The sequence below is a fragment of the Gopherus flavomarginatus genome, chromosome 19 (genome assembly GCF_025201925.1).
Source record: "Gopherus flavomarginatus isolate rGopFla2 chromosome 19, rGopFla2.mat.asm, whole genome shotgun sequence".
Taxonomy (NCBI): domain Eukaryota; kingdom Metazoa; phylum Chordata; order Testudines; family Testudinidae; genus Gopherus; species Gopherus flavomarginatus.
In genome coordinates this window covers 6,435,928-6,507,626 of record NC_066635.1, presented here as the reverse complement: position 1 = coordinate 6,507,626, position 71,699 = coordinate 6,435,928, and the positions used below count along the sequence as shown (strand labels likewise).

General features: G+C 47.1%; 1 protein-coding gene across 1 annotated transcript; it reads left to right on the top strand.

Moving 5' to 3' along the window:
* The first annotated feature begins 24,579 nt into the window (after positions 1-24,579).
* On the top strand, positions 24,580-56,704 carry YWHAG (tyrosine 3-monooxygenase/tryptophan 5-monooxygenase activation protein gamma). The gene is made up of 2 exons (XM_050929130.1): positions 24,580-24,734; positions 53,276-56,704. The coding sequence occupies exons 1-2, from the start codon at positions 24,648-24,650 to the stop codon at positions 53,930-53,932; spliced, it is 744 nt and encodes a 247-aa protein (XP_050785087.1). The 5' UTR covers positions 24,580-24,647; the 3' UTR covers positions 53,933-56,704.
* The last annotated feature ends 14,995 nt before the right edge of the window (positions 56,705-71,699 follow it).

Here is a 71,699-nt window from a genome sequence, read left to right as displayed (position 1 = left end):
TATTTCCGGCATCAGCATCAGGAACAAAGGCAGCTGCTTTCAAGGAGCCATAGTGAAGGGTTCTCAAGAACGGTCTGCAGTGCAGTCACCTAGGCCTGCACCTTAGGGCCCCAATCCTGCAAAGTGCTGTGCTCCCCCTGCTGGGGTCCGTGCTCTCTTGATTCTCACTGAGCTGAGAGCCCAGGCAGGAGATTATGTGAAGGAACTGGTCCCTTAGGAACAGGACCACTAGAACTGCAGTCTTGGCAACTGCTTGTGGCAACTAGCGGGGCAAATTCAGCTCTGCAGCCAGTGACGTCAGGCGAGGAAGAATCTGGGCAGTTATGTGCAGTGAATACCATATTTGGAAGAGCAATTACTTTCTCCCTGGGTTGTGCTCAAGCTGCAGAGCAGAGGATACTCTAAGGGGAGACAGCTCTTCTTCTGTTCCTTTATAGTTCAGCCATTTCCCTGCAGTTCCTATATGGCAGGTTTGCTTCGACGGGCTCAGGTTTGTATGATTTACAGGGGCAGCCCTGGAACGGCTCTGCGGTCTCGGTTTGCACTGCAGTGCCGGGGTTGCATTGCAGTCCTAACTTAGTATGACTTGCAAAACAGCCCTGGCATTTCACTGCAGCCCGTGGGTTTGCATTGCAAACCTGGGTGAGTCTCGCTTAACCCCTTACACGGCAGGCTAGAAACCTCACTGCAGCCTGGAAGGTTTTGCGTTGCACTGGATGACTAGGACTTGCAAAACACTCCGGAGATTTCACTGCAGTGGCAGGTTTGATGCCCTACTGCTTTGTACCACATTCCTTCTAGGCTGGTGGTGCCACATCAACATGCCCTGCAGACTGGCTTTCTGGGGGATGGAAGAATCTCCATGATGGAAGTAATTTGTTAGGAGTGCAGGCAGCTCGCACAAGGCATTGGCACAACTTAAATTCCCCTTGAGGTCCCACTAGGGTGACCAGATGTCCCAATTCTATAGAGACAGTCCCGATTTTTGGGTCTTTTTCTTATATAGGCTCCTATTACCCCCCACCCCAGTCCTGATTTTTCACACTTGCTGTTTGGTCACCCTAGGTCCCACTGGGCCATACTCCACCTGGAGCCAAGCTGGCAAGGATTTCAAAGTCAGTCTCGCAGCACTGGGGGCAGTTTTTTTACAGGCTAGTGCTGGTGTCCGTAGCTGCCAGCTGGCCACTGTGACATCACTGACCATTCCTCTGGGCCTGCTCATGAGCTCACTGTCCCAGGGAAACTGGGCCACTGTGCTGTGGGGCTGCTCAAGGTTATGTGCACGGAGACCCTCCATCAAGGCTGGACTTCTCAGTGGGTCCATGAGAACCTAGCCCAGCTCCAGGGAATATGGATGCGCTCTCCATCAGCTGCTGGAGATCTACTGCAACCCCATCAGCCACAAGGAGTTTGCTGCGTCCCACTCTCAGCACAGTGACCAGAGAGCTTGGCCATTTCATATAGCGGGGTTCTAATGGACCTTCATGTTCTCTTTACTCCAGGCAGCCAGCGGGGTTGTGATCTCCTGGTCTGACCAGGTGTGAAGTTATTGATATAAACTGGGACCATATAGAACATGGTTTGCAACCATGGTCCTGTAGTGGCACCAAATCCTATGTAAAGGGGTCATATAAGGTGTCTAAGACCAAGTTATGGGTTACTGGTTATGATTATGCTGTCTGTATGTCTGTATCATTAAGGACCATCAGCTACACAACTGACCCATTGAGAGGAGGTAGATACGCCTTGTAACTCAGCAGGGTGTGCAGGGACTTGCCCATGTGACTCCAAACTCCATTTTGCTGTGATTTTCCACAGTAAGAACAAAGTGTTCTTACACCTGGAAGTGCCTATATAAGGCGGATGCCTCATCTCCATCTTGTCTTCAAACCTGCTTCCTACCTCTGGAGGGACTTTGCTACAAACAGAAGATCTGCACAAAGGACTGATGACCCATCCCAGCGGGGGATGTTCCAGAGACTTGATTTGAACCTGCAGTTTACTCCATCACTGCTACAAGCCTGAACTAAGAACTTTGCCATTACTGTATGTAATTGATTCCATTTAACCAATTCTAGCTCTCATTTCTACCTTTTTCCTTTTAGGAATAAACCTTTAGATTTTAGATTCTAAAGGATTGGCAACTGCGTGATTTGTGGGTAAGATCTGATGTGTATATTGACCTGGGTCTGGGGCTTGGTCCTTTGGGATCGAGAGAACCTTTTTCATTTACTGGGGTGTTGGTTTTCATAACCATTCATCCCAAGGACGGGTGGCACTGGTGGTGATAGTGGGAGACTGGAGTGTCTAAGGAAATTGCTTGTGTGACTTGTGGTTAGCCAGTGGGGTGAAACCGAAGTCATTTTTGTCTGGCTGGTTTGGTTTGCCTTAGAGGTGGAAAAACTCCAGCCTAGGGCTGTAACTGCCCTGTTTGAGCAATTGGTCCTAAATTGGCACTTTCAGTTGGGTCTTGCCAGAACCACATCGTCACACCAGTTTCTCTGGAGAAGGAGCACTGGGGAGGTCACGGCTGTCCAGATAGTGGTGTGAATGTTATGCCCAGCAAAGAAGGATCCCAGCATTTTAAACCTGCCTGCAGTTCCTGGGTCCCATAGCCAGGTAAGGCCCCTGGTATTCATTACACACAGCAAATAAAGCTCCCTTGGGTGAGGCATTGCCTGAGCGAGTGCACTCTGGGATAGCTAATCAGGGAGTGTTATGGCAGGAGGCAGGATTTGATCTCTGATTACAGTGGCATAGGGAGGGGCACCATGCCATGTAACGAAACATCCAGAGGCCATAGCTCTGTTGCCTTTACTGGAGTGACACTGATGTCTGACCACTTCCAGGACCCAGAGCATGTGCCAGACGGTGCAGGAGGAAGATTCACCAGTTATTCAGCATGTTCCATGTGGACAAGAGTGTTGATTTAGCCAGTGGTTATATGTATATATAGCTATCTCATAGGACTAGAAAGGACCCTGAAAGGTCATGGAGTCCAGCCCCCTGCCTTCACTAGCAGGACCAAGCACTGATTTTTGCCCCAGCTCCCTAAGTGGCCCCCTCAGGGGCTGAACTCACAACCCAGGGTTTAGCAGGCCAATGCTCAAACCATTGAGCTATCCCTACCCCCCTTATGTTGTGGATAGGGCCATAAGTAACAACTTACCAAGTGCTTTTGCTTGAACGCAGTGACTAGCTGTGCAGAACTCTACACTGAGTCTGGCTGAAAAATCCCCCCCCTCCTTTTTTGTGCAAATGAACTTGGTTAGGGCACAAGCAGCCAAGTGCTGTTGTGCCCCAGGGTTGGATCCAAGGAAGTTACATGCGACGCTCGTGTTGCTGATAAGGCTGGAAGGCTGCAGGCTGTTCCAGAGACAAGATCCACCATCACAGTGCTGAGACCAAACCTGACTGTATAGACACCCCACGGCTTTGAGGTTGTAACGCCAGCTGGCTAGAGGGGCCTTGAGTCCCCCGCAGAAGGGAGCGAGTGGGGCCTCACGGAGGCCAGCAGAACATGGGTCCTGTTAGGGAAATGGTTATGTGAATTTTAAAAATAGATTTAGTTAAAATGACTTCTGGCTGATAGGGAAATATTAGCAAAGGGAGGCAACAGAGCTTACCCTGCGGCCGAGCCTGGGGCCTTGTGGGACTGTAGGGTGACCAGACAGCAAGTGTGAAAAATCAAGACACGGAATGAGGGGTAATAGGCACCTATATAAAACAAAGACCCAAATATCGGCACTGTCCAGGCATCTGGTCACCCTAAGTGACTGAGGCTTTTGGGAGGTTGGCCTGGTGACATGGGGAGAGCAGAGAACCCATCAGAATAAGCAGCATAGTGACTTTAGTGGTGTATTGTGGCATCCACTGGTGATCTGAGGAGAAAGATATTAATGGGGGTTTCTGGTAGGGTGACCAGACAAGTGTGAAAAATCGGGACGGGAGTGGGAGGTAATAGGAGCCTATACAAGAAAAAGACCCCAAAATCGGGACTGTCCCTATAAAATCAGGACATCTGGTCACTCTAGTGTCTGTGGGCTACAGAGAACAGGCCAGACTCTTCCCACATAGCCCCCGGAGGGTGATTTATTTACATGTAAGCAACTGCGCTGGGGTGGGAGGTGGAGGTGGTATTTCAGTGGCCGGAGGGATTGGATGGGCTGGTAGCATCCTGCACCCTGGTAACACGACTACAAGTGGCATCTGGGAAAGAGGAGCTGCCTCCCCTTTGCAAACCCCTGGTGCTGCTGGGTTTACTCTGCCTCAGGCTGAAACTGTGCCTACTCAGAACGTCTGCCCTGCCCTGTTCCCTGGCGTTGCTTCAAAGCAGAGGCTCTGCAGGCTCAGGGCTCCCAGCGTGCATGTGGTAGGCCCGTCTCCACCCAGCGGAGGGTGGACTTGCTAGCTTCTGCCACATGCCTGCTTGCACTGGTGAGCCGTGGCACCATGTCTTTGGGGAGAATGGCTGGAGGGAGCTTTTCCAGCAGAGAGCATCGGTCCCTTTCACATGCTGGCCTGGCCTGGGCATCAGGGTGAGGGTGGCTTGCAGGTCGGACCCCTACAGATGAAGGGAAGGAAGCGACAGTGCAGGTGGAGCAGAGGAGAGGTAATGCCTTCGTGTACCCCCTGGGGCTTTCCCCTCCAAACGCCACTCTCCCACCCCCCACCCTCCCTGAGCCACGGTGGATGAGAGGATGGGGACTGGATTGGCTGGGGTGGGGCAGGGAGAAGAGAGGCTACAATGCAGCATCCTCTGTACTCCTCAGTACCTCCCATGGGAACATCCTCCCCAGCCAGCCACACCCAGCCCTGATCCCACCCCAGCCCGCCGGCTGATGCCAATTGCCTTGTCATGGCCCTGACTGGTGCTGCGCTGCCTGCCAGCCTGACAGAGCACAGGAGGCTGCTTCTGGAGTGAGCAAGGCATCCGGAGTCTTTTTTTAGACATGCTTGAAGTGCTGCCTCTGCGGTATTTAGAGCAGCTCCTTAAATAAGAGCTGACATCTGGGCTCTGACTCGCCTGCTTAATTATTAAAGCTCCCTCGGCTTGGGGGGCCACCGGGAGCGTGCTTTCCAGAGCCCTCGTGAAGTCACATGCTGCAGGGGGGACATGCAGGGCTAGGGTTTGTGCTGGGGACGGCTTGCCTGGGATTGTTAAAGGAGCGGCAGCTCCATTGCTTTGCACTGCTCCAGCTATAACAGTGATCTATCTAGCTATCTATCTCCATACACACCTAGCATCTATCTATCTATCTATCTAATTTCTTTTTTAATACCCCCATCTCCTTAGTATCGAGGCACAAGGGAAGGCCTGTGTTTGGAGGAGATGCCCCCCAGCCAGCAGCCCAGCCCAGCACCTGAGACAGAAGGTGTTTGCCATGTCCTAGGGTCTGGCCGCCAGAGGAGATCAGCCTGCACCCTGTATGGAGGATGCTAAGCGTGTGGTGCTGGGGACATGGCTCGGAGGGAGCTGGCTTTCCAGTCCAAGGGGCTCCGTGTGAGGGATGCAGACTCAGGGGAAGCCAAAGGAGGCATTTCACTTCAACGCGGATCAGGGCCTCAGCCATCCCACTCTGTCTAGTCACACCAGCGGCTGTCTCATCTCTCTTGGCTTCGGCTCCCGGAGGGGTGTGGTGTAGGCTGCAGGGAGCTGATTGTGACGGGACCAGCCCCAGCAGTTAAGGGGTCGGAGTTTCTTCACTGTCTCGTCCCTTAAAGTGGAAGCCAGCCAGCAGCCTGTGTCTGACTGCATGGCTGGGCTGAGGCCAGGGTCCTGCCAGGAGGAACACAGGGGCCTTCTGATGACCTAACTACCCTTCTCCGAGCTCCATCTCTAAAGTCCTCTGCCTCTCCTAAGACAGACTGGGCCAGACTCCTCTGGGCAGACTGGGGATAGCCTGTACTGTTGGAAGATGCACTCCATGGGGTCATAGCACCGATGCCCAGATCCCATGGCTTCTCCCTGTGGCATTTCTCAGAGCGGTCTGTATTGCCTCAGCACATGGGGGCGGGGGTGGGGGGCACAAGACTGCCTCCCGGGACACCTGGCCCCATTCAGGGTGTGAGTGAGGGGCAGTGAGTTGTTGCTGAATCACATTGCCCTCGGCTTCTTGTTAAACAGCCGATCCCCAGCCCTTGCGGTAACCTAGCAGCTGATGTGCACAATTGCAGAATGGAGTTATCGCCCGGGCAATTGCTGTGTCGTTATGCACTGGCTAGTTATCATCTGAGTGCTGCTTGGGGATCAGAGGGCAGGGGAAGTCTGGCTCCAAGGAACTAGCAGGCAGGACTCCTGGGTTCTACTCTAGCTGTCCCCTGAAATCTAGTCTCTTTTCTTTAACTCCGCACTGTAAGAGTGACATGACTCTGCTGACTCACTGCATGGCCTGGTACAGTCTCGGTTCCTTTGGAGGGGGAGTTGAGTTAATTATTCACACAATGCTTTGAGGGGACCAGAGGAAAGGAGCTATGGTAAATACCAAATGGGTTTGTGTCTGTCTTCCAAGCTATGTAATTAGGCATGGAATAACATCGATTTTAAGGCTCGCTCTCTCTATCTTTCTCTGTTATCTACCTCTTCTCATATGTAGCCATCTCTATCTCGGTATACCACTCCCCTCCCTGTCCCAGCTGAGCAGTCAGCCATTCAGATGCCCCTGTAATGGGCATGGTATAATTATCGAGAAGAACAGATGGCAGAACATTTCCCAGAATGATCATCCCTATGGTATAAAGGGGGTCTAGATCCCTCTCACCTTCCCCAGAGGTCGCTGCTAGGGAATATTAAAAAATGTATTTCTCTCCCTCCCTTTCTCCCACTTTGTTACTGCCAAGTCATCTGCCAACGCATGTTGCTATGTAATTTACAAGGTGTTTAACATTTTAATTAGAGATTGGGCTACAGGGTTGGCTGGAAAGCCAGCCGCAGAGGGCAGGCTGAGCTCTGACTCACACAGCACAGCGTACAGTGCTTCTGGGGCTGCCCGGCGAGGCCGGGGCGGGGGCGGGGGGGAACTTGACCTACATGTGCCCAGCTCCAATACACTGGAGCCCCAGGGGCTGAGGAAGGGGGAGGAGGAAGCAGGTGTATGGATGCAGTCAGGTATCTGGGATGTAATGAAGTCTCAGAGGTCTCAGCTTGGGTCTTCCACTGTCCGTCCTCAAAGGATCAGAGCACTCCCAGGCTGCAGCAGCTCGAGGCTGCAAAAGAGAGGGGTGAAGGAAAGAGAGCGAGAACCACAGTGACCTTGCCACTGCCCTGCCGAGCTGCCTTCAGTCGGGGCTAGACTGACTGGGATTGCTGCTCACGATGCAGGGTGACTGGGCAACCTGCTGGAGTACCCCCCGCCCCCCGCCTGCTAACAGAACAAGAGCAAGAACGCAAAGGGATCCTGGGTGCCTCCCTCCTCGGCCAAGGAAGCTGATTTCCCTTTCCAGTCCACTGGAGGCAGAAGGGACCTTACCGGGGCTGAGAATGGCCCTTAGCCAGCCCCAGACCCCAGCACAGACTGTGTGTTGGGGTCAGGGAGTGGGAAGCTGAGGCACAATTTAGGGGCATGAGTGCGCTCCAGTGGGGCCCATAAGAACATGGGAATCACCGAGGCGTGTGTAACTCAGCAACGTCTGGGCTGATTGGTTGACAGTAGAACCGAGAGGCCCAGCCAAGATCAGGACCCTCTGGCGATTTTTGTTTTGTCGACTTTTGGGTGTCGACATAAGTTTTGTCAACAAAACTTGGTAGTGTAGACAAGCCCACAGTAGTGCAGGTATACCTCATTGTGAGGACACTCTTACACCACAGTAAGAGGGAATGAAGGAAAATAGCGGTATAATTACTTTAGGGTATATCAACAAAATGTTCCTGTGTACACAAGACTTTACCTCCCCAAGTTGAGTTCAGAGGAGAAGAGCTGGGCAAAGGTTTCAGTGAGCGGCTGTTGAAATGTCTCCGTGGGACTTAGAAATGAGTTCCACGGACCTGCTGCATGATCCCGCCAACAACCATTTTCTCCTTGTTAACTTGTTAATTACCGTGATTCAAAAATACTTTCCATTTAGGCATCGCTCTCCATCCCAAAAGAATCTGAAGATGTTCTGCAGATCGTTCGCAGTGGTCACTTCCCACGCCACTGTAATGCAGCCACCTCTGGGGTGGGACGTGGCAGCTGTTTAGCAGTGCCCCGTTCAGAACACGAAAGAGCAGGCCGAAACCAATTCAAAGGAAGACAGGATGCTGTTGGCCACAGCTGAAAGCCTGGTAGCTGGAGGGGGCAGAATTTTCTTGGCACAGACATAATGTAACACAGGCAGCCCTCAGGAGGCTGCTGTGAAAGGGAACAGTTCCTGTCTGCCCTATTTTTTGCCAGACCGCAGCCCAGAATAGGGAGGGCAGGCAAAGGTGGCTGCGTCGTAGCAGGGCTACAGCCCTCTGAAGCCTAGTGAAGTCATGGGGTGGCTCTGCAGGGCTTTCAATGCGTTTTGAATCAGCCACTGTGGCTCCACGCGCTGTACAGATATTAGCTATCTTTCCCTCAGTGCCCCCCCAGAGGCAGGTACAGCGACATTATCGCCATCATACCGCCAGGAGGGAAGAGTGGCTGGGCCTAGCTCTGGTGAATGACGTAATTCCTCAGCCCTGTGCCTAGTGGAGCCAGGGCTGGCTCGTACTAGGAGCCAGGCCTCCCTGACAGCCAGCTGGCCCTCTGCCTCTAGGGATTCATGCCTTAGCAGCACAAAGCTCTCCAGCACGGTTTCATTTATTTAGCCACCTGGTTGATGGAGGCCTTTTAAACGCCTGGGCCTGAATTGTCCATTAGAGGAAGGGCCCTTTACGCCACTGTGGCAGTGTCAAGTGGGCAGAGAGAGGCCTGGGTTTATCTGAGGACTCAGTTTAAAGCTTTAATTCTAGGGAGTTTATGCTGACCAGGCTCCTGGTCTATACCAGCTGGACATCTGGGGTGTTGGTCCCATACTTGGCCAGGAGATGGGAATAGCCAGAGCATTTTCATCTCAGACCTCTCTGCACTAGACAACCATCCACTTCCCGATGGCCGCAGCACTGTCGTGTGTGGTGAAGTGTCTCTGTAACATGCGACCAGAGGAGGGTCTATATATATTTAGTCTCTTGAGGTGACATACAGAGCAAATATGCCCTGTTTACAGCCGAAAGATGATTATTTCCCCCTAACTGCAGCAGCTGCAAACTCTCACTGGGGATGGCACATGCCTGTCTGTTGATTTGCACAGAAAGATCTGCCTGGGGAAGTTCAGAACCAAGAGAGGCTGATCCTCACTTACAGACAGTCCCTGAACACCACACGTCTGGCCTACAGGGATTTTCGAGGAGGTGAAAACAGCTCCCTGAGGATACTCCCTGCATGGGAGGCAAACCCACCGCAGGTGGATCTTGCACAAGCCCGTAGTGTGGTGGACAGAGAGGAGGCGTGGGGGGCGAATACACTACAGCTGCTTTCTGCTTCCCAGGGTCTAGGACAGACCGTCCCAATAGTGCCAGCATGCAGTGAGCACAAAGCTGGCTTAAAGTCTATTCCTGCCTCATGAGTGCAACAGATGGGGTGAATTTCACCCGAGATGCCTGAAGTTTCAATACAGAGCTGTAGCAAACCACCCCAGAATGGGATGAGTCAGTGCTTCCGAGCTGCAGTTAGTAAGATTGATGGGTATTTCTGACACCTCCTTTCCCAGCATGTAATATCCCTCGGGCAGGGCTTCCTCGGAGATAGCTGCATTCCTTTTTCAGGCCCTGATCCTGCAGTCAGATCTCCACTGGCAGACCCTGATCAGAATCCCAACAGGGCTCTGGAGGGGCACAGGGGTCTGCTCACGTGGATCTGATTGCAGCAGCAGGGTCTTTGTTAGTAAATAGTGTTAGGCCTTCCAAGCCATGACAGCTAATTACCCCATTTCACCTTTCAGTGGCAATGTCTCTTGCTTTAGTGGGTTGCTCTCAGATGCTTAGGGGGCCCACTCCCCCTGTGAGAGTTTTGCATAATTCCTTTTGATTCCAAGCACACATGAAGAAAGGGGACTACACCTCTCACATCTCCTTCAATGCAGGCTCCCCCCCACCAGGAATGGAAGAGCCGGCAAGTCACAGTGATAGATTCAGCGCAAAAGAATCCGCCCCCCGCTCTTACCGGCACAGACCCAAATCAAAGGCTGCAAAGTAGTCCTGACAGCATTAGTGTCTTTGAGCTCTGCCTCGCCCCATCCCCCTCCTCTGCCTGTGTGTCAGCTGCTGAACTCTGCTGTCCCTATCTCTGCACTGTACAACCCCCCCCCCGCCCAACTCACTTCAAAGTGCTCCCCTCTAATGAGCAATCTGAACCAGAAACCGCTGCAGGAAGGGGATGGGACTGAAAAAATCCATTTTCTTTCTTTCTTTCTTTCAAGTTGGTTTCTCTAACAGTAAAAGGGGACAGGAGCTATTTTTCCGCCACGCAAGGCCCGTATACGCCAGCAGAGTGACTCTAACGTTAGCATTCGGCAGAAAACCACTGTCATTAACTAGATCCAGCTGCAGATTAGAACACTAGAGCCAATAATCTGTCCTATCTGACCGGGTCAAACTGGGGGAATGAGGCGGATTCCTGGTGGGAGGCAAGAGTCTAGTGGTCAGAAGATGGGCCTGGGAATGAGGACTGCAGCGTTCTGTCTCCTGCTGGGTGACTTTGGTGAAAGCACTTCCCCCTCTGTAAACTGGCGCTAATGATAAATACCTCAGGGGGCCGGCAGGGAGCCTGCATTCATTTATGCTTGCAAAGGGCTTTGAAATCCGCAGATGAAAGGTCCCATACCGGTGAATCTACAGACAAGTGCAGTCCCTGACAACTGTTGTCTGGTGTTTCATCTTTCCCTGCCCTCTCAACAGTCATCTCCTGTCTCTGGTGAGGACTTCAGCCCCTAATTTGAGGGATGCTTTCTGGAGCCCTTTTCCTTTCTGCACTGAATGCACCCACCACACACAGCAGCGGCCCTAGGGGCCTGTCACTCCTGTTTCAGGCCTGATTTAAGTGAAGTTACACCAGTGCCGACCTGGACTAACAGAGTGAAGCATCAAGCCCGGACTCTTTACTTACATGGACCCAAACCAAACTGGGGGAAGAGGGGATTGAATCTTGGCAGCAGCCGAAACGGAAGGGGTCAGTTTAACCAGGGCTGCCCAGAGGATTCAGGGAGCCTGCTCCGCCGCTGAAGACCCAGCACTTCGGTGGCGGGTCCCGGGGTGGAAGGACCCCCCGCTACGGGCCTTCGGTGCACTTTGGTGCCAGGTCCCGGAGTGGAAGGACCCCCCAGTCACCGAATTGCCGCAGAAGACCTGGAGCGGAAGAAGCTCCGGGGGTCTGGGCACTGTGAGAGTTTTCCAGGGCCCCCGGAGTGAGTAAAGGACCCTGCTCCAGGGGCCCCGAAAAACTCTTGTGGGGGCCCCTGCGGGGCCTGGGGTCTGGGGCAAATTGCCCCACTTGTCCCCCCCTCTGGGCGGTCCTGAGTTTCTCCACAGGCTGGGCTGGGGCACACATCCCCGCCCCCCACCTTTCACAGGCCCAGGATTTCCCCTTCTCCAAAGTGTCTCAGCCAAAGAAAGAGGCCAAAGCTAGACCTGCTCCCATGCAAATTCAGTCCTCTCTGTTGAGTCAGGGCTAGTCCATCATGAAGGCCCACAGTTGTGATGCAAACCGCTTAGTGCAAGGAGGTGAACCCAGAGCCCACCTGACTCATTTCTTACAGGCCATCAAGCAGCCTTTGGGTGTAATGATTTTCACTCATCGTTGACCTGCACCCTCGAGAGGCGAGTCTCTGTGTTTCATCAGGGATCATCTGAAAGAGGCAGTTCCCCTTGCGGGGGGCGGATCACCAGAAGAGCCTGAAATCAAGGGGCCTCTTTCTTTTCTTCAGTGGGCTTTGGAGCAGGCCCAGAGCGGGATGGGAAGAGAGCAAGTTGCACATTTTCTGCATCCTCTGTGGCTCCTTGGAGGAAGCTCTGAAATGGAGCCAGCTCAGTGCTATTGCCCCGTGCTCTGCAGGTGCTCCGGTGCAATGCAAGCCGGGCAGATGATGCCTCTTCTCACTTGCCCTCAGTTCTCCCACCTCAGTGCAATTCTGTGCTGTGGTAACAGCAGTTGTATTACTATTGAGATTGGGGGCTTGCGGAGGATTAGTTCTACTAACTCAATTAGCAGGGTATCACTCTAGCCTGGCGCGGGCCATGTGTATAGATGGAGGCAACAACAGGAATAAGGGTGGGAGATAATGTTGGCTATCGGCAACAGCCAGGGACTCTGAATCAGGAATCCAAGCTGTGCCACTGACTCCTTGGAAAAGTCTCTTCACGGCTCCTTGCCTCAGTTTCCCTCACTTGTAACGTAGGGATCATACCCACCCAGCTTTGGAAGGCCTTGGAGGAACGGCGCTGTGTACATGCAGAGTATCATTTCTGTTCTGGCTCCCTTTGCCAGCTGTGTGAAGCTTGGATCAGAGGAAAATGTTTCAGCATCCCACGTCACACACGGTCAGTTAACAGCTCGCGGTGAGGGCGGCTGTCATCCGAAGCTAAGAGGCCCGCTGCTGTTGTGGATCAATCACGATATAAGGGCGTGGTCTCATTAAGAAGCCTAATGTCCATACCAATTCAAGTTTTGCTAGACTGGCTCGAACCACCTGTCCATCAAATGGTATCCTGCCTGCCGCAATGATCAATGTGCATCAGAAGCAGACTGGTACCCTCATATAATGTGCCAGTTTGCATGCTGTCCACGTGATGAGAAGGAAAGCTTCTCCTCATGCCGGTGATCCGTTTACGCCCATGCAGCACAAGCCTGGGGTATTTCCAGGATTGTCCTGTTTGGTGGGGGTCGTGCCCACTTCCCTCAAGCAACAATCACAAAATCACTTTGGGGGAAGCTGCTAAAAATGCCATTGTGTTTGCGATGTCTCCTCACAACGCTGTGGTGCCTGGATGCAATGTTCCCTGGTTGCACCAAAGCACTGTCACATGGCTTTGGAATGGACCAGGAGAATTAAAGAGGTTGCAACACACAGCTTGTCCTGATGGGCAGACTCACAACGGTCATAACCCCAGTATTGTACCATTCATATTACTCTGTTCTGTGGCATTCTGGGTTTTTCAGATTTATCATTCCTGGGGACATTTTTGTAAATGTGTCCATAAAATGTATTTTAAGGATGCACTGCCTGGGACAGTTGTGAAAAGTTCCCCTATGAGGAGATCAAAACCCACAATAATGAGCAGGGTATAAATACCTAGAAAGTTGGAAGCGCATGCAACTGGATTAGATACAGTAAATAGATTCTGGATATAGCTAAGCAGATAGCTCAGATGCTGGCAGATAGATTAGATGGGAAAGCTGTCCTCAACATAGGACTTCTTAATGTTCCAAAATCTGCTAATGAGATGATGCTCCAAGCAAATTAATTAGTCTTTCAGCCTCTTGGGAAACCCGTAATGCCGACCTGCTGGAGCTGGTGTGAGGAGATGATAGTTTTTGATGACTAAATAACATCAGCTTGCTAAAGTAGCTGGGTGTTTGCAGAGACGGTTGTGCTAAAGGCCTGTTCCTGGAGTACCCAGCACGGTTGCACAAGGATCCCAATTGTCAAACTCTCTTGTAATGTCTGCCACCCATAGGCATGTAGTGCTAGTGAGTGCAGTGGTGACCTCCTATAGCCCCACATCATGGGATGCCTGGTAAATTCTGGGACATGCCTGAGAATGGAAGGCTGATGACATTTAAGATGGACATAGGGAAAGTCCTTTGAAGTTGGAATGGGGACAGGTAGGGAGCCAGATGGGTCACCGGGTGGATTGGCAAGAAGACAGGAGAAGTGGAACAGGAACACCTTGGAACAACCCTGAAAACACAATTTATATAGTTTTCTTGCTCTCTCCAGGGTAACCATCCCTCGTGTCAGATACCAAAGAGGAGGCTGCAAAGACAGCCCTGTTGACCTTGACCTTGGAAGGTTTATGCTTGTGTTAAATTATATTTTAGAGGTAAGCTAGGATGCTTAAAGATGTTGATATTAAAGCTGTAATACAAGCAGGGAAGAATTAGATGTAATAGTAGGCTTTGCAATATGCTTGAGGCCTAACAGAGCCCAGCAGGTAGCAGTGAGCGTCAGTGTTAGCATGAGTGCTAAGGTCAAAGGATTTAGCAATAAATATCTCGTGATGAACAAGTCAACTGCAAAAGAACAAAACCAACATATTTCTAATGGAGTTTTGGTATACGTAACCACCCGGTTAACTGCTTTAGCGTATTGGAAATGCATTGATGCAAATCGCTTGCGTAAGCACACGGAACCCTAATCATGGGCCCCTGGAATACCATCCATGGGCAGGGGGTTGAGACTTAATCTACATATGGCCACTGGACACGTGTGGGTGTATATGAAAGGGGTATAAAATAACATGCAAGTCCAATCTCTGGTGGGCACATTGGGGTGACAGAATGGCGGAAGCCTGGCCTGTCACATCTCCACTTCCTGTTCTTCTAGCTCAGGGGTCGGCAGCCTTTCAGAAGTGGTGTGTCAAATTCACTGTAATTTAAGATTTACCATGCCTTAACATTTGTAGAAGGCCTCTCTCTCTCTCTGTCTATATTATATAAATAAACTATTGTTGTGTTTAAGGTAAATAAGGTTTTAAAAATATTTAACAAGCTTAATTTAAAATAAAATTAAAAAGCAGATCTTATCAATTTAGTGTGATCCTTCCCTGGGATCATTGTCTGGGGTTCCTGCCACAAACCCCACTCAGCCCGCTGCCCGTCTGGGGTCCAGTCACTGGTCCTGCTCAGGCCGCTGCCGGTCTAGGGTGCCAGTAGCATGCAGCCTGCTGCCGGTCTGGGGTTCCGGCTGCCGGCCCAGGGTTCCAGCTGCCGGCCTCTTGCCAGTTGGGGTCCCAGCCGCCAGCCTTGCTCAGCCTCGTGCCATCCTCGGTGAGCAGAACCCCAGGTTGGTAGACGGCTGAGTGGGGGCAGTGGCCGGGACCCTGGCTGGCAACGGGGCAGCAGCCGGAACCCCAGAGCAGTGCATGCCATCAAAAATCGGCTTGTGTGCCACCTTTGGCACGTGTGCCGTAGGTTGCAGACCCCTGTTCTAGCTTATCTTCACTTCTAATGGTCTCCACAAGGTTAGGAGAATGCACAATGCAGGGGATCGTTCTGTTGCATTTATCTTATTCACTTACATTTGTTTGTATTAAACAAAGTCTCCTTGTCTCGCTGGGTGTCTCACCAGTCTCAATTCCTATTATACTTCTTATGGAGCTGCCTGAGTAAAGAATCTGTTATTAGTAACGTGTGCATTTTGCAACCTACATTAATCCAAGGGCTACTGGGGTGCAAGGGGCCTCCTTCCCAGAAGTGAATTTTACTCTCTGTGTGTGTCTGACCATATGAAGTTGTCTGGATCCTCTCTGATTCTGCCACTGACTTTGTATTACAGGGTGGTGCTCCCGTCGCAGCTTTCCTGGTCATTACCATGTAAACCACAGGATTCTTTGCCCGTCCATGGGGCTGCCCATCTGAGATTAGACTCAGCTTGCCATTTTTCACTCACCTTCTCCCAACTCACATTGCACGGTGCTGCATTGTCGCTGGCTTTACCGTCTTCAGCAAGTGGGCAATGGGGGGCCAGCAAGGGGGAAGCTATAGCCAGCTCTCCCTCAACACCCAGTCTGAAGATCCGGGGATGGCACAGTCCCTTCTAATTCCTGGGGGAATTGGGCACACAGAGGCCAGATGTGCTAACCCACCTTCAGAGAGGAGTAGCTTGCACATGGAACAACTCATCAGTGGGTACAAGTTTTCCTAAAGGAGCTGCTCTAGGAATTTTTGAGGCAGTTCTCTGGGCTGTGTTATCAGGAGGCCAGACTAGATGGTCACAGTGGTCCCTTCTGGCTTTGGAACCTACGACTAGGGAGAAGTTACTGCTGGAGTCTCCAGAATCCATCCGGGATACTCAGCCCCCTAGTAAAAGGGAGAGCGACACCGCCACAAACCAGCTGGGTCTCTGGAGTCCTTCCCTCGCGCCCCGTCTTTTCTGTTAATGGACCATTTCTCAGGCGTCCAACTTTCCTCCTGTTGGGATGCAGAATGCTGAATCCACCGTTGAACTCTAGCTGCAAAAGTCTGGGTATACGGCCAGTAAACAGTGATCCCCTTATGCTCCTGCTTTCCTGAATGTTCCTCTTTCTCAGGCCTGAGAACTGTCACCGAGATGCTTAAATGAGAGGCTGTGTTGCAGCAGTGAGCAAAACACAATGCATTGGCTCTGCTCAAGGCATTAGACTGTAAACTGTTTAGGGCAGGATGCTTCTGTTTGTTCGGTGTTTTTGCCACACTCTAGCAGTGTGGGGTCCTGGTCCATGAATGGGGCGATCAGGCATTGTCGCAACAGAAATAACATTGAGGTATCAGCAAATTTAGAGGTAGGGGCACATATGCACCTCTTGCAGGGCTTCCTATGAGGCTGTCGCCACAGAAGATCTGAAGATCCTCTACTGGTTGTGCAGGAGATAATCAAAGTATCAGCATGAATCTCTCATCGCTGCTGAAGTTAAGGAGTGATTATCTCCGGATAACCTATCAGAATACTAAGCAGCCAATCAAAACAAGCCTCCAAGTCAAAGCAGATTTAGAATATTCCCTTAATGTGTCACAAGCCATTTACCACAAGAAACATGAGAGGGGAGAAAATGTGAAGAGACGACCTCGTCTCCCAGGCCACAGGACCAGGGGCAGCTCTAGAAATTTCACCGCCCCAAGCAGGGCGGCATGCCAGGGGGGCGGGGGCGCTTTGTCAGTAGCGGGAGGGCGCCAGGCGGCTCCAGTGGACCTCCCTCCCGGCGACAGGCAGAGCGCCCCCTGCGGCATGCCGCCCCAAGCATGTGCTTGGCATGCTGGGGTCTGGAGCCGCCCCTGCGCAGGACTTAATGAAGCGGTGCATTTGAATGTTTTTGAGTTATTTTAATAGTGTAGGCAGAATCAGGGTTATTAGGCCCTTCTGGGGGATTTACTGAATATACATTGGAATCTTGCAAGTCTTCTGGTTCTTTGTAACTCTCTGACCCAGGCATTCATTCAGAACAACCAGCAACCTCGACTTCACAGGGTATTCTCTGTTCTCAGCTATTCCTCATACAGCCTTAAGTCATTGGGGTTACATCTGTGTCACGGGGTGGACTCTGGAGATGAATGTTCATTGACCAGCCTCCAGAGCTTCCTCCAAGTTAAAACCTTTATGAACAAATTGCTTTAGGAGGTTGTCTCATCTTGTGAACTGGTCACCAGGCAGTCCTGAGTTCTAATCTCACCTCTGGCCATTTTCAATGTAGCCTTCACAGAACCACTTAACTTCCCTGCCTCAATTTCCCTATCTGTAAAATAAGATGAAGGCTATTTCTGTGTCCACCTACCAATGGTGTTATAAGGAGTGATTTGTTGAGGATTAATTATAGATCAGTAAAAGTGTGCTAGCTGCATTACAGAGAAATATTCAAACAGGTTCCCTGCCCTGAAGAGTTTACAATACACAATACATAGTACAATCTGAGCTGAAATATTTTCTATGAGGAATTAATTTCTCTGCAACGTGATGTTTGTTTATCACTTTCATGCTATGACCTGAATAAGTTGATGTTTGTACAGGATGGAACAGATCCACAGGTAGCGTAAATTGGTAGCGCTAGAGCAGTTTACACCAGCTGAGAATTTGTCCAATGTATGTAAATGACTATGTAAGTGTTAAATCATATGTATCTATCTATTTACCTATGCCAATTCCAGTGGTATCTAGAAGCTAGTAGTATTTTTGCAAATTAAAACAGCAATTCACTCAGCCCAAATCTAGCAGCATCATTTAGAGCAGCCTTCAAGCCCAGGCATTCAGAAACAGGTTGCAGTCCTGCCTCAGCGAGGGGGAGGATAGAATTTGACAGTATGAAAGAGTAAATCCATATCCCTTAAAGTCAAATCAGTGCACAATGCCGCCATCATCTGTTTGTTCATTTGTCCCATCAGCACCTTTGTGATTTCTTCCATCCTGCCCCTTGGATACAGAACTGCCTGCATGTACCAGTTCATGAAGCTGCTGTCCTGTCCTCTTTCAGATTCCTCCTCCAGCCCCATTTCTACCACAGTGTCGCTGTGAAACTGACTGCAGAGGTCGGTGGCTGGGATTTATCTTTGTTAATATATGTAGACATCTTTGCTTAATAATAAAGAATAAAACTCAACTCTACCTGCGGCCTCAATCCTCCAACACTCATGCACGACTTTACTGCTGCATGTAGTCCCATCCACTTGGGTAGTAAAGTTACGCACGTATTTGCAGGTCTCAGGCCTTGTCTTCACTACAGGGGGAGATTGATCTAAGTTATGCAACTTCAGCTACGTGAATAATGTAGCTGCAGTCGACGTACTAAGATCTACTTACCGTGGGGTCCACACTACATTATGTCGACAGGAGACACTCTCCCATTGACTCCCCTTGTTTTTCTCATTCAGGTGGAGTACAGGAGTCGACGGAAGAGCAATCTTCACTAGACCTCCTACACTGACCACTGATGCATCGATCGCCACACGTCGATCCCCTGGTAAGTGTAAACAAGCCCTTAGCCTTCTCTTCTCTTCCCTGTATCTTCAGTTTGCTTATCACACCTAGTGTTGTATCACATCTTAAATTAGACTGTAAGCCCTATGGGTAGGGCCCTGCCAAATTCACGGCCATGAAAAATGCGTCACGGACCATGTAATCTGGTCTTTTGTCGGCTTTTACCCTGTACTATGCCAATTTCAAGGGGGAGACCAGAGTTTCTCAAATTGGGGGTCCTGACCCAAAAGGAAGTTGCAGGGGGGTCACAAGGTTATTTTAGGTGAGGATCGTGGTATTGCCACCCTTACTTCTGCGCTGCCGTCAGAGCTGGGCAGCTGGAGAGTGGTGGCTGTTAGCTAGGCACCCCGCTCTGAAGGCCGCATCCCACCAGCTGCAGCACAGATGTAAGAGTGGCAATACCATACCATGCCACCCTGACCATTGCACTGCTGCCTGCACAGCTGGGTGGCTAGAGAGAGGCGGCTGCTGACTGAGGGCCCAGCTGTGCAGGCAGCAGTGCAGAAGTAAGGGTGGAATACCATACCATGCCATCCTTACTGCTGTGCCGCTGCTTTAGAGCTGGGCTCCCATCCAGCAGCTGCCAATCTCTGGTCACCCAGCTCTGAAGGCAGCGCTGCTGCCTGCAGCCGTGTAGAAGGAAGGGAAGCAGTACTGCAAACGCCCCCCCCAATAACCTTGAGACACCCCCCCCCCCACAACTCCTTTTTGTGTCAGGACCCCTACAATTACAACACTCTGAAATTTCAGATTTAAATAACTGAAATCATGAAATGTACACTTTTTAAAATCCCATGACTGTGAAACTGACAGAAATGGACCATGAATTTGGTAGGGCCCTACCTCTGGGGCAGGGAGTGTCTTGTATTTTGGTTTTCCAGACCCTAGCACAAGACAGCCCTGATGTGATTGGACCCTCTAGGCACTGGCATCATATAAATAAAGATGACAACAGCAGGTCCTTATCTGAAACGCTCCCGCTAATATGGAACCCAGGTAATATCTTTAATGTTCTCTTTAGTCCTGTATCATTGTCTGTTTGCGCATCATACATAAAACCAGACACAGAGCATGGCATACCACCAAACACGCGGTTGGCCTCTCTAGAGCAGCGGTTTTCAACCTGAGGGTCTGCGGACTATGTCTAAGATTTCCAAAGGGATCCGTACCGCTAATTGAAACAAAAGGTTAGGGGGTCCTCAAATGTACAAGGTTGAAGACCACTGCTCTAGAAACTGCAAAACCATATTAGAGGAATGAATATACCAGGTTTTGTAATAGACTAATCAATGGCTATTCTGTAGCTAAAGGATATTGTAAATGTAAACAATAGCACAGGACTGTGGCTATCAGCAGCCTACAGGTCAGGGTGGGCTTGGTTACACCCCCGAGCCTCCTGACTGTGTCCCCCTTGCGGGGGGGGCTGCAGTGTCAGTAGGTACATTAGCTAGACTGGCCTCTTCTAGGGCCTAATCCAAAGCCCACTGAAGCTTATGGGAGTCTCCCCATGGACTTCAGTGGGCTTTGAATGCATCCCTCAGTGCTTAAGGCTGCCATTTCCATTGACACTCAAACTCAGTAACCATTTGTGAACATGCTGGTGTAAGTGCTCAAGAGATCAGTAAGAAAATTCCCGGCCCAGGTGTATAGCAATGGAAGAGGAGCCCTGCCCCATCTTCCTTCACATCTAGGGCCCTTCGTTTTTGTTTTTTTTTATTTTATTTTTCCTGAGAATGTATCTGTGTTTATTACCACAACAACAAAAACAGGTGAAAATCAGGGCAAAAAACTCTTAATAATTTGTCTAGGTAAATATTGGGGTTTATTTTGGTGGACGGAAGGACCAAGGAAAATGTATTGAGTAGATTAATGCTTTGATGAACGGAATTCACTGTGGTTTGCTGCAGAATTAACACAGAACTCAAAACACAGTGCTACCTTGGAATTTAAGAGAACAATATATCGCTAATCCCCAAATAAAACTTTTCATTTGAATAAACAGTTTACTGTTGTAGACTTAGAACTATTATCCTATAAAAACATTTACGAATTGGGCCACACCGTTTGCAGCGCATACACTCAGCTTCATTCTTTTCTCCTGTTATTGTTTTTTCAAAACTTTTCAATACTTCCTTGTGTCCTGAAATGTATTCTGATACAGATTTTCGTTTTCTTACCATTTTAGTGTGTCAGATCTTTAAACCGTTATCTGCTAACAGCTTGAAATGTGTATGAGGTAGGCATGAGAGTCATCAGTATGTTCAGATGCGCACACACTTCAGAGCTTTGGTGCGCGCCTGTTTGTTTATTGTGTGTATCTTTTAGACTAATACATAAGCATACACACACTGGCTAATGTATTATCGTACTACATATATCTCATGCAATGTATTGTGTTTTCTGAATAAAACAAGTTATTTTTTAGATATTTGAATGATACAAAAGTAGGGTGAAAATTGGAAAAAAGCAAATAATTTTTGGACAACTCAGGATATTTTTTGGTAAAAATGGGTTTAAACTGAAAATGAAGGGGCTTAATTATAGTGCATCTCTGTTTTAACAGCATCTACGGGTTATGTCTACGACTAGCACTCCTAAGTCTTATGGTAACACAAATAAATACTACGACTAATAATTATCATCCATATGCAACCCAAGGCAGGAATTTCCTGCCTTGTCCATTTGTGAATACCTAGCAGTATATGTTTATAGAGAGCTATAAATGTGTTCAGTGCTTTACAGGGATTAAGAAAAAAGACATGGGGTGAAATCCTGGCTCTGGTTTAGGGCCTACGAGCAGACCTGGCTAACTGACCAGCTCTTCCTGGCAGGGATATAGAGTAAGACATGATCACTCAAATACTGAGAGGGCCTAGTTTATGAAGGGCATTATATGCAAGTATGAAGACTTTGACTCGTGGCTTTTGGAATAACAGTAACCATGCAGTTCATGGCAGGCAGGTGCAAAAGACTCTCTCCGTCCCTGAGGAGCAAACAAGGTGCTGTATTCTGCAGCCGTTGTAGCTTGCGGATCAGTCTGAGGGAAGCCCAGTTAGGATTGCCAGCAACAAGATGACTCAGCAACATCATGTCAGAAATGTCATCATATGGTAATACAAACATCATGATGTATCTTTTTTGCGTTATGGGACAAATTGCCAAATTACAACGATACTTTGCACGTCTGTAACAGTGTACTTTTCATCCAAGGATCTCAAAGCACTTTACAGTCCTCCTTTAATATAGCAAATCAAGTATTGCCAGGCCCAGAGGTTCAAAAATCATGAGTCAGGCCCCCAGAATCATGAGATCACCTTAAAAATTGTGAGATTGGGGTTTCTTTATTTGCATTCTGTTTTGGAGCCTTTAGGGGATACTCTGATCATTTTTTCAAGCTTTTCTCTGCAACCAGGAGTTCTAGAAACTCTTTTTTTTTTTTAATGCCGGCTGAAATTCCCACTTTTCTGTAGGATTTGGGGCATAAAGAAGAACATCACATATTGCGAGACTCATGATAAAATCATGAGAGATGGCAACTCTGCAGGGCGGGTGGAAAGATGTTTCGTGCCCTAAGCGAAACTTCCACCTTGCGCTTCCCCCCACACCTGAGCCCTGTGGCAGCTCTCTGACCCCCCCCTGCCCTGAAGCGCCCCCCCCCTGCAGCAGCTCCCCCCCTCCATGCTGAGGTGCACCCCTCCCTTGGCAGCTCACCCCAGCCCGGGGAACCAAGCAGCAGCTCCCCGTGTCAGCTCACCTCTGCTCCGCCTCCTCCCCGAGCACACGGTTGCCGCTCCACTTCTCTCGTCTTCCAGGCTTGCGGCTCCAATCAGCTGTTTGGCGCCTCAAGCCTGGGAGGGAGAGAAGCAGAGTGGAGCGGTGTGCTTAGGGGAGGAGGCGGAGCACGGAGTGGGGCGGGGAGTGTTTCCCCTGTGTGCCACACCCCCCCTTACTTGCTGCAAGCGGCCCTCCTCATGCCTCCTTGCCCCAGGTCCTGCCGCCTAAATGCCAATAACGACCAGGGCGGCCAAAGATCCGGCCACCGCGGTAGCCGCTGAAGGACCCGAAATGCTGCCCCCCAAATGCTAGTGCCCTAGGCGACCGCCTAAGTCGCCTAATGGATTGCACCGGCCCTGCAACTCTGGGATGCAGAGCAATGTTAAGTGACTTGCTCAAGGTCACCCAGGAAAACAGTGGTAAAGCCAGGTATAGCATCCAACTCTCCTGGCAGAATCACTAGTCAGCATTTCTTCCCCATAATGGCAACGTTGGATGGTCCTTAGCCATAGCTATAATATCCCAGTATGGTATGGCATGGAAGTGAGGAGACGTGGGTTTCATACTTGCCTTTGTCAACTGAGTGACAGTGGACAAGTCACATAGGCCTGAACTTTTAAAGTCTCCACTCATTTGAGAGGCCTCTGTTTTTGGCTGCCCAACTTGAAATGCCCCAGGCCTAATTTTCAGAGGTGCTGAGCAATGAAGTTAACAGGAACTGTGTGCACTTCATGCCTCTGAAAATGAGGCCCTACCCATTTCAAGATGGGCACCCAAAAGCTACAGCGCAGTCAGCTCGTTGCACCTCATCTTCCCTTGCTCTACAGTGGGGGGCAATGGTGCTTTTTGAGCCCTACAGACAACTGGGGATTTTCAAAGGTGCCGAAAGGACTTAGGTGCTTAACAACCATTGATTTTCAGTGAGGTTTAGCCGCTGACTCCCATAGGCTTCTGTGACAATCCCGCAATGTCAGATGTAAGTGTGATTACGGGATATTCTCCCACTGTGACTCCCCTTCACTGCAGCAGGAATAACCCATATGTTAGGACAGGGAGAGGTCCCAGATCAGCTAAGCTATTCAGGCGCTCAACTCCCATTGCCTGCGAGTGAGTGACGGTGGGAGTGAGCAAGCGATGGAAGGAGGGGGGATGGAGTGAATGGAGCGGGACCTCAGAGAAGGGACGGGGCAAGGGTGTTCGGTTTTGTTCAGTTGGAAAGTTGGCAACCCTATGCTGGGCCAATGTCCATGGAGGTGGTGGCTGGCCCCAGGTTACACTGCGTGGCAGGGCCGCCCAGAGGATTCAGGGGGCCTGGGGTCTTCGGCGGCGGGGGGCCCCACCGCTGAATTGCTGCCAAAGACCTGGCACTTCGGCGGCAGGTCCAGGGCAGAAGGACCCTGTGGTGGGTCTTTGGGGCACTTTGGCGGCGGGTCCCCAAGTGGAAGGACCCCCCGCCGCCGAATTGCCGCCGAAGACCCAGAGCGGAAGAAGCTCTGGGGGCCTGGGCCCTGTGAAAGTTTTCCGGGGCCTCCGGAGCAAGTGAAGGACCCTGTTCCAGGGGCCCCACAAAACTCTCGTGAGGGCCCCTGCGGGGTTAGGGGCCTGGGGAAAATTGCCCCACTTGGCACCCCCCTACTACGTGCGGGGTTGGTGGGGGTGCCGAGGCAGGGGTCCCTGAGCCCTGGGCTGTGCGGGGAGCTGCTGCAGCTCTGCCAGGAGGCTGTGCTGGAGAGGCAGCACTTGGGCCCAGCTGCTGTGCCCAGAGGCCTGCTGGGGGGAGACGGGGTGAACCAGCCTGGGGGTGACACTGAGAGGAGAAAGGCTGTGAGTATTGGGGGGGGGCCCACTCCTCTACTGAGCCCCTGAGCGGGGTGCGCTGGGAAATGGAGTCTTCCTCTGCAGGCTCAGGCTGAGGCCCGCTAGGGTGGAGAACTACCACTCCCACAGTGCCCCGCGCGGGAGAGGCCGGGCGTGGGGGCGGGGCCGGAGTGAGGCGCGCGGGCAGGGGGCGTGGCCGCAGGGGGGTTGTCCTGGTCGCGGGCGGCGCGCGCACAGCAGCCGGGTGTGCAGCAGCCGCCGCCGCCGGAGCCGCAGGAACCGCCTCAGCCGGAGCTGCCCCGTCGCCGCCGCGCGCTCAGGGAGCCGCCCGCCCGCCGCCGCCTCTCCCGCCGCTTCGCCCGCGAGCCCAGCCCCGCCCCGCCCCGGCCGGGAAGATGGTGGACCGCGAGCAGCTGGTGCAGAAAGCCCGGCTGGCCGAGCAAGCCGAGCGCTACGATGACATGGCGGCCGCCATGAAGAACGTGAGTCCTGCCTCCCCTCCCCCGCTGGGCGCTCACCCCAGGGCGTGGGGCCCCGCCTTTCCCGGGGGGGCTGCGCCTCCCGGCGGGCACCGTTGCGGGGGGGGCTGCTGCCGCCGGTCCCCCCACCCCGGAGACCGGCCCCCCGAGCTGGCGCTGAGCGAGCCTCAGGCTCCCCCTAGAGCTGAGCGTGGTTTGGGGGGTTACCCCCGCAAATGGCCTGTCAGGCTTGTGCCCCCCCTTTGCTCTGCCCTTCGATCACCCCACCCCACTTTCGGGCGGGGCGGGGCTGCCCCGGCTATTGTCCTTCTGCCCCTTCCCGGGGGTGTGGGGGGGCTGTAGGGTCGCTTTCCCTCCCGCTCTGTTTCCGGGGTTGGTCTCCTATCGTCTGATTCATTGGGCTGGGGGGGGCACTGTCCCCCTCTGGGGTGGGGGTGTCGTGGGGAAGCGGTAGAGGGGACACGCGTAGGAGGGGGAGACCTCCACGTATTGCTTCTCTGTGGGTTGCTTATGGCGAAGCTATTCCCTCCCATGTGTTTGGAGGGGGGCATGGGGGTGAGTTAGTCCTGGCTTCCCCAAAGGGGTCTAAAGAGCACTGGAGCTGTAGAGATGCAGTTGCTTTTTTCCCTTCCTCGCCCTCCCTTGTATCTGGGCGGTGCCGCTCCCTGCCAGCTTTTCCCATTAACTCAGCTAGTCTGCGGCCCCCCCCTACACACATCCTCCATCATCCTCTGCCTCCTCCCTTAAACTCCTTCTCCTGACAGGTCTAAGTGAGCCTTCTTCTGGAACCTGAGACCTTGAGATTGTACCTATAAAACCTCATCTTAGAGATTTACATGTATGTTGTGTCTAGCTGTATCATTTAAATTGCTTTCTTAGAGGTCACAGTGCTGCTCAGAGGAATTCGTAATCGTGTGTGTAATTTATATAAAATCACACTGAGGGATTTTTATGCATGTCTTTTACTATAGCTATTAAACACCTCCCAGTTTCACTAATGCATTCCTTTTTCATGTCTTCTGTCCTGTATTGTCCTGTATTTGGGAAGAGCGTATACATCTTTTCAGTTATCTAAGTTTATTTTTTTATTATATTTGTTTCAAGATTTATGGATTTAGCCTTATTTTCATTTTGCACTCTTAAAATAAAGACTCTGCATTTATCAGACTGATCTGATTTGTGATACTTAATGTTCCTTATTAATAAATGCAGACATCATTTGGAAATCAATAACTAAGAAATCACTCTGTTCTGATCTTGCAAACAAAGCAATCGTGGGAGGCAGTATCAAGTCATTCCAGAAGATTCTGCATTTGTCATATTGCAGAGAGCCTAGACTGGGTGGAGGGAGGGAGGGGTTGCTTTAAAGGGGAAAACTCTTCTTTATATTTGCCTTGTTAGTCAGGTCTGAGCCTTTAAGAGAAGCTGGAGTGTCCTCCCTTGCTGAAGAAAAGTGAATGCTGATCTTGGAATGTCGCAGTCTGTCTGGGATGCAGCTCTCAGTACCTATATTGCACCATTTTGTCACTAATCTTGCATTTTTTAAACAGACAGAACTGTCAAAACCTGACTGAGAATGGGGGAAGGAGGAGGTATATCAAATGAAATACAGAAAAATCAGAATAAGATATTAGCTTGACAGTACTCAATGATTCTATTATCTGATCTTCTCTACTGCAATATGAATTTTATACATGTCTGTGTCTATACTGATCGCTTCAGTTATCAGTTTAAGGCAGTGGCTTGCTAAGAGTGCAAGTACTAAACCTTATTTTATATGGGTAATGTATCTATTACTATGGCAAGGCAGAATGTAGTATGGCTGAGTACATTACAAGCAGTAGCCTTATTGCAGTATTTCCATTCCTGCAAAAACTTGACTAGCACTCTTACACTAGTTTTAGATTTAAAAGAAAAATTCTCATGTAATCAAGGAGAGGGTTAATCTTTTATTGGCCATCACTGAAACAGCAATCTGGGATAATGCTGCATCGCCAGTTGATGCAGTTCACCCATTAGAAACTGATTCACACTGGGACTGTTTGTGCTAAAGCCTCTTACTTCAGCAAACAGAAAGAAGAGCTTTGTTCTTACAATACTTGTAAAATACTGCTTAAATTTGAGCTCAGTTCCATCAGTGGACTTGTCACATTTAGTTTTGCCGGATATTTATCCCATCCCCCAACTCCAGTTGTGCAGGAGGCTTGTGACCTCACACTCATTTCTGTAGCAACACATATTGATGTGTCTCTCAATAGAAGAAGCTGCAATGCACCCAGGTGGTAGCAAAGAGGATGCAAATTGCATATATTCAAGGTAATGCTGAAATGTAATAGTACAGTGATCCAACTGGATTGATATCCCCCTCAGAAAACTATTAGGTATTTTTCAGTTGTCCTTTCACAGTTGGTGCCTACCACTTCCTGACAGGCAAATAATGAGCTTTATTACCTCAAAATTTCACATTTGCTTCCTGTTGTACAAAGCAGTTTTTATGATAAGACATTAAATATTTGTGGTGGCTCTTCTGTTAATAGAAACTCTTAAGTAGAGAGCAATAGCTAATAGTGAACAATAGATACTTGAAGTATAATTGCCTTTTTAAATGACAGTTCAATTTTTGAATTGTATCGTAACTTAATGACTGATTGTATGTGATGCAACTTCCAATTACCTAATTAAATGAGCCCAACACATCCTTTTGGGAGCTCTTAAATGCAGCCTTTCTCTTAAGGGGTTCAGAATCAGTTTGGTACAGTAGACTCCTTCTGATTAAATCGCTCACTGGGTAACCCCATCGTTGCAAGGAGAATGTACTCTTGAAGCCTTCTGAAAAAGCTTAAAAAGAAAAATGTACTGAATGAAAATGCAGTCATCTTATTATTCAGTGTTTTAACACTCGACTTTCTAGTAGGAACCATCTTTATTAAAAGCAGGATTTTTAACTTGCTAAAACCACTTAACCCGTTGATGCACTTAGGCAAGGCATGTGCAAACAGAGCTTGTTAGTGATTCTGTGTAAGCAGGTTAGTATTACTGTTTAGTCTTTGAACTCATTAGGCTTATTGAGATGTCCTAGTAAAGTGGAATATACTGTGTTGCATTTGCCATGGAAGATCAGGATAAAATTATATTCTAAGGCTCTTGATTGGTCTCTCTCTGGATAGTCTCTGTAGCCTTCTAACTGTTCAGTCAGTCATAATGTCAACTCGTAGCTTGATTTCTAAAAAGCCAGCAGGAGAAGGTTGGAGGTTCTCCCTGAGTAGGCTACTAAGACTCTGAACAGAACATCAGTATGGGCACTTAGGAACCCTGTCCATGCCTTAAGTGGAAGTGAGCTTTTTTCCCTCTGAATTGGGTCTCTAGGAGGCGAGCCTAACTTAGCTTAAAGCTTGCTGTTATACAGCTGCTTATGCCATGATGGATAAATCAATATCCATTAGCTGTAATGGAATGGTGATGCCTTTGCAGGCTTTTCAGAGGTGGAGTTCTTCCAACCATCTAACTCATGTGATGCTTGGGGAATTCTTTCTGCCTTTGGGTGGGCACTTCTATACTACAGTTTTCAGCCTTATTGTTCCACCTGTCCTGCCAGACGGGAGTGACTTTCAGTGAATACCGACTATCTGTAAGAAACTCACTTTTGAAGGGCAGTTTTTGGAAGCATTTTAAGGCTTCAGAACTGTGGTCTTTGCATTCTTCAGTGTTCTGTGATCAGTATTTTTATAGGGACTGCATTTATGCACCATGTAACAAGAGCAGTCCAAACTATCTCCCTGGTTTGGTCTGTCTTCAGTCACATCTTGTCTCCTATAAAAATTTGTCATCTCCAAGGAAATTCAATTATGCTATTTTAATACTGAATCACCTTCATATTTGCTACATTAAGAGAAATTTACCAGTCTTCACTTAACTAAATTAACAAATCCAGCAATAGACTTTTTTGGGATGGAAACTTCAGGGAAACTAATAAATCCTATATGATTTCTCTCTAAGCAGCTGTCCAAAATATTATTGCATCTGAAGAAGTGGGTATTCACCCACGAAAGCTCATGCTCCAAAACGTCTGTTAGTCTATAAGGTGCCACAGGATTCTTTGCTGCTTTTACAGATCCAGACTAACACGGCTACCCCTCTGATACAAAATATTATTGTTACAGAAAATCATTAAGCTGTGTCTAAAACCACACACACAAGTTAATAGAAAGAATTGGTTTAGGTGTGGCTTTAAAAGTTTTCAACAAATATCTCTTGTTGTCTGACTCCCTGGTTACTTGATTCTGGGCATCTAAATGTCTGTAATACATAATAGTGTTAGGCTATAGTGTGATAACTGTACATAGTGTTATACAAATAGATAAATATCAGAGATTACTGCTACTTGAAGTTTACAGTCTCTTCTGGATCAGGAACATAATACTAGTAGGCCACAGTGAGTGGGGAGGAAATCAGTAAACACAAAGTACAAATTGTACTTGGGGGAGGGGTTTGTGCCTATTTCAGCTGTACTCAGTTTGAGTGAATAATTTGCAAGTTTCTTGTTGGTCCTGAAAAGCTCCAATTTTAATTATGTAACAAATGTTTGGCTTATTGGAAGGCCTCAGGGGAGAGCAAAAATACTAGAAAGGGATATGGAAGAGTGGTTGGCTAATATCATAGAGGCTGTTCCAGTCGTGGTATGTTTTTTTCCATGTTGACGGTTAAGTGTGGAATGACTAGGCAGGAATGAATCGGTAGGCATGGGGAAGGAGAAAACTAGAGCAAATATGTGATCTGGAATGGAGCTGTGCAGAACCTGGACTGTGAAGATGACTAATTTTTAAATCTTTTTGGCTTCCCCAAACTCAGGGGAAGTAAGAGAGTGGGCACACAATGAGAAGTAGGGAATTCACAGGGGAAGTGGCTGCAGAGGATAAAATAGGAGGTGAAATTGGAAATCTTCTTGGTATCAGGACAGAGTAGCATCTACTGATGTATACTGAAGTAGTAAGATTATAATGCCTAGGCACTAGGGGAAAAATCGAAGTTAGCATATAGCAGACAGCAAGTTGTGTTAATATTTCTTCTAGAGAAATCTAGACCATTATGGCTAAAGTCTTAAATGTGAAAGAGCCAAAGCTATTTGCATAGACACAAGGAGCATAGTTAAAGTTCTATGTATTACAACTCTTCCCTGCAACCTTAGCACCTGTTAACATGTGCTAGTCTGTTAGGATTTTGTGAATACCATTGATCTTTTTTATACACATGGTATCCACAGCATTCATTGTGGATAGCTCACCAGTGAGTGAACTAATGTTACTAAGGACCCTCACTGAAGTTCTCTGAATTCTGCAGCTGCAAAAATCCTCTTGTGGCTTTTTCTGAGGTGATACAGGTGTTGGCCATCTTGGTTCCTGTCTGCCACAAGAAGGGGTCTTTCAGTGGGCATGAGTCATAACTGAGTGAGGTTGCCATGAGCCCTAAGAAGGGGCTTCCAAATAGTTAGGCTTCTGACAAGATACTGAGCTTCTGAGCCTGATATGCTAGAACTCCGCTCCCTGCAAATTGTAAGCTTCTCTTAAGGTTTAACTTTTATGCAGCTGTCTTTTTTTCTCTGAACTCCTTTGAATTTCTGGTCTCCTCTTTTCCTGCTGTTGCCTTGCATGATTTCAGTGCAGCCACAAAAGGGGTCATGGTACATTGACCCTAGATGCTATGGCAAAGCTACCAAATTCATTATGGAACAACATAAACACTTTATTGGATGCTGTGGAAAATTAGGCAGCAGCCTGAACTGTGTGGGGCATAATTTTACTGGCTAAACTAGCTAAAGTGAAGAAAAAATCAGTTTCTGAATGTTTGGCTACCTATTTTATGCAGTGTCAGGAATTGAGAGAGACAGTGGTGGAATCTGCCTGTGGAAAGCTGTGCTGTAATTGTAGCCTCTTTCACTTCCTGATTTTTGTGCACTTACATTTGTAATACTAATGGTAGACTGACATTAAAAAAAATCTGTATCTAGAAGGGATCTGCTAATTTGTTGTCATGTAATTCCCTCAAGCTGTAGGCAATAACACCTGTGTAGGTACCTGTTGTTGCTCAGACAGTTGGAATAAGCTGTAATATGGATAAACAGGTGGTGCAACGTTCAAACTCTATAACCCAACTAATGAAGTATTTGTTTGCTTTAATGTAGACTAAGACCTACAGAAAGAAACAAGGTAGCCCAATAGAGCCACAGATCATCCTACTGTCATCGAGGGTTAGTCTGTATTTCTGAAACATTAAAATAGGTAAATACAACCCACAGGTTAGTGATGTCCTTCTCTGTGCCAAATCCACAGATGATGTGGTTGGGTTACAGCTCTCTGCTTGAAAGCCTGGCTCATAGCTCGGATAGAGACAGACCGTTAGCTTTGGAGCCCTAGGGTCTACCAAGATGTTTGCTTTGGCAAACCTAGCTACTCTACTGCATATCTGCCTTAAGTACTTTTGTTCAAAGCTGTGTACCGAGTGGCTAGTTGACACTTGGATTTTTCCCATGTTCAGATCCTTTTCCAGGAGTACTAAAGGTTGGTGGTGCCACACACACAACTCATTTCACAGAATAGGTGACCACACACTACTGTGTAAATAAAATGAGAGCAGGAAATCTCTCTACATAAAAATACAAGATCTAAAACTGACCATCTTCAGCAGCCAAAGCCTGGCGGCTTCTCCACTTGCTTCCTCCCAGCAGAACTCTCCTGGCTTTAGTTCTTTAACATGTGCATCTTGGGGAAAACCTACAGATTTATTTGCAAGACAGAAGAAATGCAGTGGATTTGCTTTTGAAGTATATACCTGGCTGCCATACTCATTAGCACTTCAGTACAAGTAGCTCAGCTAACAGTAATACAAAACAATGAGTGGTTATGATAAGGTGCATAGATTTTTTGAATCTGAATAACACTGCAACATAGGAAGGCAGGGCTAGATGTAGAGCTAGATGCAGAGGGAGCTCTGTCAAGGTGAGTGTAGCATTACTCTTGAGACTTGCTGGAGCAAATCACCCTGCCAGTTAAGGATGGCTGGTTTACAAGAGCTGGTGACTCTTGCAGATCACTGCAAAAAGCTTCACTGTGACCTGCATATAAAATCCATACTTGGTGTATGGACCCTGTAAAGGTGTGGCATTCATGCCAGTGTGCCCCCTGCAGTCAGGTGTGGGCCACAGGTGAACCCTGTCTGTGTGTTTTCTTTCACTTGGGTAGAAACCAGTCAAAACAGGCTTTCCAGTATTAAAGTGCCCTCCTTAGAATGACAACACAACAACCAAAAATGTTACTCAGTTACTCCAGTGACAACGCACCACCCTTGAGTACTCCTAGGCTGGATTCCCTTCCTGGAGCCTGGGTTTCTGCTAGACATTCAACCACAAGCCAGTCTTCCCCTGCAGTGGTGTTTGTGTTTTTTTGCTGAGCAACTCCCTAGTAGCTCATCGGGGATCCCACAGCCACTTCATTCTCCTGGACTGCTTTGGTCCCTTGCCTTGGGAGCACCTTCTCTCTGGACCTGTTGCTCTGTTCTCCAAGGAGACACCATGAGAAGTAGCTTCCTAACCGGCTGCCCTGAGGAAGAACCTTTCTGCTCCGGGGCTGGACTGACTCTGGGTCTAGCCTTCATTAGGTAAGGAGCACCTAGATCTAATAAACTGCTGCCCAACTGGTTAGGCAATTAACTATCCATAGGTGGATCTGAGCTGGCTCATTCCCCTTAGAACCTGTCACAGGTCAGCTGGATGCTGCCCTCCTCTCTACCCATCAGAACCTTTGTCCTTGCTGTAGTCTTGACTGGCATGCTGGTGATACATTGGTTATTATTCCAAAATAGCAAAGTTACAAGAGAGATTGCTAAATGCAATTCAAGGAAAAATGTTCTGTCAAACACTCAGTCCTACAAACAGCTATATAAACAGCAATCTAAATTGATCACAGAATTCCTTATGCAGCTTCAACACCCTACTTGCACACAGACCATTAAACAGAAAACTCCCTGCCAATGGACCACTAAAGCACATCCTATTGAGTCTTCATGCTATCTTGAAACATGCATTATTTGACACCTTTACTCCTGTTGGTTTATCCTATCTGGCTTAAACTGAGGACTCCATTTTGCCCCTTGGCTTTTGGCCAAACTGGTTTCACTAGCCACAAAACAGGTACTGTGGATGATGCCTACAAGAGAAGTTATCAAAATTGAAGGGGGGAGGCATTGAGATTAAAGTCCAGTATCCTGCTGATAGACCTAATGTACACTACTCTAAGGGTACGTCTACACTACCAGCTGGATCGGCGGGTAGTGATCGATCTGTCAGGGATTGATTTATCACGTGTAGTGTAGACTTGATAAATCAATCCCCGATTGCACTCCTATCGACTGCTGAACTCCAGCAGTGCGAGAGGCGGAAGCCACGGCCGTTGATCCAGCGCTGCAAGGACGCGAAGTAATTTTAATTCGATCTAAGATACGTCAACTTCAGCTATACTATTCTCGTAGCTGAAGTTGCGTATCTTAAATTGATTCCCTCCTCCCCCAGTGTAGACCAGGCCTAAATGCAGAAAGATTGCTCCTCATGTTGCTAGCATGTTGTTGTCTGTGGACACTGCTTGTGGTAGGGCTTAGGTGGTGTCAGGTGCGGTAAGGGAAAGCGTCAAGTTTATCGTGGGCTCAGCTGCTGGGACTAAGAATTTTTCCTCTTAGGCTTCTGGCTCCCCAGTTGTTGCCTCTCTTTGGTGAAGACGTGTCTCTCCTGCTGCTGGCTGGGGGTTTTCCATGCTACAAAGTTGCCCTCCTATGCTGTGAGTATCCTAGCAAGTCAAGCTGTAAGCAGACCTGCTTTGGTTTCATGTTAGAGGCTGTACACAGCATAATTGCCCATAGCTATAAGGTACCACACAGCTCTTTCTAAGCAAACATATTTATTCTTCAGGTGAAAGCATTACAGAGAAAACATAGTAAAACAATAAGGAACCTACATGTGTGCTAATAGGCTTGCCAGAGATCATCCCCTAAGTCCCACAAGGGCTCTGGTAGGAGTCAGTCCTTCGACCCCGCATAGGGGATTTTCCTCTTGTTACAAGTTCATAACACCTTTTGCTCAGAACAGAAACCCAGTGTGAATCAGAGTCCCTCCTTTATACAGTTTGGGCCTTCAATCTTGGATCCCTGGGAACATGTAATCAGCACACAATGGATTTCTCCTCAAGCGTAGCTTCAAAAGGTTGACTCTGTGGGGGGGGGGGAATTTGCATTCACCTCCTCCAAGTATGTCCTAGGAAACCCACTCAAATGTTCATTCTTGTTGGGCATGTTGGGTCCCTGAATTTAACATTTAATCAATTTTCCCCCTAGAGATGTTGCATACAATGACAATAATGCATGAACATTTGTGTTTTTCATACTAGGTCACGCTAGGGGGAATCTCACAGCTTTCCCTGTCTGTCTGCTTGGCTCCTCTTCAGAGTACTCCTTTACCTGGACTTTCATGTCTCTTCCTCACACCCATGCATTTTTTGGAGGTCTTCAGATCCCTACTCTTTTGCATTTAGGAAAGCTTTGAGTGGCAGTAGAGTGAAAATGGTTCAATTCTGGTCAGTGTCACCACTGCTGTTAATGCAGTCTAACAGCATTTAAAAAAAAAAAAAAATAGCAATATGGCAGGGGTCTTCTGTTTAGTCACTTGTAATTCTCACAATGTATCCCCTCAGCATCTGTAAAAAACACAATCTGCTGCTATTTGGTGCGTTGGATAGAGGAGTGGAGAGACTCCTTACTCTGTCACTTCAAGAAAAAAAAATCTAGGAGCAGTAGAGTGAAATGAATTAGGTGGATCAACTTTAGGGTTGTTTTGTTTTGTTGGGAAGCAGTGAAACTGACCAAGATCATGATTGTTTCAAGCTGCTGCTGCTCTCTAACTCATGGGCGAGAGGTCTGTTACTTGCTATGGACAAAAGGTTTTCAAGATCTGATATTTTGTTGTGCCACTTTATCCAGGGACTTGATGTGCTTCATAAAGCACAAACAGATTTTCTCAAGGCAATAAAACCACTTCAGAGAGTGAACAGGCACAGGAAGGAGTTTGGCAGCAATCAATATAAACCAGTATCTGAGAGAATGCAGTGCAAAACTTCAGACAAACTAAACTTTCTCCAGCTTGATCATAAACCCAGTCGGCTATTGGTATCCAGAAGCTAGCATTCTGATTTTAATTTGTGGTTCTTAAATCAAGGTCTGATATAAATAGTGAGACACCTCATCACTGCCGTCTCCCCTTTTCATAAGGGCTGATGTTGGCTCCAAACAAGGAATATATTTCTGTAAAGATTATGGGGAAATGCCTAAAACTATCAGCTTGGTTTTTAACTTGGTATCTTAATGATTCTCTGCTTACCTAAATCAGGCAGGATTCCTTGTTGAGTTTACTTGGGGTTTGGATAGAACAGGTAGTATTCTCAAGTGTAAAGTACTCAGATTTTCACACTGAGGACCTACAAAAGATTAAGAGGAAGTATCTGTTAGCTTCCTGTTTTGGTCATTACATCATATGGTTATGCTCTCGATTTTCTAGTCTTTAGCTTTAAGTCTCAAGGATTAACATTTAAAGGCACATGTACAACTGTTGATCTTCAGCAGGTGGAATGAGGCTCCATGGGCTGTCGTTTCATCTGAAGTAAGGCTATTGGTCGTAGTCATGAGTTCATAACAAAGAAAGCTACCCTATTCTATATGCAGATCTCTTCAGAAGAAGGCCAGCTGAGCAAGCCTCTGTGAATATTGACAAATTAGGCTCTCTGTAGCCAGTGGAGTTGTAAGGGTTTTTAATTTATACTACTTTAAGCATGTTTAGTTCCTTTTACAAGCAGCATCATACTAATTAAAATGTGCCATGATTCTTCCTGTCACTAAAACCGATCAGTATGGTAATACTAGTCAGACTTTTTCCCGTGTGCCATAATAACCAGCCTTAGATATGGTTCACCTCTGAATGCATCATTGAAGAGCAGCTGACATACTAAATTTCCATGGTTATTCTGTCTCAAACTAACACTATTTTAAAAAAAAAAATGTATTGTGCTGTTAGCATGAGAGTGCTTGAGTTTCTTGGTTTGACATTTTGAGTAGTAGTGTACCCTTAGTGCTTTCAGAAAGTATCAGAGGTTCAGCAATTATACCATACTTTGCTGGCTCACACGAACTTGAGATGGGCTGTTCTTTGAATCTTAATGTGATTCCAAGTATTTCATTCCAGACAATATGAAGTGGTATTTCCTTTGCCACTTAGATTTTCTCCCTAACTCCTCCCCTCTACCCTCCCACCCCCTGAGAAGGTTGTGAAAGCTTTCATATCAGTGTATTGGAAATCTAACATAAAATATTTTGTTTGAGAGATTCCAAACAAAATCCCTTTAAACTCATGTGAGGTTGTTGACTAAGTGTTTAATCTCTTGCTTGATTCTGGTGAGCCTAAGTTTCTTGCTTCTCTTGTGGCAGCCAGGGTCTCTAACTGAGCTACATTGCTTTCAGGTGATGGCCATCTTGCCAAAAAGGGAAGGAATCCACTGTAAGACTTTAGAGGGGACAAACTTGTGTGTAATGCATAACTTGATGTGATGCTTAAAATTAAGAATGGCATTTCTGCTTTTGTTATGGTTTCAGGGTGTTTTAAACCTGATTGTCACATCTTTCCAGAGTCCGTCTTAACATAGTGATTGGTGTGGACCTTGAGGTAATCTGTTCTGTCATCACCAGGCTTTGGCCATTCTCCTTTGCCAGAATCTTAGCATTCAGTTTTGTAATTTTCTTTTAATGGACACCCTTCCTCTCTTGTCTTGAAAGAGACGGAAGCTGGTCACCTTCGTCTCCAAGAACCGTCCTCTGCGGCTACTCACATATCCAAAAGGAACACTATCCATTTACTTTTTTAAAACATTGGCTTGTTTGGATAAGCCAGGGTCCTGAGAGGACTCTTTAATGGGATTTTTACGTTTTGCTTAAATAAAATTTTTGGTCCTTGTTCAAGGGAGAGTTGGGTGGCCTGAACGCTACTACAGAATCTCTGGTCCACCTCATACCCCTTCCTGTCTGCACACACGTGCCTCTGCCACCTTTTCAGCTTCCACTTTGCTGCTTTTAATATTGACTGCTATGTTATAAAGCCTGGGGAAGAGCATGTGCATGGCCGTCTCTCCATGCTCTGAACAGTGAATGAATGCCCAGAGCATGGGCAGGATGAATTTCATAAATCTGCATTTACAAACCAGCTCAAAAGTGAATATGCAACTAACTGTTTATCGGGAGTGCCTTCCCCACAACAGACGGGCTTATTCTTGGTGAAGAAATTGTCTCAACTTCTTTCCAGTCCAAAACTAACTTTATTACCCTAATTAGCATTCACCTCCCTCAGTGTTTCTGTATTCCTTTCCTGGATGGTAAGTGCACTCAGTGGTATGCAGAACTGTTAATTGTATCAAATGACTTCCTAAACAATAACTGAATGTAAATGTGTAGAAGCAGTGAGAGTGGTCTTAGCGTGGTAGTCTCAACTGCTGCTTGACATTAGTAAAAAGTCTTAAAGGTAAAAAGGTTTCTTCTGGGGGAAACTGAGGAACTATCCACAAGTAGGGATTTCACTGAATGTCTCCAGGTTTACTACCCCACAACTGCATACTGAGTCATTGCTTGTACTTGTACTGAGCCGATGTCATCACTGAAGTGCTGGAATGGAAAGTCTGTGTTGGGGTGGAGTTGAGACAGAAAGTAAGTTGGTTTGTCAATGTTCTGTGGCTCTTTAAGGCTTTAACAAATGTAGACTGCAGTTCTTATGGTGATTCACTTGTCTTTGCAACCTCCCATGACACTTAAGTACCACTGTCATTTTTTTTTACTGGATGGTGTGGTGGAGTTGCCCTAATGTATGGGGAAGCATTGCCTTTTAGTAGCTGTATTAGGGCCTATGCCCCAATGGCTACAAGTATGGAAGCTTAATGGAGTACCACTTCTAAGATTCCTTGTGCTCTTTGCTTGAGACGGGATCACTGGATATTTTTTATACTGTTGCCAGTACATGCGAGGATGTTTCATGTGAATAGCAAAGAATCCAATCCTGAGACTAATCTGAAGGATTCAGAAAAAGTGAAATAAAATATGACTGTTATTTAAAAAAAAAAATTAAAAATCCCTGCCAACTTTTAGCTATTCAGCTGTTAATCTTTCTGAGGCTTTCAGTTCACTACATATTAAAACTCTCATATGAATTGCAACTCACAGTGTCTCATTAACCAGAGAACCCAACTCTTCACTTCTGAACAGTGAGAACATAAGCTTGTATGTTCAATTAGCATATACTGGCTCTCTAAACTCTCTACTGGGTAAGCTACAACCTGCTGTCACAAGTGGTGCAAGACTGCTTCAAGGCTGGAAATATGACTGACCTTATGCAGCTGAAGGCATGGTATTGACAACATGGCTAAAGAAAAACTCCTCTGTTGAACAGCTGACTGCAGAGGCAGCTGCAGTGATACAGAAGAAAATTGCGAGAGTGAGGAGGCAGAAACAGCACAGCAGGGATGTGCTTAAACTTCCAGGTGTTATGTCACACTTGCATATAGATCCATAAATGTGCGCAGCCAGTTGTTTGCCAAAAACAAGGTCAAGGTTGTTTTAAATATTATCTCTATGTAGTGAGACCCCTAGGAAAGTAGTAAACCAAAGTATTTATGAATAGTGTAGTGGTTGTACAATTTCTCACTGTGGGTCACTAAAGAATAGCAGCTACAGTGCCTGGCTATAAGAGCTTTGATGTGACTGCCTCGTGGGTTATGTTTAGGACTTATGATTTTAGTTTAATCAATAGAACGCCAGTGAATGAAATTGGTATTTATCCAATAAACACCAGTAGTGTTTACTTGTATTTAAGGGGCTTGTCTACATGGAGCAGTAATGTGGACTGGGATGTGATATCTAAAGCACGCTAGCACGTGTATTAATTGGCCTGTATAGACCTGCTCCTGCATGCTAATGGTTCCCTAGTATGCCTTAATGCAGTGCTGTTTGAACTGAGATTTTTTTTACCTCTACATAAAACTCAAAATTACTAAAAAATAAACCAGTTAAGAAACCCCAAATGTTTATCTATTTATTTTGAATGCAGGACTTTAGTAGTACAAATTCTCTACTTGCCTCTAACCCCACACTAATTTCTTTTGCCTTCCTGGTTGTGTATCATGACTGAATTTCACCAGAGCACCTGACACACAGCCATTTGTCATGGAGGTATTTCTTTGATTTGGCTTTTAGTAGGTCATAGCAAGTCTGTAGAAATCCAAACTACGAGGTTAGTTGCCAGTGGTTAATCTCACTGGTAGATGCTTCTCCATTTGGACAGTAGTGGTTCTGGAGTACCTGGAAGTGCTCTTATGAACTATCAATAGTTGAGTAATTTTGGAACAGCTACAATAGTGCTGTATGTTTGAACATGGGCATGGAAACTTTCAGTAGACTACACCACTAGACTGGGCTAACACTTAGCTGTCAGTAGTGGCTGAAAATTCAGGGCTAGATTCTCAATTGGAGTAAAGTAGTATAAGCTGCTGAAGTCATTGTCGCTTTGTCCCTTTGTCAGCTAGAATCTGATCCATAAGGTGAAACTCTGGCTCCATTACAGTCAGTGGCAAAACTTCTATTGACTTCAGTGGAACCAGGATTTCACCCTGTGGAAGTCAGTGAGTTTTGCAATTGACTTTAGTGGAGTCAGGTTTTCATCTAATTTTTAAAGGGCTCTGTCACGTTGGTGATAAGCAGAGAGTATCAAATCTTTGAGGAATGATCTCTTTGGAGTAAAAAAATCTTTAGGATACAATTAAGTGGCTACATCTATGAAGGTTTAGCTAACTTAGCTTTTTGTTTAAGCCAGAAGGATCAACTCCAGAACTAATAGTTAGAACAAAAAATGCAGACAAAGTAAACTTCTGGCAACATCTGCCATTGTTCTATTAGAGTTTGAAAGCATCTGTGCATCTGCAGCACAAGTCTCCAAGTTAAAACTCAATTATTTGCCTACTACAATAAAATGTCAATCTAAATTACTGTAATGCTCTTTTTTGTTCTCTCTAAATGAAGTTCCTTTTTATGCCCAATTTAAACAGGCACACTTAGTGTAAACTCCAAAAATGTTGGATGTTATGCAGGTTGTTAATTACCTCGCTAAACTAAGTGCACAGGATGAAAGGTCTCAAAGTTTCACACTACATCTTTCCTCCCCCCCAACCCCCCAGTGCACACAAGCAACCCATGATACCAGTGGTGACAAAATATGTGGCAAGCATGGCCCTATTGATGTGGATATGGATTCTGAACCGCATGCCAGCTCTGTGTTTAACCAAAATCTGTTGGCTTAGATGTACTGTATTACAGACACACAAGGTGGGTGAAGTAATATCTTATGTTGGACCAACTTCTGTTGGTGAAAGACAAGCTTTTGAGCTGCACAGAGCTCTTCGTGTGTGTAACTTAAGGAGGACTGTGGCATTGTATACTGAGAGCTTAGTGTCATTGGCGCTGAATTGATGAACTTGGTCACAGGTAACTTGATTTGAACAAGGGACTCAAGGACTCTCAGCTGTCCAGGCAGTACAGAAACATGAGAGAAGGATCCTACTTAGAAGCAAAAGTTCATCTATTCCTCTCTTTTGTGTAAAATAAGGCTAACCTGAAGGAAAACAATGCCGATGTAAATGAACACAGGCATGATATCTGGAAGAATGGTTGTGCAAGACTCTGCACATATAGGTGCTGATCAAATGACCGTTGGGAGAGTGTACAATCCTGTGCCAAGTAGTAGGCATAGATCAGACATCAGAGGATTGACTTCAAGAGTAAATGAATTCCACTTAAGCATTACTAAGACATTGAGCATAATGTGTAATCTGTTTGGACCTGTGCTAAGCAGGTTTGTGCCATTCTGTTGTGATAGCTGGCTCTCCTAGGACCCAATCAGTTGAGGTCACTCAGTTAGGGTGAACTGCAAAGAATGGGGCAGACAAGCCCCAAAGTTGGTGGATATTCCAATACTTAGATTTACCAAGCCACCACAAAACAGCTTCTTTATTACCTCACTGGTTGCCCAGAAGCCAACACCACAATTTCCTTAAAGTAACCCAGCCTCAGGCCTAGATACCCAAGTCAAGAACAGCGAAGATTACTGAAAATCCTTTTCGTCATATAAAAGATAATGTTCTGCCAATCCACATTACTTCCTAGGTTAATGAATATTCTAGATCTTACCCAAATACAAGCTTACAGCCAATTATTATTAACTAAACATTTATTAGAGAGGATGTTTAAAAAGATCAGTATACATACAGACATGAGTGATTCAATTCTTGAAGTTCAGGTTCATAGCCTAGATGATGAGCTTTGTAGTTGCAAAGAGTTTTTAGAATTTAGTCCATATGTTATAGTCCAGTGACCAAATCTTATTCAAGATGTCCCAGTTTAACTGGGATCTCAATCTTGCCACTCAAACTTCCCCTGATGAAGCTTAAGCAGATTTGAGATAAAAAGAGTTGGAGCCCAAACATCTTTTATACAATTCAGGCCGCCTTTGACAGGTTGGAGTCCCTCAGTGAACAAAAGGCCCTCACTTCTTAAGCATCACCTGGTAATTATTCACACACATTATTAACATAAGGCAATTGCCTGTTTTTCACCATTTGTAGGTGATTTGCTGTACACTTCAGAGAGATGAATGCAGTGATTTCCTATGTTTACAGTTCATTTAAATGCTAAGATTTTTTTCTCTCTGAATTAACAGGATACAGCATACAGGGACTATTTTTGATTATTGTTGAGCTTTACCAATATATTTGTAAAAACATAAACATTATCTCCTCATATATTTTTAAGGGTTGAATTTGAGTCATTCATCCTGCAGAACACTTAACCCTTTCTGGTCATGCGTCACAATTACATTTTACAACCACTCTGCACAGATGTAAATGAGTACACTAGGTGTAAGGCAGTGAAGAATTGGGAGTGGGCGTTCTGAGGACTACTGCAGCAGGGTTTGAGTAAAATCCTCGAGTCCTATCTGATTGCATGCTGCTGCTGTCACAACCACCAGAACAATACCGTGCAGGAGCACAGTATGAAGTAGGTGGTAGGTGAAGCATACATTGTTTCTGTGGTGCTCAAAGTGCAAATTAGAAAACAGCTTATAGTTACAATTTGTGCCTACTTGAGTATGGAGTGGATTTTTGCAACTACTTTATGCCAGACGAGTGTGTGTGTGTGTGTGTGTGTAAGAGCAAGAATCATGATGATGAAACACTGGGATCAGTAAAGGCTGAGTTTAAAAGGGGGCCTGTCCTAATCTGAGCCAAAAACTAATCTGCCTCTAACCCTTTTAATCTGAATGCCTTAAACCATAAATCCTTTTTCTTGGAAGGTGGGAGGAACCAGACTAGCACTCACTTTCAGGTAACACCGGATACAATTGGTGCCTTTAAAAATGTTGCTGGTCTCTGCTGTCTGGCATCCTTGCAAGTCGTGATGACAGTGCACGGGCTTGTCATGTTCAGTAGTGCAGAGGACAAGAATCTAGTTGCTAATGAGTAGGAATTGTGTTAAATATATGGAGATATACATATCTCATAGAGCTGGAAGGGACCCTGAAAGGTCATTGAGTCCAGCCCCCTGTATTCACTAGCAGGACCAAGTATGGATTTTTGCCTCAGACCCCTAGGTGGTCCCCCTCAAGGATTGAACTCAGAACCCTGGGTTTATCAGGCTAATGCTCAAACCACTGAGCTATCCCTGCTGTATTTATATTCTGCTGTGTTTAAAGTGCTGAACAAATACTCATGTTCTGCTGTGAAGGAGAACACCTCAGATGTTCAGCGAAGATTAAAAGCTGAGAGACTTGCCCAAGGCAGGCAGTAAATCAGTGACAGGTCTGTACGGGAGCAAAAATTGCTCTAGTACAGTGGTTTTCAAATTGGAATACCGGAGCTCTCAGCAGGGAGTGTGCAAGAAAAATTCTGTAATAGTGGACAATGCATTTTATTTAGTAAGACTTGGCAATCTAATCATAGGTATATTATGACCCTATCTCAGATGGGGGTACGTGGTAGAAAAAATTGAAAACAACTGCTCTAGTACCATATTCAGTCTACTAAAATTTCTCAGTTTTTTTATATCTATAGAGCACAACTGCACTTAAGCACAGTTATTTCACCTTGATTTCCTCTGTAGTACTGTCTTGAAGTGTTAAGAATTAGATTTAGTGCTTGGTCTAAAGCATTAAAACCACGGCAACAGAAGACTTTTTTTTTTCAGGATCTAGTTTAAACTTAAATACAGATATGATTGGAAGTTTATTAAGTCAAATGATCGCAAACATGTTTCAGACTTGAAATTGTAGTCTGTGTTGTCTTGATAATGTCCAGTGCTTGCAGAACAGAAATCCAAGGGCTGCAGTACATTTTTCTTTTCAGCATGTATTTTGCACATTTTGCTGTAGTCATAGTAGAATAAAGTACATCTAGTACTCAGAACTGTAGAGAGAAACTCCTGTTTCATAGGAGCTGACAACTTGCTCTTCCAACCTCCCCACCCAAGAAACTAGCTTCTTAAAGAACCTATTAGTTAACCTAGTAAAATATTTTCACTTTTGTTGTTCATGTATGTAAAGCTACTCGTAGTTCATATGTTGAACAAAGATCTGTTTTTATTTAAGCAATTAATAGTTTAACTTACATTTTAAACTACCCTTCAAAGCCCTGCTTTGATCTGCCAGTGGGGAAGTTGCCCGAATGAAACATAGTTAAGAGATTGTGTTGCTGCCGGGAACTGCTGTGTGCATGGGGGAGATTTTTCCCATTTCATTCTGCAGCAGACGCATGTCACTCGCAGGAACAGCACTGGTTTTCCCAAGCAGGAACAACCGAGTCAGACTTACAGGAGTTGCCTCTGTTCAAGTCTGCTGTGTCAAGCTGGGGATGTTGTAGATGGCACAATAACAAAGCAGAAAGTGTCAAATGCTGGGAATGGAGGAAAGATGAGCAGAGTGGGCAGGAGGGAAATGAAGATGGAAATAACTCCAGTAAACCAAAGCAGCTACAAATTTACCTGGTGCCTGTGAGCCAGAAGTAAAGTTCTGAAATGGGAAGAGGAAGATGGATGATCAGGATTCACATATTGGGCTTATCAGGTGGCTGTCCTTGCACTCTACTGGGGTAAACTCTCATGCTTGCCTCCAGTTTAGGCCTGGTCTATACTGAAAATGTATGTCAGCATAGCTATGGTGTAAAAAATTCACATCTCTGAGCACCATAGCTATGCTGACCTAACCCCCGATGCAAACATAGCTAGGTCAATGCGAGAATCTGAGTCTATAATGCATAAGAACAGTCATATGGGCCAGATCAGTGGTCTGTCTAGATCAGCATCGTCTACAGTCTGTGGCTGGTGTCAGATGCTCCAGAGTGACCTAGACAAATTGGACGATTGGGCCAAAAGAAACCTGAGGTTCAACAATGACAAGTGCGGAGTCTTACATTTAAGATGGAAGAATCCCACGTACCACTACAGGCTGGGGACTGACTAGCTAAGCAGCAGCTCTGCAGAAAAGGACCTGGGGATGGCAGTGGACCAGAAGCTGCATATGAGTCAACAGTTTTCCCTTGTTGCCAAGAAGGCTAACGGCATTTTGGGCTTCATTAGTAGGAGCATTGCCAGCAGATTGAGGGAAGTGATTATTCCCCTCTATTCAGCACTGGTGAGGCCACATCCGGAGTACTGCATCCAATTTTGGGCCTTCCATTACAGAAAGGATGTGGACAAATTGGAGAGAGTTCAGTAGAGAGCAACGAAAATGATCAGGGGGCTGGGGCACATGACTTATGAGGAGAGGCGGAGGGAACTGGGATTGTTTAGTCTGCAGAAGAGAAGAGTGAGGGGGGATTTGATAGCAGCCTTCAACTACCTTAAAGGATGGTTTCAAAGAGGATGGAGCTGGGCTGTTCTCAGTGATGGCAGATGACAGAACAAGGTACAATGATCTCAAGTTGCAGTGGGGGAAGTCCAGGTTGGATATCAGGAAATGCTATTTCACTAGGAGGGTGGTGAAGCACTGGAATGGGTTCCCTAGGGAGGTAGTGGAATCTCCTTCCTTAGACCTGGCTTGACAAAGTCTTGGCTGGAATGATTTAGTTGGTGTTGGTCTTGCTTTGAGCAGGGGGTTGGACTAGATGACTTCCTGAAGGCTCTCCAACCCTAATGTTCTATGAAGCAAACATCAAGATCATGTGAAAAATTCAGCAGATTTAAGTACTTTGGCAAGTTCTTATGCAAGGAAGGTTTTTAGACTCCATGGTACAAGATTGTGAAAGGGATGGAGGGTAAAATACAAATCTGCCCAGTATATATATTTAAAATATACATGTGCAAAGACCACCTATTCTTCCAGTTTGTTGGTATTGTGATGTCCAGCTTGTCATGTTTCAAGTCAAATAGCTCTCCACATCTGATTGCATGAGCTAACAAAAGTTTTTTGCTAACAGGATAGTTGCCTGGAGCAAAAGGGCTAAAAATGCATAAAGTATAAACATACTGAGATTAGATTCTGTTCTTTCGGCGCTTTAAGTTTTTTATTTTGGGCCATTTGCTAGTGCTCTCTATGGTCAGTTTCCCTTGGTTATGTAGAGGTCCCATACAGCAACAGGGAAGAAACATTTTTAAAGAGAACTTGGCATGGAGCTTGAGCAGATGCAGCACCTGAAACGCCTAACAAGTGTCTTGAAACTGGCTAAACGTGAAGTCGGTGTATGTCTTTAAAAACTCATCAGACCAGAGTTCTGAAATTAAGAGGTAAAATGCCAGGTTATAAGAACTGATCTAACTTCACATCAAGTGCTAAAGATGGGAACTCTGAACTTGGCATTAAGGGGTTAATACAGTGGTTCTCAGCCTTTCTGGACTACTATACCTCTCTCAGAAATCTGCTTTGTCTTGCATACCCCAAGTTCCACCTCACTTAAAAACTACTTGCTTATAAAATCAGACATAAGTACAAAAGTGTCAACACATTGTTACAGAGAAATTGCTTCCTTTCTTGTTTTTACCATATAATTATAAAATCGATTGGAATATAAATATTGTACTTACATTTCAGTGTGATACTTGAATCTGTTTTTCACTTGTGAGCCTTGTCTGAAGCCTGAGCAGTGGGGCTTGGGGCTGAAGCATATAACTTAGCATTGCGGGGCCCTCTGATATGGGCCCCTTAGTAATTGCCATGCTTGCTACCCCCTAATGCTAGTCCTCATTTGTGACCCCCCAAGCCTGTCCTGTGGCCCTCCTGGGGATTGCCATCTCCAGGTTGAGAAACACTGATTTAGATGCATTGAGTACCTCGTGGATGACCTTTGCGTATCCCGAGGAGTATATGTACCCCTGGTTGAGAACAGTTGGGTTAATAAGAGACCCAAGTTTTTATCAGCATAATTTGTGAGTGCTTTATCTGGCAACTGTATAGATCTTTCTTAGTTACTGGGAGACCTAGAAGAACAGGCCAGTAGAATACTGTGAACTTGCTGCTTGACCCAGGGATATTAAAAATAAGTTTTAATTACCAGTGACCACAGTGAAGAATGTATTAAGCTGCTTCATAAGAATAAGAAAAACCCTAAAAGGTCTATTTAGGTTTTCCACATCACTGGCTCCCACTAGCATCTTGCCTGTATTCTTGATACCTTATTGCTCAGAAGAAATGAATTTAAGTATAGTGCAAAGCCACTTATTGGTCCACGTGGAAAGCTGGCTCTGGCTTTTTCACCCAAAACACTTTACACTGGAAATAGATAAACTTCTTGTTCACTGACAAGAAGTTTAGAAGCAAAAAAACAAAAACAAAATTGGAATGCTATGGAAGAGAACCTTGACATAAGCAATACTGAAACATGGTGGAACGACAAATCAGTGAGGGACTGTAATTCTTGGCTGTGAACTATAGGAAGAGTATTTTAGGTTGCAGAGGAGTAGGAATAGCATTAAACCTAGAATTCCATAGAACAGGCAGGTAAAACTGAGTGTAGGACCACACAGTGGACTCTGTAAGAAGATCAGTCTCAAGTCTTAAGACTACAAACACTTCAGAAGGTTTGTATCGGCAGCCCTCTGATCAGGGGAAGACTATTCAGTGAATGTTACGGGAGAGCAGAGCCAACAAAGTCTAATAAAATTACGTATGACTTCATGTTTCAGTCTGGCCCTGTGTCAAAATGGCACAAGGTTTAGGAGTAGTTTACTTGATACTTTAAGTCCTCCAAGAAGCTATCATATAATCTTTTGGAAAGCTGACCTCATAGGTCTGCTTCTCTGTTAGGAGCTTCACCTCACATCTGAGCTGGTAACTGTGATGTGACACTTGAGGCCCCTCAAGCCTGCCAGAGGCCTCCCAGTGCTATGGCTTGTGTAGTCACGGCATAGCTCTGGGGGAGAGCTCTAAAAAGCCCACCTCCACAGGGGACGTAGCTACCAGTGCTGAGAGAGCGGTGCCCAGGCCTGGTGCACTGTCTACACTGGCCCCTGATAGCGCTGAAACTTGCAGAGCTCAGGGAGGAGTTTTTTCGTACCTCCGTGGGAGAAAGTTGCAGCGCTGGAAGTGCCAGTGTAGGTAAGCCCTTAGTTTAGGGGTGGCCAGCCTGTGGCTCTGGAGCCACATGCGTCTCTTCAGAAGTTAATTTGCAGCTCTTTGTATAGGCACTGACTTCAGGGCTGGAGCTACAGGCGCCAACTTTCCAATGTGCTGGGGGGTGCTCATTGTTCAACCCCTGGCTCTGCCATAGGCCCTGCCCCCTCTCCTGAGCCTGCTGTGCCATCGCTCCTCCCCATCCCCCCTAGAGTCTCCTGCACACCACAGAACAGCTGATCAGGAGATGTGGGGAGGGATGGGGCGGTGCTGATAGGTGGGGCTGCCAGTGGGTGGGAGGCGGTGGGGGGCATGGGGCGGGGGCTGCTAACGTATTACTGTGGCTCTTTGGCAATGTACGTTGGTAAATTCTGGCTCCTTCTCAGGCTCAGATTGGCCACCCCTGCCTTAGTGTTCAGACTTGTGCTTGTCAAGAGTTGCATATCCAATAAAAGAGATTACCTCACCCACCTTGTCTCTCTAGTATCCTGTCACCAACACAGGTACAACAACACTGCACACAAGAGTTGTGTGCACACTTAACGATTCAGATTCTTTTATCAAACAAATTTTAGCCCTCCAAATCTAAAACTACCCTGGTCTAGATGCTTCCATCTTGTACAAACAAACTGTGCTTTGGTGAAAAATGTTTCTGGAAGTTAGCTCTTTGCATCTTGGGAGCAGAAATTATTTCAGTGCTACTAGCAAGCGTCACTTATAAATTACTGTGCCTGATGCTGGTATCATGGGATATAAAGAGAGCTCAAAAGGTCAATATAATATATTCGGTCTTGGCTTTTCTTGAGCTCGTCTTGGAGCATTTGTTAAAGATTTTAATTTCTTTCCCACAATAGACTGCATTTATCTACAATATTGGTGACTTAATTTAAACAGGCGTTAACAAAACCAAACTCTTTAGCAGCCTGACTACAAATTGCCTCTTGATTTCTCAGCTCTTGCTTGTGTGACTCATATGCTGTTTCACTGGCTCCCCAGTTACTGGACTGGCCTATACAGAGTTGAAATTGTTATTTTGGTGCTGTTTGCACCTTTTGCTTCGGTGTAGAGCTGTATGAACATTTATATTTTTCTTTTGATGTAGCTGAAGTTGGTAAAGACTCAAGTTTCACTGATATGACATTCTTAAACAAAAATTAGTGTCTACACCTATACTTACACAACCCTTTTGTTATGGTATTACAGTTCAACTAGTTACTGTGGTGAAAATCTGTGTAGACAGTCCTGTAAAAATTTAGGACTTGGTTTTCAGGGTAGAATGACTTCAAGGAGAAACTAAAGCCATATCTACATAACCACTTATGTCAGCAAAACTTGCATTGCTCAGTGTGAAAAAACGCCCGCCTGAGCAATAGAAGTGGTAGCATGCACAGTGGTATGTTTTTGTGGGAGAGCTCTCTCCCGTCAGTATAGCACAGCTACACGAGAGATCTTACAGCGGCGCAGCTTCTCAGTACAGCTGTGAAGCTGTAAGGTCTCTAGTGTAGTCGTAGTCTAAATCAGACCTTTATGTGTCAAAGAATGCAGCTGATTGTGGGAAAACTTGATAAATAGAAACATTTTCACAATCTCCTTATTCTCATCAGCTCTAATGCAGAGGCAAAAGAGCACAACCCCACTTTTTTCTTGCAGATGACCTCTTACCCCATAGGAAAGGTGTTCAATTTCTAGGAAAGAATAAGGAGAAAAATCCTTTTTATATATAGAATGAGTGATCTCAATAACTCCCACTGGGCAAAGGGGTACATTTCCCCTTCCAGATCAGAAGCTGGCATCTCTGCTGTCTGAGCTGCCATGTGTAGGGTTTGATATTTGCTGTTTACTGCAGACTTATACCTCTAACACGTCAAGTACATACAGAGCTAGAAATTAAACAAAGCAAAATATTGCATCTTCCATGGAGGGGATGTTGTGAATAAACTTAGGTACCAGTGGCATTTGTTACCTGACCCCAAAGTCCTTATCTCTGATTTCATTCCTTAATTACTCTGAAAAAGCCATACAGGAGCAGCAAAAGGGGCCAGTCTTGTTGCATAACAGTAAAAATGCAAAAGACAAAGAGAAATTTAGTCCTGTTCTTGAAACCTCTTTCTAAAACTATCAGGGAAGCTAAAATCGTAACAAGATTCTTTCTTGAACTTCAGTGGAAGCTCTGTTAAGCTTATAGTGATTAACTTCTGTTGGAGCCCAAAATAATTTTTAACTGTGCAAAACTTGGACACACATTTATCAGATCCCCACATACCATGAAAGTGATTTGTCAGGAACCTCGACAGTGAGATGTGAATACTGACCAAATGCCTATAAGCCAGTGCTAATACAGTCCTGGTAACACTGTATTTTTAAAACGGGCCAACTCAAATTCACGTCCTTTGGATCATAAGGCTATAGCACAAACTTTCAGCTGAAGGCCCTTTCATTAGAAAATGGGGTGGGGGGGCGGAGATGATATCCTGCTATTTTAAACTTCCCCAGATTAGTCATTGCCGCCTCTTCTCAGACCTGGTCTACACCTAAAACATAAGTTGACCAAACTACGTTGCTCAAGACCATGAAAAATTTTACACCCTGAGCACCATAGTTTGGTCAACCTAACCTCTGGTGTAGATGTGGCCAGGTCAACAGAAGGATTCTTCTATTGACTTACTCGCTGCCTGTTGGAAAGTGGATTACCTACATTAATGGAAAATCCCCTTCCGTTGGTGTAGGAAACATCTGCACTACAGTGGCGTAGTCCCAGCTATGCAGCACTGTCATGTAGATGTACCCTCGGGGATTATTCCAGTTGTTTGAGTGAGGGAGTTAAGACTGCCTGAGCTCTGATTCATGAAACAAAAGAAAAATCTCTTTGGAAAAGGATTTGGAACATGATCTGTGCGATTTGTTAGCCAGCTCTCACCCTGCTCTAGTGAGACACATTAAATTACAAGGAGTACAACACCACACATGTTTCTTCTGTCCAGCACTAAAGTAAGTGTCTTGAATCTTATTCATAGATTCCAAGGCCAGAAGAGACCATGGTGATGAGGTAGTCTGACCCTCCTCTCTAACCCAGGCCAAGAACTTCCCCAAAATAATTCCTACAGCAGATCTTATAGGAAAAAAATCAATCTGGATTTAAAAATTGTCAGTGATGGAGAATCCAGCCCACCCCAACCCTTGGTAAATTGTTCCACTCATTAATTACCCTCACTGGAGGGAAAAAGCTTATTTCCGGTCTGACTTTATCTAGCTTCAGCCATTGCCTCATGTTAGACCCTTCTCTGCTAGATTGAAGAGCCCGTTATTAAATATTTGTTCTCCATTAAGATGCTGTAATCAAGTAAATCCGTAGCCTTTTTTGTTAAAACTAAGTATGTTGAATGCTTTGAGTCTGTCCCTATAAGGCATGTTTTCTAATCCTTCAATCATTTGTGTGGCTCTTTTCTGAACCCTTCTTGAACATACTCCTTGAATTGTGGGTCCTGAGAGTACTTTCCGTTCTTATTAATTATTGTAACGCACCAGCAATGTGACCCTTAAAGCAATATGCAGTGGTAAGGCTGAGAGTACATCTGTCATTTAAAGGTGTATAAACCACCTAACAGCACATTGGTTATAAAATACAAACTAGAAAATCAGAGAAGTTACAAAATAATGAAGAAACAAGCACCTGTGAGTAGGGAAGTGCATCCAAACAACCTTAACTCTGCTCTACAAAGATGCCATTCTTGTTCCTTTCTAACCTACTCTATGGCATTTTATTTGGGTTGTGGACTGGGCTTTAGAAAGCCAGCAGCTGTCTTTATTTGGAGAAGTTAGTATATGTGATCAGAGATGCGTGAAGGCCAGTTACATACTCTCCTGTAATGTATGTGTCAGATACAAGCAAAAGGCAAAAGTGAGTGTGGGAATATTAAGTGCTATAACTACACTACCTGGTTGAAAAAAGGCTTGAAGATAGGGACATATACAACTGCAGAGCTCTGAGCTTATAGTGGAAGTGCCCTTAATTGCCCTTAATGTACTAATTTTGTCTAATTGGGAATCACTTAGATTGAACGGTGTTTGGGGCAGGGATTGTCTCTTGTGTTTGTACAGTGCCTCGTACAATGGGGTCCTAGTCTGTGGTTGGGGCTGCTAGTGCTACAGTAATAATAATATGCAAGTTGTTTGTGGCCTACGTGGCTAGAAAGTCTGGAGTTAGTACAATTGCTATATAACTTGTGGTGTTTATGGTCTCTGAAATGAAATTTGGGTGTTAAGGTGGCCTCAGTCTGACTTTTTGAAGTGGTGTTGAAGGCAGACAATATTTGGATGCTTAGAATTTCTGTATGAAATGCTTGGTTTGGGGGGCAGCAGGAGGAAGGTGGTTTGGATTTACTAATAGGATTTTTGATAATTACAGTAAGAATGAACACTGTTCTGTTTGCTGAAATAGATCACATCTCCTTTGATCAAGTGGAGTTGACTAGGCACACGTAACCTTGACTTAATGGTGTAAATCATGTTCATTCTCCACATCTGCCAGCAACTGCTTCCAGTAGCTACATAGATTGAAATATGGGTGCTTATTGACTAGCTGTGCTGAGAACTGCTACAGGGATCAGCCTAACTGCCACAACCACCCAAAGCAGTTACATTCACAAGTACTAACATTTACTAAGCTAGTAAAAGGTGCCATACCTGCAGCCATGGAGACTGTTCAGCAGAACAGACAGCACAGGCAACTGCAGCATGAACATCCTTGTGTTAACCTAGATGTGTTGCCTGTAAATAGGAGGTAGTTTCTGTAACCATTCAAGCACTTTCCTCACTGCTGAAACTCTTAAGGGTGGTAGCTAGTGACAGTGCAGTAGATTTGATGATGTGGGCACTGTTCCATTGACACAGGAATAAGGTGTCAGGCTCAGATATGACACTTACCAGCCATAAGATTTGCTAATGATTGAAGAGTATAATCTTGGCTGGATGTAAACTGGCAGTCTTGTAGCAAAATAGTTCCACATTTCTTTACTATTCCCCATAGCCATCCCATTGCTATGGCAATTAATCTCTTAGTGGTGTATGTATCCTGGTGTTGAGAGGGTTGTACACCTAAACTCTCCTTACAACCAGTGGAGAATATCTTCTGTGTAGGAAAAAGATAGCATACTGCTACCATGTGAGCTTTTAACTGGTCACAGAGATCAAAGATGTAATGGATGTCTTGAAGAAATCTGTCTAAACTCAGTTTGCCAAAGTCTCTGAACATCTCAAAAGAAGACAACCAGCCTCTCAGAAAACTGAAACTAAACATTCATTAAGCTAGTTTTATCGCTTTATTTCATCTCATTCAGCTAGTTTACTCACTGTCTTAGGAGTACAAGTATCTCTTCACATTTTGCTATAGCTCTTACTTTCACCTCTTCTGCGTCTTATTGAGGCCTGACATCCACCCAGTTGGTGCTTAAGTTATGCCTTGATAGACACCATCTTTTCATAACTGGAAAAATGATGCTAGATAAGTGATTAAATTTTGACATAACTTTTGGGTAAAGCAGCACAGCCTCTGGTATCCAAGTTGATGGTACATAAGTTGTTTTCCAGCTGTGTGTGAAAGCTTGCAGAATTTGCAATGCCTTTCCCTTTACATCCCACAGACGGAGCAGGGTTTTTACTTCTGATATCAGAAATAAAATGAACTGGAATTTTATCAACTAGCACCTTGTTCAGGTCACTCTCTCCTAGAGGTAGCAGGTGAGAACAGCAGAATGTATGAGATAGAGATGGGAAATGGGAAATGAGAGTGTAATTTAATCCAACCCTCTTTCCTCTCTCTCCCTTCTCGATGCAGGTCACAGAACTGAATGAGCCACTGTCCAATGAAGAAAGGAACCTGTTGTCTGTAGCCTATAAGAATGTAGTGGGGGCACGGCGCTCTTCCTGGCGAGTAATTAGTAGCATTGAGCAGAAGACGTCTGCTGATGGTAATGAAAAGAAGATAGAAATGGTACGGGCCTACCGTGAGAAAATAGAGAAGGAGTTGGAAGCTGTATGCCAAGATGTGCTGAGCCTGCTAGACAACTATCTGATCAAGAACTGCAGCGAGACACAGTATGAGAGTAAGGTCTTTTACCTGAAGATGAAAGGGGACTATTATCGTTACCTAGCTGAGGTGGCCACAGGAGAGAAGAGGGCAACCGTGGTGGAGTCTTCGGAGAAAGCCTATAGCGAAGCCCATGAGATCAGCAAGGAGCACATGCAACCAACTCATCCCATTAGGCTTGGTCTGGCACTTAACTACTCCGTTTTCTACTATGAGATCCAGAATGCGCCTGAGCAGGCATGCCACCTGGCCAAGACGGCTTTTGATGATGCCATTGCTGAGCTGGACACCCTCAACGAGGACTCCTACAAAGACTCAACGCTCATCATGCAGCTCCTTCGTGACAACCTAACGCTCTGGACAAGCGATCAGCAAGATGATGACGGTGGAGAAGGCAACAATTAGACCCCCAAATGGACTGGCAGCCGCACGCTGATGCTACTACTGCAGTCTTTATTTTTTTCCCACAAGTGGGGGGGTCGGGTGGGGGAGGGGAAGGGAAGGGTAACCTTCCCAGGGAGGCCCCCATGACCTGTCTTGATTGCCTCTTTGACATTTTTGCCAAAACACCACTAGTGGAAAGTCAGGCTGGCTGTGCTGGGTATGGAATGGCAGCCTCACACTGGCATATGGACTGTTCTGTAGATTAATAATACAAGTGGAGCTGTCTTTAATTTAACTTTATTGCTAGAAATAAAAGGGTTTAAAGATGAAATAACTTGAATGAAATGGCCCTCACTTTAAAAAATGAAGTTCTGTGGTTCCAGTAAGGTTTATGTGCATGTGTCTCCTCAGTTCAAGTGCCGTATGTTTACCATGTAGCAGTGCATCCCCAGGGTGCTCTGTGCCTGTCATGGCGTAGCTTACAATCCCAAACTGAAACGACTTACATTTCAGGGCTTCTAAAGCCCCAGGATTTAGGCCATGTATCTTTTTGTTAAGATGTTTATTAGGGTAGCTTACAGTATTAACACTAAATTACAGTTTACAGTATTTCTACATTACAGCCATATGTGACATCAAGCCATTGATTGTACACTTCCTTTTGCTAACTCTCTTGGCTTGCCATCCTTATCCAGTCCCCTGTGGACTGGCTTGGCTGTCCTTTGTCTCCCAAGGCCAGAAGACTGCCTGAGGAACATCAAAGCTGCTCTAGTTTTTGATCAGCAAATTAACAGATGCTTGGCAAGCGGCTGTTTAAACTGAGTCCACAGCAAAAGGATTAATAACTTAATTAGAAAGGGGGGAAACGTTAAACTAAAACATCGTTAGTTAAAAAGAATTCAGGTCTGTATGTCATGTACTGTTTGGTATTTCAAAGACCATCCTGATTTAAGGTGCCACAGCTCCTTCCTCAGGGATTACACTGCCATTTCACTTTCCCCTGACTTTCTCCCACTGTACCATGAGGTTTGTCAGCAGATCTCTAGCGCCCAGACTCCTTGTTTTGTCTTCATGGCAGCTTGGTGTTCTTTCTCTTGGGGAAACTTGTGGTATAATGTGTGAAACCTCAGGAGTTTAGAAGCTCATTTGGTAGAGAAATCCACAAAGGAAGAGCTACCATCATAAACATTTCTGTCAACTCTCGGCAGCCCTGTAAATTAGTTCTCTTTGAAAATATCCGTTTTCCAGATCTGTTTGATTTGGCTGGGAGAAAATAAAGCTTACCAGGTAATATTTACCCCCATCCAAGTAAAGATTTTTTTTACACGATTGTTGGAAGTTCACTGCCATTTCCTTCTGATTTCGCAGATTGCTGAACTGCATAGATTTTTAACTAAAACTACGCAGTAGAAGGAAACTGCACTCATTAGTGTCCTATTCAAACAGGCTTTCATTATCCCATTCGGTAGTCAGTCTGTAAACAGAGCATCTTGGTGTTGCATATACAGTACAATCAGTTTTATTGTATGGTTGGATACAGAGTCTGGCTCTGTTGGACTTAAGGAGCTTTTTTCCTTGATGTGACAGCAAAGATAACCCGTCATCTTTAAGAAAGTGAGTTAAGAGGAATGACCGAAATACAGCTAAAATTCATAACAAAGAGTGACTTTGCAATTATATCGTCAAAGCTTTTAAATGGAATTTACAATGGAAATCATGCAAAGATATGCTCAGTAGAAATGACCATGTGCACATATATTTTAAATGAATGTACTATATGCAACATCACAAAGTTTACACAGTGACTTCAAATGAAGCCCAACTCTGTAAACTTAAAATAGCCTGATTAATGATTCCTACTGGAAAGATCAATAGGAAGAGGCTTGCAGCTTAGGTAACTGACAGAAACCTACAGTAAATGCCATGGACTGGAAGATTTATTTAGGCTTCTTAAATTAAGTTAACTTCATGTCCAGTGAGCAGTGTTGTCCCTACTTGTATAATTTGGAAGTGATTTACTGGAATTACAAAACCTATTTTTTATTTCAGCTTTTGCTCTTGCTGCTTTAGAAAATTATGCAGGAAAGATCGCACAAGAGGGCTAAAAAGTAGAGTGGGGATAGGGACGGGGACTTGATTTTTAAGCAGCTTGAATGGTTTCTTTCATTTTTTTAAGAAATGCACTTGCCTATGATACTGTCTCTCCAGTGAAATGATTACTGCTCCATTACTCTATTGATACAATATTGTGCATGCTAGTGTCGTATTTCTATACAGTAGCTTGAAATTTATTAACTTATACTGTAGATGTTATGTATTCCTATGACAAACTAGTCTTCAAAAATTTTTTAAAGTTTTTTAATTTATTTTTTTTTCTTTTGGGGGTAAAGTTTGCTCTACCAAATAGTTATCGTAACAAACTGATCTGTTATGGATGTTGCTATAGTGACATGCAATTATATATGATTTTGTTTTAAAAAGAAAAGCAAAAGAAACACCAGTGTTAGCTTAATCTTAATGTCTGGTGTATGTCATGGTGAAATTATAACTATTACAGTGTAGGAGAACAATTACTATGTTCTTTGAATGAGCCTTTGTTTGTGCTTTTTGTCATGTTATGCAGTGAACTATTTTTAAGGTCTAATCAGTGATTATTTTTCCAACTCCGTGTTTCTGTAAGGAATTATTTCACTCACGGACCATTCTTAGCAGTTTTTCCTCAGTGATGGAATATCATGAATGTGAGTCATTATGTAGCCGTCGTACATTGAGCAAATAAACTTACAGATCTGATGTCAGTGCTACTTAATTGTATTGCATTATGTGTTTGAATTTATTTTGTTCTTTGGCTCTGCTGGGATGGGAACTTCACTGCCCAGTTGATCTTTTTAAACTGTGGACTGGGGAATTTGTTTGCAGTGTTGTAGCTGTCTTGGTCCCAGGATACTAGAGGGAAAAGTGGGTGAAAGAATCTTTTATTGAATCAACTTCTGTTGAAAGAGAAGCTTGCAAGCTTACACAGCTCTGTATAACAAAGTTGATCCAATTAAAATATTTCCTCACTCACCTTGTGTCTACTGGAGAAACTTGGTATTTACTGTCACCTTGGCCATTTAATCTTCTGAGAATGTCCTGACAGGTTCCAGTTTCTAATGCACCAGTTCTGGGGTTCAGCAAGGTGTTAGTTGAGTACTTCAGACACTTCACTTAAAGCAGATCGCTAGAGATGTGAAGTAGCCTGAGATACTCTGATCTTTAGTATCAGCAAAGCAAATGGTTTAGAAGCTGCTGTGCAGTGATGGGCTCTTAAAGCTAAACGCTGCATCTGACAGTCTGAGAGCCTTACACAGACTTTCAAGTGCAGAAAGTGCCTATAGCCATCTTGCAATTTCTGGGCAAGTATGAGCAGTTCATATAAATAGAACAGGGAACATCATCTGATTCTTGGTGTGAAGGTGGGCTGAAACCTCACAAAGAGAAGCAGTCTGGCAAAACGATACTTTCTATCAAACATCACCTAGGGACCAGCAGTGTCTTTGTTTAGACGATATCTAACTAGATCATCTTTGAGAATACAGCAGCATGACTGAAGACTTCTAAGCCCTGAGGCACATGCAAATCTTTTTGTTCACTGAAATTCAGAGCCAAGTACACCAGTCCCCATGAAACCCTGGTTTCAGGAAGATATCGGGTCTCTGAGAACAGGGACAGTTTTTGGTACAAGATCTGACGGCCTGAGATCACGTTGAGTGTTTAGTTTGATTTTTGCTTTTCTATGGATGGTAAAGACATGTTCAGGAATCAGACAATTCAAACTACTATGAGACCAAACACATCTGTATACTTAAGATTAAAGTGTCTTGGATACAACTGTGGTAACTAATAGTGACCAATGTGCTGTGTGGAAGTAGCAGGATATTAAGATGTAGATGTCCACAAATAATAAAACATTTGCTGACTTCTTTCTATCAAAACAGTAGTTTCTCAGGGCACCTTTTGGATTAACAATTTGTACTTTCAGCCTATCTGTCACAAATTAGTCCTCAGTAAAATGAACATTAAAATAGTAAGGCCAAGGTCTGTAAGTAAAGAGTAGCCTCAAACGGCAAGCAAGGGAATAATTTTTTTAAAAAGGCAGCTCCAGCTCAATGTACTAGCTGAGCTTGGCAGGATACATTTGGAAGAGTCTGTACCTTGGAATTTGGGTTTCTAAACAGGCTTCCTCTGTCCTATGAACGTACATTTCATTTGACAACTTCAGTGTAGAAAAGTGCCATGTTGCTTAGCTGTAGGCTAGAGCCGAAGTGCTGGGAGCTAACCTGTTTTCAGAGTCCTAGCTGACTGCGGAAGTACTGGTCAACTGTTCGAATGCTTTTGTATAGAGCCATCTGTTTCCATGGTGACTTAAGCACCAACCCCCTGCTTCACATAGTTTGACCATACACAAGACCAGGATTGAGATTGTAGGGTTATTCATGGGGGAAGGAATTGGTTTCAAACCCAATTCTTGAAACTACTACTAGTGTGCGAGGAGTCTAGCCACACTGTCCAAAGCCAACCACCAGCTTTGTGCCTTGTACTGCATCCTTTGTGCTGTGTAGGCACCTTGATCAGTGTCAACAGGGATTTGCTCTTGCAGTTCACCTTTCAATATGTTAATTTAATGCCAGGGGAGTTGCTCTCGTAAGGTGGATTCTGTGTGTAAGCAGGATTCTGCCCTCTGATGGAACAGTGCTTTGCTTAAAGCCTCTGTGCAGGTGGCTTTTATGATTGTGGCTGCTATTCTTGAAATCGCCCTCTGTGAAAGGGTGCATGCGTGTGCATGAGCAGTTCCAATCTTGGTCTCTCTGGTGGGAGGGGGTGATATAGTGCAGCTCGTAAGACTCACTCTAGACTCCTTTTTCCAGGAAGAAAGTGGGAGGCTCTAAACTGTTCCATCAGCAGCTCATAATCTGTAGTGGCGGGGGAGGGGGAGAGAGTGGATGGTAGGAGAAGCACCAGCGCTACCATGCACATCTGGCAGCCATCCCTCCAATCCTCACTCAGATACAGGGTTGGTAGCAGAAAGCAACAGACTTGTGGGTGCCTGGAATGTGTTTTGGCCCTTGTCTCTGGGATGCTGTCCTGATGGGGGGGATAGGGGGCTGCCCTCCCTCGGTAATAAGGACAGAGCCTTCCTGCTCTTGTCAAAAGGAATGAGGAAGTAGGAGTGTGGACGAGGGGCTCTATCTAGCACTCAGTAAGGCCAGCTGACAGGATTAGCTAGCTTTCTGTTCACTCCCCCCCTGCAGTGTCATGAGTGCACAGATGTTCTTTCTACCCTAACTTCCCACACCCACAACCTGCTTCACAGGTAGCAGCTGCTGCTTCCTCCAGCCAGTGCTGCCTGCTTTATCTCCAGGCAAACAACACCTCCCATGCCTGTCACAGCACAAGCAGCTGGGAAGCCCCTCCCGCTTCTAAGAAAAGGAGGCACAAGTCCTGAGCTGAGATCAGAGAAGATGGATGGCTCACCCTTATCTAAGGGAAGTGGGGGAAATCTTAGCCCTGCTGCATAGATCTCCTGCTCTCTGTTTTAATAACTACCCACCTTGTACGTGAAACACATAACCTGCCTTTGTCTTATTTCAAGTAACTTTGTTCCTCCAAGTAACCATGCTCAGCTGTGGGGTTGTTCTGTGGGTTAATAGTTGTTTTTTCCCCTTAAAATTCTACTTTCGACTCCTGGCTTAGGTCAAAAGTCAGATGGCCTTTGCTCTTGGGCCTGAGCTCAGAGGGGAAAGAGAACCTTGTGGCATAAATGATCTTGCTCTGCAGTTGATTTTTTTTCCCCCCACATTAAAAGCCTTATTATACAGGATCTTGGGAGTGAAAGAAAACAGCTGCATCTTCCTTTCCAGGTTTACTCACTGTGACTTCAGGAATATACTGGTCCCCATGGAGTGGGGGTGGAGAAAGAACAGTTCTAGTGCTAAAATAGAAGTTGTTGAATAAATAGTGATGTGCATTAAACGGCAAGGAGCTGGCTCCCAGCCCCAGGTTTTTCTACTTTTAAGTTGCGCTCTGTGTGTGTGAGAGACACCCTCCTTCCCTTGAAACTGTACACCTACAATGTGCCTGGGCTGACTCATTCGCCCTGCAAATGAGCTCCATGCCGAAGAGGGTACAGTCTGTACAACTGTCTTCCCAGCTTTGGGAGAGCAAAAGCACCTAAGGTCTCTGCAGAGCCACCTGACCTCCAGCAAACAGCTAAGCGTGACGTGGCCGGGAGATGCTCCTGGTTTGCAGAGCTCTGTTTGGTTGAACCTGTTTGTACTTCTCTCAAAGTGTCTAAACCTTTCCCAAGCTACTGGCACCTTTTCATGGTTTCTGGATAACAGCCTAGCCCATGAAATGAGGTCACTTGATCTCTGTACAAGGAGCTGGGGCCACCTTGTGCATCGGTTTATGGGTTCTCCCCCCCCCACAAAAAAGGAGATGTGGGCAGATGATGGTTTCTGCCTGAAATGTAGGTTACTTTCCCTTTTCACCTACCTTTGCACGCAAACACTCAGGGCCAGATTCTAGGCCGGTGCCTTCTGTGGAGCTCTGGTGATACCCACCAGCTAAGGCTCTGTCTCCCAGGAATGACTCAGAGGCTCAAGATGGATTAAAACCTTAACGCAGTTCTGGGTGGCCAGGTACCTATAGAAGAATCAGATTGTTCCCTCTGCCTGTGGGGGTGGGGAAGAACATGCAGGGAAGTGGCATACAAGGAATGGGGGAGCACCTAGTGTCCTTTGGTATTTATGGATTCTGTCTTGCCAGGGCAAGAGGGTTTTTAAGTGGAGGAGGATTTGCTGCTCCTGCGTAGGTGTCCTGTCCTCCAGAAGCTACTGCTGGAATGCAGGGCAATTGTGTGTGCTGCCCAGAGAGAAATTAATGCGTTTGTCTCCACCCCAGTCACATCCACTTGCTGATGTTTGAAACCCCAGTGGAAAAGCTACTTGTGCACATGTCTAACTTTACATATGTGAATAGCCCTATGGACTCCAGTGGGCCTGCTGCTTAGTCAGGTTTCTCTCAGTAAATCTGGGCCTGAGAGAATCCTAGAAATGCAGGGCTGGAAGGGAGCTGGAGCGGTCATCTAGTCCCTTCCTCTCTTCACTCCCTACGCTGAGGCAGGACCAAGTGAACCCAGACCATCCCGGACTGTGGTTTGTCCACCCTGTTCTTAAAAACTTCCACTGACAGGGATGCCAGAAGCTCCCCATGTAACCTGCTCCAGTGCATAACTATCCTTCTAGTTAGAGAGTTCTTCCTAATATCTAACCTAAATCTCCCTTGCTGTAGATTAAGCAAATTCCTCCTTGTCCCACCCTTGATGGACACGGAGAACAACTGATCACCATCCTCTTTCTAACAAGTCCTTCATGTAACGCCAGGCTATCACATTCCCCCTCTGCTTTCTCTTCTCTAGATTAAAATGAGTGGCTCTGTAAGGGCCTGCTCCTGGAGGTTCAGGGGGCTGCCATCATTCATTGTCTTCCATGCGAGCCGGGAGCCTCAGCCAGCCCTGCGGTTAACAGGCCATCTCTGCCGGGGTCAGAATCAGGAGGGGATATAACCAGTCTGCTGGGTACGCTAGTCAATCCCTGGAGATGCCACCTGGGCATGTTAGGGCTCCATCCTGCGCTGACTGGGGCCCTGACTCAGCAAACCATTTACATGCACGCTTCCCTTCCACTGAAGTTAATAGGACCAATGCGCATGCTTTGCTGAATCGGGGTCTTGGCCATGAACCAGCTGGAACCCAAGAAGAGCCACCCCCAGCCAAAACCCTTCGACCTTAGACCGCTCCTGGGCTCCTACCCCTCTGTCCGTTGCACTGGACCATTGCAGCCCAGGCTATGTGGTACAAGCTGGGTGTCTGGTGCTCGGCTTCAACCGACAAAGCGCCACCCCAGCCAGACTCAGAGAACGGGGGCTTGCGAAATAAACGACCCGCAGCCCCGGAATGTCACATGTTTGCGGTGTCAACATTCTTGGGTACTTCCTCTGTGAAAGTGCTAGATTGCAAGAACTGCTGAGTACTCCTCTCCCTCTTCCCCCCCCCCTCCCCCCCGCAAGCTGCAGTTCACCAGATCGGGAAGAAGTGAGAAAAGCCGAGCCAGGTGCCACTCTGTGTGACATCAACACTGACCAGCTCTGAGTGTCTGTTTCACACGAGGACATGACAAATAGTCTCGTTTGCTCTTTGACTGTCTACATGCAGGGGATCTCAGTACTTGTTAAATAACATTGGACTTTCCTTTCAAGTGTTACTGATTATCAAATATACTTTGGCAGAACTTTAAATGATTCGCTGATTCCCTGGCCAAAAGGAACCGTTGATCATCCAGTCCGACCTCCTGTATAACACAGACCACAGAACTTCTCCACCTACCACAACTGGGTCCTGGTGCAAGGCACTAGGGGCTGCTACTGTGATACAAATAATATATCATCATTCTAATTAAAATGGTCATTCTTAGCACATCTGTATCAATCATTCATGTAGACGCCTATTTTTAAATGACCCACTGAATAAGAGACGATAGTGTTCCTGTACGCAGACTTTGATTAGTTTAAGCAGCTCTATAATGGGCTCTGTTCCTGACCGTTTTAGCTATTTGATGCTCATTCTTTTGATTATGAGGAAGAAGACTTGAAAATTAGCACACCGCAAATCTGGCTGTCGTGATGTTTGGTTAAAGAGTTGGAACTGATAGAAACTGATTTTTCTCCATTGTTTAGCTGATAGAAATAACAAAATTTTGATCTTGAATTCCAAAGCCTGTGTCAAAGACTGGTGAGTCTCTATCTCATCTACTAGTTAATCAATCGTTCAGCTTCTTTACTCAACTCAAGATAACCCTGGCCCTTATCAGCTCCATCGAAAGCCCTAATCTTCACAAAACAAATACGGAGAAGCTGGGGCCCTAGCTCAGTACAGGCTCCTGCATGAGATTCCTTCAGCCTCTAGTCCAAGACAGAAGGGAAAGAGGTCAGGTTTAACTCTGAATTTCTTTGCTTTTAATTGGTCCGCATCATGGCCTTCAGTCTGGATGCTCCTTGAAAGCAGCTGTCCTAGCAGGGTCCCAGCTTCTTCAAATAACTGCCCTAGTAAAAGCAAATCCCCCTTCCAGTCATGCCAAGAGCTGAATGGACTGTTTCAAGGTTTCCCTTGACTGTGGAATCAATGACAGAGCTCAGCAAGCAGGAATTCCTCCCCTCTCGACTCTGACTCCTCTTCCAGCCCCCGCATTCTCTGCTTCTCGCCTCCTTCCCAGAATTTCTTTAAACAACCTAGAACTGTGCGCGCCCAGCAGCTCTTTCAACGCCCCTCTGCACGTGTGAAAAGCCGTTCATGGGAAAGAAGGTTCCCGATGTCCACCTGACTTGCTCTTCCAGCTGATTAGGGGCTGCAGGGAGCTTGGGAGCCCTAAGGAACCCAGCCATGATCACGTGGGACCACCACTGGTGTTCAACAGAGCTCAGCACCCAGCAAGTTCTGATGAGCTCTTCTGAAAACCATGGTTGTAGGTCGTAGCTGTTGATTCCTGCAGCTATTAAAGCTGCCACAGGCACAGCTCAGCCCAAGTGAGGATAAAAATGCACCCTGGGCACTGTCCTGGAGCAAGAGGACCCTTAAAGCAGGGCCTCCGTGGGTGGGGGAGGGAGGGAAGAGCACAGAGCAGGTGATGGCTAATGTCCTTCGTTTTCAGCTTTTAATGCTTTGTACTGAAAAATCCCGACTTCGGGTTGTTCAGTTTTTACTGACAGTCACCCGAGTGTTGGACCACTCAGGCACCTGCTAATAGTGACCGTGTTCAGACAGACACTCCAACCCATTACAGCAGGCAGAGGAGTTTGTTAGTAAGAAGTCAGTCAACGTGTACACGTGGGGCTGCCCGTTACAACACACGCTTGTAGGGTTAATGTACCATCCATGAAAAAACCACGGCTGGCAGCTGCATGATGTTATAGCTCCCTTGGGCCTGCAGCTCCACCCCATTTTTCCCACCAGATGATCCAGAGGTGAGGGCTACCTGAGGGCGTGGCAGGGTCCATCTTCCGAGCAGGGCGCTGGTTAAGGAAGCTGCGGCTGATGGTAGGCAAGGGAAGTGCGGAGGCCTGAGCTTGCCAGGAGTGCTGGGAATTCCCCCCCTCCCAGCGCTCCTAGAGGCGCACAGAGCTGGGCTTGCTGGCGGCAGACAAGCTGCAGAAGGGGTGAGTCACCTCGGTGCTATTTGCCTTCCTCCCCTCCTGTACCCAGCCCTCCCAGGCAGTTGCTGCACTCTAAGTAGCTGCTGTTAACACAGAGCTGCTTGCTTTCTGGGCCCGGAGCCTTCGCCCAGCCGGGGAAGCTTGTCCCATTAGCCCTGCGCTGTGAAGCGTGGACTTGGCTCCAGGCTTGGCCGTGATCCCAGCCGTGGGGCTGCACTGTGGACTCTGCAGCAGGCTGGAGCACACCGGTGCTAAACGAACACAGGGCTGAGTGCGGTCGCTTGCCGACCATGGCTCTGCCCACAGAACAGCCAGGTCCAGCTGGAGAGAGGCCAGAGGAGGGAAATGGCTGCTGATAGGGCTAACTGGCTAGCTGTAGGCCTGGGCCAAAGCCCGGTCAGCTCCCATGGGCTTTGGATCAGATTCTAGGTAGCTACAATCTAGATTAGATTTTGCCCCTCAGCTTTCGTGGCCAGTCCATGCTAAGACTGCCCTCCCTGCCACATGCCCCATCATGTTGCACTGCACAACCTGCCCGCAGCTTTCCTTGCCAGGGGCAGGGGTGACCACCAAGGCCCCCTCCATTTGTCCACTCAAAGCCACTTCAAAGTGCGTGCTAGCCACTGCGTGGCAGCCTGGCCCCCGTCCATCCTAGCACAGCTCCTGCCATTGCCTTGTTTTCAGCGCGTCTCCATCTTCACGGGATCTCTCCCGGACTTCTCCCTTACACCGGCAGGCCATGGGCCTCCTGGGCAGGTCACGCTCCGTCTGTATGGACTGAGGGAGCGGGACAGAGCCCACTCACCACTCTGGGCACTTTGGAAGCAGTGAGGAGGTACTGGCTTTAGTCCTAAGTGACTAAGGAATTGGGTAGGTGATTCAGCTTGGGAACAGCTCAAAGAGAGGCAGGAGCAAGGCGGGAGGCGTGGCGCTCGAGAAGTGTGATCTTTCCTGCCCTGGGAGGGAAAGGCTTGGTGGCGGTGGGGAACGCGCACTTACTAAGCACAGCGTAAGTAACGCACTTGGTGCTGAGCTAGGCACGGGCGATCAGGCCGGCTTGCACTAAGAATCCAGGCGGAGGGAGGGACGATGAGGTCAGGCGATGTTCCCGCTCAGGGGGCAGTCCTTGTGCTTTGGCAGGTGCGTACCCATTCTGGTGGCTCTGGTACCCGTGCCTGCCGAAGTGGGCACCCTCTTGCCATTCACGCAGCAGTGCTTTCTCTGAGGAATCTCCTGGGTGGTGGGTTATAAAGCCAGGCCCCAGGGAGCCCTCACCTGCCCCAGGCTGACCGCTCATCCCTGGCCCAGGCCCAGCTCTGGCCTGCTGCGGCCTGGCAGTAATGCCGTTTGTTCCGGCGGGGCTGGCCTGGTACCATGGCCGGTGACTGGAGAGGGCAACTCAAAGGCTCTGCCTGCCCCGGGCAATCAGTGCACACAAGGGAGAGCCTGGGGTGTGCTGCGGAGCCCAGCCTGGTCGCCACATGCTGCCCGGGTAGCGGATGGGGCCCTGAAAGACAGGGGGAGGATCCTACAGTTCAAGAGCAGTGTAGGGCCACTGTAAATAGCGGCAGGCTGCCCGCACCCCTGGCAGACCCCGGGGAGTTGGGAATCAGAGCTAGGCCTGTTGTGACCAACACCAGGGGGGTCCTGTGGCTGCCCTGTCAGTCCCCCCAGCTGCTGAGAATGTGGGTGGTGCAAAGTCGGGGAGTAAGATGAGAGGAGATGGGAAAGGAGCCAGGTTAGCTCCGTGAGATACCACGGGCTCCATTGTTCCTGCCTTTGCCCATGTCTGTCAGGAGGGCCGATCAGTCCGTCACGCCCCGGCACCATGCAAAAAACCCCAGTCGTCCCTGGCTTCAGTGGAGTCAGCGTGGATGAGTGGGGAGAGCAGGAGAGGAGCGAGGCCAGCCATAGTGCTCTGGAAGGCAACACGGTCTAGTGGTTAGAGCTGGGGGGCTCTGGCATCTAGTGGCTGGCATTCCTAGCCTTGCCACTGACTCCCCGTGGGTGAGGTTGGCTAACCCAGATCCTCATTTTGGTAAATATTGAAGAGGGCAGGTCACCGATACTGGCTCGTTTTGCTAAGCTGGATGCAAGCAACCACGATGTGTTTTTAATACGGCTAAATGTTGACCTCTAGGAACAAAGGTTGGCCATGCAGGGTGTTGGCCAAAGGACAGGGGATGCTATCCTGGGAATCCTGAAAAAGGTGCGGGGGTCATGGTGGATAATCAGCTGAACAGGAGCTCCTAGTGTGACGTGGTGGCCGAAAGGGCTAATGCGATTCTGGGATGCGTCAACGGGAATGTGGAGAAGGAGCAGAGAGAGTAGTTCACTCTGGATTTGGCACTGGGCTGGAATCCTGTGTCTAGATCTGGTGCCCACAATTCATGAGGGATGTTGATGAATTGCAGAGGAGTCAAAGAGACACACGAATGAGCTCCTGGGGTGTCTCACTGTGAGGCAGGTTTTCAAATCTCTTAATCAGTCTGGTTAGCTTACCAAAGAGACATTTAAGGGCTGACCTGATTAGTCTGTATGTATCTACATGGGGAACAAATATTGAATAATGGGTTCTTCAGTCTAGCAGAGAAAAGTCTAACAATCCAGCGGCTGGAAGTTGAAGCTAGACCAATTCAGACTGGAGATAAGGTGCCGTTAATGGTGAGAGTGATTAATCAGTGGAACAACTTACCGAGGGTTGAGGTGGATTCTTCATCACTGGTGGTTTTTAAATCGAGATGAGCTGGCTTGGTAAAAGCTCTGCCCTAGGAATGATCTTGGGGCAGTTCTCTGGTCTGGGGTCAGACTAGATGATCACATTGGTCCTTTCTAGCTCTGGAATCTCTGAATGACTCTGTGCCTCAGTTTCCCCTTCTTTAAAAGGGGGGCAATGGCACGACTCTGCCTTGGCGAGCCTTGGGCTTCTGGCGCTGGGGCAGGGTAATGGATGGTCCTCCCTTGCTTGCAGAAGCTCTCCTGGGGGTAAGAACTTGCCTGCAAGATGAGGGTGGGTTACAGGTGCAGGGAAAGCCGGGCAAGTGGCTGTAAGACAGCACTCTGGACTAACCCCAGCTGCGGTCACCGGCTCCCTGCCACAATTCAAGCTGGCAGCAAGGGACTAGCAGTGACGCCCGAGTGCTGGAAGTACCCAGCAGCAGCCTCCCCACCCCATGTGCCAGTGTCCGCTCAGCAATGCTGCCATCTTCAGAGCAATCCCCTGCAGTGCAGTGGGCTCACAACCCTGCAGCCCAGCCCTCTCCAGCCTGGCTGGGAAGCAGCCGGTGGGGGATGTGGGGAGGCAGAGCTGGCTGAGAGGGCTGGTTCTCTGCTGGCATGGGATAGGTCTCTGCAGAGCATGTGCGAAAGGCTCCGGGCCTGATCTGCTTGTCACACACCCACTGGGCACAGCTGGAAATGAGTGTGCCAGAGGCAGACCAGCAGAGAACCAAGGGCAGCAAGTTGGCTGCAGGGCTCCAGATCTGTGCCAGGCCTGCTGCAGTCTGCGTGGTTCTCTCTGCCCATGGTCCCCTTCAAAAATCTACCTCAGCCCTTGACCATGGGGAGACACCATCACTTTGCACTTTCATCTGCGTCCTGATCATCCTACGCTGGACCCCTGATCACTTTACCTTGTATGGGGGCAGTGTACTGCGCACAGACCCCTGGATCTAAATGATCCTGCATGCATCTGCCTGCCGCACATGAATCCCCTGCAACAGCTCTGATCTCTGGTCTCTCTCTCTTCTCCTACCCGTGTATGCATCTGTCTCAGTGCGTGTCTTGTCTCTGCTGTTCTCTTCATGTCTTGCTCTCTGGATCTGTCTTCCCAAGTCTCTCTCTGCATGTGTCTCTCTCGTGCTGTGAATCTGTCTCTCTGCTGGGGTCTCATTATTTCTTTCTCATTCCCTCTCTTTTCTTTGATCCGTTTCGCAGTGGAGTGGTTTGGAGGGGGGACACACTAGAGCAATGACCGTGCCTGCCCCCCCGATCCTGTATGTGCTAATCACATCTGTGGCTTTGCACAGCGCCTGTTCTCTCCAAATCACAATAACACCAAAAGCATGGAGGCTTGTTCAGGAGTAGATCTCGAAACACTTTACAGAGGAAGTCTGTATCAGGAGCCTCATTTTACCAGGGCACAAATACCCGGGCCTGTCCCAAGTGAACGTGGCGCTGGGCTGGAGCCCTCGGTGCAGCATTGGATGGGGTGATGGATGGTGGGGGTTCTGAGCCCTCTTGACATGTCACTGGGGAATGTGTTGCGCCTTCACCATGAACCTTGCATTGGCTCTGGAGTGAGTCCCAGGCTGGGACACCATTCAAAGCAGCGATGTCCTAGCATGCTCCACTGGCTAGGGCCCAAGCCCTGGGAACCAGGAGTCCTGGGTTCTAGTCCTAGCTCTCTCTGTGACCTAGGGCGATTTCCTATTTCCCTGCCCACCCTCTGCCTTGCCTATTTAGGCTGTAAGCTCTTTGGGACAGGGACTCTCTCCTACTGGCTGTGTCTATGCTGCAGCCGGCCATGTAATTTCCAGCTCCGGTCGATATACCCGAGCTACGTACGATCAAACCAGGGGGCTAAAAATGGCAGTGTAGCTGCAGTGACCTGGGCAAGCCACCTGCGTGCAGGCCCGTGGGCTGGCAATGCTGCTGTTTTTAGTGCGCGGACTCAGTCAAAGCTAGAGCATGGACCTACCCCTGCTGGAATTGTAGACTGAGCCTCACACCCAGCACCGTGGGGCTGGAGGCTCTAGGCATTGCCAAACCAGGGGACCGGTGACAGACAGTGCAGCCTGTTTATCAAATCCCTTAAAACAAAAGACACGTCAACTACGGTGTTCAAAGACGTGTTTCCAAACTGCTCGATACGTTGCTTGGGCCAGAAACAAGCCCAGGTTCTGTAAGTGCCTGCGGCATTCGCCATCACCTCTCTTCGAAGGGGCTGAGTTTGCCCCTCTTACACGTGCTGAATATTCCGTTCAGTTCCTTATCACCGCGTTGGGCCCCTGGGCACCTTTGAGAGTAAAGCACCATACAAAATACCCGCCTTCAGGAAAGGAAAGTCCCCAGCCCCTTCGTCTCCATGGGGACTAAGGCAGTGCAGCGACTTGCAGAGTAAGGTGTTACGCGGTAGGAGTGAGGATGCCAGTGAAAGTCTGAAAAAGTAAAGGCAGGGGCATGTGGCTGATGTGCAGAAGCTGGTAGCCGTGAAAGCTTGAGATCAAAGCTCACCAGCTGTGACCCTTCCTGGCGTTCATGGTGCAGCAAGGCCCACCTGAGCTGACCCTTCCCGAAAGTGACAGGTCAGAGCTCATGTACAGGGCCCCACCGAATTCATGGTCCATTTTGGTCAATTTCACAGTCATAGGATTTTAAAAATTGTAAGTGTCATGATTTCAGCTATTTCAATCTGAAATTTCACGGTGTTGTAATTGTAGGGGTCCTGACCCCAAAAAAGGTTGTGGGGGAGTCACAAGGTTGTTGTGGGGGGACGGGGGATTGCAGTACTGCTCCCTTTACTTCTGCGCAGCTGCTGGCAGCAGAGCTGGGTGGCTGGAGAGAAGCAGCTGCTGGCCAGGATCCCGGCTCTGAAGGCAGAGCCGCTGCCAGCAGCAGCGCAGAAGGATGGCAGGGTACGGGATTGCCACACTTACTTTTGCGCTGCTGTGAGCAGGGAACTTCCTTCAGAGCGGGGCGCCTAGCTAACAGCCACCGCTCTCCGGCTGCCCAGCTCTGAAGGCAGTGCAGAAGTAGGGGTGGCAATACCATGATCCCCCCTAAAATAACCTTGTGACCCCCCTGCAACTTCCTTTTGGGTCAGGACCCCCTCAAATTGGGGGTCCTGACCCAAAAGGAAGTTGCAGGGGGGTCACAAGGTTATTTTAGGGGGGATCATGGTATTGCCACCCTTACTTCTGCACTGCCTTCAGAGCTGGGCAGCCGGAGAGCGGTGGCTGTTAGCTAGGCGCCCCGCTCTGAAGGAAGTTCCCTGCTCACAGCAGCGCAAAAGTAAGTGTGGCAATCCCGTACCCTGCCATCCTTCTGCGCTGCTGCTGGCAGCGGCTCTGCCTTCAGAGCCGGGATCCTGGCCAGCAGCTGCTTCTCTCCAGCCACCCAGCTCTGCTGCCAGCAGCTGCGCAGAAGTAAAGGGAGCAGTACTGCAATCCCCCGTCCCCCCACAACAACCTTGTGACTCCCCCACAACCTTTTTTGGGGTCAGGACCCCTACAATTACAACACCGTGAAATTTCAGATTGAAATAGCTGAAATCATGCTGGTCTCCCCCTTGAAATTGGCATAATGCAGGGTAAAAGCCGACAAAAGACCAGATTTCACAGGGAGAGGTCAAAGTTCATGGTCCATGATGTGTTTTTCATGGCTGTGAATTCGGTAGGGCCCTATTCGTGTGCTGTGACCCTCCTGGGAGCTCGAAAGACTCAACGCCCATCTGACCTAATCCTACCTGAAGCTCTCAGAGAGTGACCCCCACACGTGTAACGGGGAGAGCAGAGGCAGTGTAGCCTAGCAGATAGGGCACTCCACTGAGAGCTGAGTTCAGTTCCTGCCTACGCTGCTGCTTTGCTGGGTGGCCTGCAGCCCCAGGTTCCCATCCCTGGGCCTCGTCATGTCACTGACCTCTATTGTAAAGTGCTTGGAGATCTGTGGCTGGAACATGCTAGAAGAAGCTAGGTATTACTGTCATTAACTCCCATTGGCCTCTCCACTGAACCTGCTAGTGGAGTGTGTGCGCCGTGGACACTTAAAATAGGACAGAACCAGGCCAGCTCGTCTTCCGTGAGCCACCAAACAGCCATTAAAGAGCAATCGCTGGAGGTGGGTGGTTATGCTGCAGCCAATGACTTAAGGGTGAAAAGGGCTTCTGTGTCCAGTAGCCACCTGCTCTGAGCCACCCGGTTCCCCGGACTCCTGCCCTGAGGAGCTATGGGGTGGGTGAACATACACACAGGATATAAAGCAGAATTAAAAAGTTCCCCCCCGGACACACAACGTCTGAACAGATGGACACTCGCTGTCAAGGAATGAGGGACCCACAGAAATGGAGGGGCTGAGTCTGATAAGTTACAGCAGGGTAAATCAAGAGCGACTTCACTGAAGTGAACGGCACGACGCTGGAGGAAAAGTGGTGTAAGCGAGAGCAGTGGTACCGACTGCAATAGACGAAGTCATCAGGCCCAGGGCTGCAGGGGGCAGGCGTGGGGAGGGTTTTGCACCTTAAGGGCTGACACGGTACAAGAGTGCTCTCCAAAAGGCATGTGGCCGGGTAACTGAGCAGCCCCTCGGTACATGAAGGATGTGGTCCTGCCTCGGCGCAGGGGGCTGGACACGATGACCTCTCAAAAGCCCTTGCAGCTTGACATTTCTGTGATTCAGAACCAGCAAACTTTGGGGATATTGTCTCAGAGGGGCCAGTTCCCCCAGGGTCATTTTCTTCAAGTCGCTTCACCACCTTCAGCATGCCCATCCATGGACTCCCTGCGGGAACCAGCTGGCCTCCTGGCCTGTGTAAACAGACAGC

Excerpts from the sequence above, each read along its gene's own strand:
- YWHAG (XM_050929130.1), top strand. The coding sequence starts at position 24,648 with ATGGTGGACCGCGAGCAGCTGGTGCAGAAAGCCCGGCTGGCCGAGCAA. Across the intron at positions 24,735-53,275 it reads TGGCGGCCGCCATGAAGAAC|GTCACAGAACTGAATGAGCC; the intron begins GTGAGTCCTGCC and ends TTCTCGATGCAG.